The sequence below is a fragment of the Schistocerca serialis genome, chromosome 2 (genome assembly GCF_023864345.2).
Source record: "Schistocerca serialis cubense isolate TAMUIC-IGC-003099 chromosome 2, iqSchSeri2.2, whole genome shotgun sequence".
NCBI classification, from domain to species: domain Eukaryota; kingdom Metazoa; phylum Arthropoda; class Insecta; order Orthoptera; family Acrididae; genus Schistocerca; species Schistocerca serialis.
This window is the reverse complement of record NC_064639.1, coordinates 1158990969-1159052152: the sequence shown is the minus strand read 5'-3', so window position 1 is coordinate 1159052152 and position 61184 is coordinate 1158990969. Positions and strand designations below refer to the sequence as shown.

The following is a 61184-nucleotide window of genomic DNA, read 5'->3' as shown; positions in this document are numbered from 1 at the left end:
AAATAGTTCTTTAGAAATAGATAAATGAAAAGCAATGCAGTTCAAAGGGAAAATAGAGTGGTATTATATGAACAGAAAGACAGCAGAAAAACTGTATATGGGAAGTAACGAAGTTCTGAAACTGAAGAACACTGGGAAAGTCGATCCCAAAGGCAAGGGTGAGTATATTTTGTGCTATGAGTTCGACCTGACAGTCAGGCATCAAAACCCTGCGAAAGCCGCTGGAGTTGATGATATACCAACAGAACTCGTCAAGGCTGCTGGAGACAACAGCTACATGACGAACTCCTCCACCTCGTTCACGTTATATACGAAACCACAGAGCTCACAACAGACTTTAAAAAAATGTACGACAGTGCCAGTATGCAAACAGATATGACCCAGTACGACTCTCAGTATGGTAACACCTCCTCCAAGGTTTTGACCTCCATCATTCTGTGGTGGATCCAAGGCGGGATAGATGCAGTGATCCTGGACGACGAGTTTCATTTGAGAAGAGGTGCGGATACACGAGAAGCGATACTCGGCTTACGAGTAATTATTGAGATAATAAAGTAGACCCATAACATATATATTCCCTTCGTTGACTTAGTAAAAGCATGGCGAGAGATTTTGAGAGGCTGAGAGAGAGTGGCATAAAGCATAAGGACAGAAGAACAGTGCAGAGTCTGTATAGAGAAGAGGTGGATGTGATAAGATATGGAGAATATCAAAACGAAAGGTGTGCGACAGGGTTACCCGTACCCTCCTGCCTTATTCACTGGATACATTCAGAAGGCAATAGATTAAGTCAGAGAGAAACTAGGGGCTACAGAAGTAACTAATGTCCGTAGTAAGAAAACAGACATGTTGAGATTTGCTGATAATATTGCATTGTTAAGTGAAGACACGGAACAACTAGAAGCAGTGCAGCCCCACATAGAAAACACCCTCATATCCCGCTAAATTGTGAAAATTAATACAGCTAGCGCAAAAATCTTAGCGATGAGTAGAAGAAAACCGCTGTTCAGTGCTCACTTAACAATGAGCGACTGGAGGCCATCCTTCGCCTACTTAGGGAGTAAAATTACATCAGATGGAAAACCAAAGAAGACTCTTGCAAGTCAAAGCTACCAGGTAAAGGCTGCTTTCAACAAAAGAAGAAGCCTTTTGACATCCAGCTGCACAGACTAAAATCTCAGGAAAGTCGCCTTAAAGGCCATTGTTTGCTGTGTGCTGCTGTACAGGAGTGAAACATGGGCACTCGGAGAAGCAGAAAAACACAAAATAATAGACTTCGGCCTGCCGTGCTACTGCAGAACGCTGAAGATTACCTGGGTAGATAGGGTACCAAATGAAGATGTGCTCCATAGAGTGGAGGAAGAGAAACCGTGCCAGCTTATCCCGCACTGAAGAGCCACGTGGCTGCCATCTACTGAGACATGATGGTGCCACTGAAGGGACTGTAGAGGGGAAAACACGACAGGCAGACTGAAACTGGAGTATGTCAACCAGATCTCGGAGAATACGAGCTGCACCACCTATACTGCTCTCAAAAGAAACGCTGAAGGGAAGAAAAGCATGGTGTTGCTACACTGTCTGACGGTTGAAGACCAAAGAAGGAGAAGTTGGATGCCTACCAGAAAAAAGTACTTTAGAGGCTAGGAAATATAAATGAAGAAGACTGTCAAACTGAATTATAAATGTAATGATACACTTCAGCCATCGCCGAGTTACACATTACACTTTTGTTCATTGGCATCTTTTTCTGGAATCTAGGAATATTGTTAAGTAATAAGAAGTAACTATATTAACAGCATTTGCGCATGACCGATTTTAATTGTGAGGAACCTTCACAAAAGTTACGTGTTAATCATAAATTGAAAATCATTTTTACCACCAATAACATTTAGTGTTTTCAGGATTCTCAAATTGTATGTTGTTAAGTAGCTTTGAAGAGACTTAACGTTTTAACGACCTTTGGTATTCTTAGAGATATTCATCTTAAGATTGTTTTAAATTCTTGCATAATGCTTTTGTTTTTAGGTTTACGGAAGAGAAACTATTTTTTGGCTGCCGGAGAAAATTTGAAGAGTGTTGTTGTGAAAATGCATGATGGGGACGTGTATCCAGAAGACATCATGTTTTTCTATGAAAAGGTCACTGATAATCATATTAACTCTGTTTAATTGTTTAGGTACTGCAGAGGTTGAAAATACCGTTTCAGTTGTAGGGTTCTTTTTATTTGGAACACGACCGGTTTCGGACTCTTACATGCCCAGTATCAGGTGTTACACTGAGAATAAACAAGAGACCGGAGATAATAATAGCTTTCACAAGCAGTAGTACACATAAAAAAAGCTAAAACGTAGTTCTATATAACATTTTGGAAACCAGCGGTCGGGGTAGGTCCTGTAAAACATAAGTGAATGGTGAAGTGACACCAGATAACACTACGGACGACTGCCAGGGTAAAGAAATATGCAGTGAACACAGGGACACTTACACTTTGCGCCGTCTGTTGACAGGAAGAAGAATGCCTAGCCGTTCACAATTTGAATTAGTGATTCACATTCAAAGTGACAAAAAAATCATTACATAGAATGTTGCATGAAAAACGTTTAAAGTACATTATGAGTGGTAAACGAACGTACTGAACTGGGCAGAACGGAACTGTAGTAAAACCGACTAGAATCCGGCGACATAAAATTTATGTATAAACCGTAAAACACAATGAAAATTTTTCCCTTTCCGCGAGTGGCATGCAAGTTTTTAATTTACTGGGGATATGTAGGCGACGCCGAACAACGCGCCACAGCCATGAGTTAAAACAACATGAACATGTGCCGTGACTATTAAAAACCGTCTCGTCATTATACAAAATGGAAGGTAGCAAAACCTTACACTCGACACTGTCGAAAACTGCTATACCACCTAATAGCTAGCAGCAAAGCACTAAAGGGACACATTAAAAGTAGGATCAATTTTAAACCCGCTAACTAAAAGTCGACGACTAAACAAAGTTTACATAAGTTAAGACCTGAGACAAATCTTACATCATGAAAGACAGGTAAATTTTAAATTAGTATGGATACCGATAATGACACACAACAATGCGCCATAGTCACAGGATAAAAAATGAAAAACAAGCAAACTCCTACTAAAAGAGGAAATTTTACAGCCATGTAAAATAATGTGGGTGGACCTTGCAGATCTCACTATAGGAGACACTTGTATGCCGTACATTCGCTAATCCTAATTAAGGGCCACCTAAATAATAGTTTCTAAAATGTTACAAGGAATACATTTTTGCTTTTTTAAGTGCACTGCTGCGCGTAAAAACTATTATTAGCTCCGGTCTCTTGTTTATTTCCAGTATAACACACAAAAGAGCCAGAAACCGGCCGTGTTCTAAATAAAAAGAACCATACAACTGAAGCGGTATTTTCAACCTCTGCTACAGTGCTCAGTAGCGGTTGTTCCTCCGACAGGAATGTTTGTGCTTCGTTACTGTTATTGTATCACTTGAAAGATGTATTATATGTTGTAGTTACATGATTCAAAACATAGCAGTACACACGTTTAAATAAATAATACTGACATTAATACAAGAATGATGAACTACAATATATAACATGTGAGTAATGAACTGAAATTTATTAAACTTTGTAACAGTTCACTTCATGCACTGTTCACAGATTTTGCTTTGTTAAAGAATAATCTAAGCAGGTAATTGTGCAGTTACAGAGAAATTTTTCATGCAGTATTGTTTCAATGTTGAACACTTAGATAACGTTGATCAAAAGAGTACTGGAAAGCAAGTATATATGAAAATAGGAAGTGATAACGTGTAACAACTTGTAAACAACAATGTACATCATTATTCACCAATGTATAATGACTAGTCGAATGCATATTAAAACACAGTTTGCAAAGCGCCAATTGAAGCTGTAGAATTCTGAAAGTTTATGTTTTACAGAAACATAATGGACTCAAAGAACCGTGGAGTTAACAAGATGACGGGAGACATGAGGTATGTAAACAAAATAATGAGAGTGATTTTTTCCACCTGCTTTGTTTCCGATAACGATACAGTAGAACTTTATTCCCCTCACCGTACTTACCTTGAGGAGCCACACAGCGTCGGAGACGCTTGTTCTCTCCTCATAACAGTGCTGGAACTCGGATACTGGAATAATCTACAGCTGATCTGTTACAGCCTTTTGAACATTGTGCAGGGTCCCAAACCGACGTCCCTTGAGGCGTGTTTTCGATCTCGGAAAGATAAAAAAGTCACAAGGACTCAACTCGGGTGAAAAAGAAGGCTGTGGAACCACAGAAATGTCCATATGGCCCAAAAACTGCTTACTGAAATCGCTTTGTGACTAGGCGCATTGCCATAATGCAACACAAAATTGTTTTTGATGTTTGATTACACACGCATGACTGAAAGAGTCTTCCAGAACCTCTCGGTAAACATGTTGATTAATCCCTTGGCCTTGAAGCACAAACTCCTTGTGAACGATTCCCTGGCTACATTCTTGCTTTTCTTTAGCCTCGGAGAGATTGGAATGTGCCATTCCGTGGACTGGAGCGTGGTTTCCGGTTTGTACCCAAACACCTTAATCTCGTCACCGCTGATGACAGATTTTAAAAAAAATGGGAAAAGGTGGGGGGGGGGGGGGGTTCAATTCGATTTCAAAAAGTCAATGCACCCGTCTCTTCTCGTGTCCTGTTGGTCCTGTGTGAGGTTTCTCAGAACCAATTTTGAGCAGATTTTTCCCATCCGTAATTAATTGTTCGATATCTGGCGAACTGTGGTGTTACTCGAATTCATCTCGACCCCAATCATTCTGACTGATGACCTGCACGCACAAGATCCCGGACTCTGTCGGCGTTTACATAAGTCCTCGAAAGCGGGGGCCTTCCACTACGAAGTTCATCCCCAGTTCACTGCCTTCTCTCTACGAATGCCTGAAACTACTAAACGCCTGCGCTCTTGACAAAGCAATGTCTCCGTAGGAAAGGTTTTGCAAACGTTTCCCTTGTTCTGTGTCCAAGTCTGAAGTAAAATCTAATCTCACACCATTGCAATTCGTGTTAAAGAGTTCTTCACAAAAAAGTGCTACAGACAACGAGTGTAACACTAGCGCGGTTTAACGTAGACTGATGTTGCATCGCGTGTTCACCTTCCCGTCCACGTCAGGGATCACTGGTGTGGCAGCACCCAACACAACGCTATCAGTCTCATTACTTTACTTACACAGCTCGTACTCTGAACTGGCTGAAGGAATACAAAAAATAATGTTTTAACAGTACTTAATATCAGTTACTTAAAATTATGAAACTGAGATCCGTATTGCTTGCGGCGGTGTGGGGTCGTTCTGCTTAATGGAACATTGCTCATTTACCTTAGTGAGTTTCTTGGAACTACGGCCTGCCTCGAAGTAATGTCTAACGTGGTCCAACCGGGAGAGGGTTTTTAAAAGACAGATTGTACTATGTGCAACAGCAGAGTGCATAAAACATTATGTTTTCTACTGCAAAGAGGTTTTCTTGTGACAAGTCTAATTGAGGCTACTGAAAGAAACAAGTTGTGCTGTAGTCTGATTTTAGCAACGCACATGTTGCTGAAAGGACAAACCTTCCACGCCGTTATTGACTTAAAAATGTATGCTTGCTCCTGGAAGACAAAGGTCTCGAGTTCGAGTCTCGGTCTGGCACGCAGTCTTAATCGCCAGGAAGTTTCATATCAGCGCACACTCCGCTACAGAGTGAAAATCTCATTCCGGAAATATCCCCCAGGCTGTGGCTAAGCCATGTCTCCGCAATATCCTTTCCTCCGGGAGTGCTAGTTCTGTTAGGTTCGCAGAAGAGCTCCTGTGAAGTTTGGAAGGTGGGACACGAGGTACTGGCGGACTTGAAGCTGCGAGGACGGGTCTTGAGCCGTGCTGGGGTAGCTCAGATGGTCAGTCGGCCTTGGGCTGTGGAGCGGTGCTGTACGTCGCGGCCGCTCTGTGTCGCGTTTCTAGGTGTGGTGTTGTTTGCCGCGCCACCGCGCTAGCGTTTAGTGTTGTAGTTACGTTCCTGACAACCGATGGCTCTTTAGTATCGGAAAGCCACGATCAAGCTGCAGTTTGACACTACGTGCTCTAGACCCAAGGCCCACAAAGTAGAGAGATTTTTACGCGACGTGATACATGTTGACCGGAAAGAGCTGCTGGATATCCATTTATATATCGTCTCCAGTGTTGTCTACCTTAAGTTCGCTGACGATGAGGTGTGAGACAAACTTCTCAGACGCTAGACAGAGGGCTATAGGTTCTGCCATTCTGACAGGAACGTGAGTGTGGTAGTGCTCGAACGCGCTGGACTGAGAATACAAAATGTAGGCGTGTTTCAGCTACCATTTGAAGTTCCAGCCGATTTGGTCACCCTTGCTCTTCGACGCTATGGCACAGTCCTCGGCCATAAGGCCGAAAAATGGGAGACCCTCGAAAGTTACCATGTCCTTAAGGGGGTGCGGCAGGTCCATATTGAATTGCACCGCCATATGCCTTGGTATCTCACGATCGCTGGTTGCCGGGCGATAATTATTCATGATGGTCAGCCGAGGACCTGCTCCGGATGTGGACAGGTAGGACACGTGAATACCGAAGGCCTGCAATACCGTCTCGTGCAGACGCCCTCGTCCGATTAGATTGGACCGTCGATAGCGACCTCTACGCCGATTAAGTATGTTGCTACGGCGAGACGGGGGACGCCAGCTGTCTATGACGACCCTTCTGTATTGGTGCAAGCGTCGGAGGCCTCTGCAACAGTTCCTGAGTAGCCCCCAGCGTCTTCCAGCGTCTGTTGCCCTCTCGTCCAGCCCAGGCGCACCGCTACAACGACAAGCCGACGGTGCGGTGGAAGTTGAAGAACAGGATGGCGCGTCCACCCTCTGCCCTGCGCCGAACACAGAGGCGAGACAGCGTAAACAGAAGTCGCCGAAGCAACACAAGAAACGGTGCACAACGGCCGACGCAGCAGAAAGGCCCGAGGAAGCAACGATGGATGAGGAGGTGCGTCAGCCGATAAACCGATCCGTACCCATGCGATAGTAACGTCCCAACACACGGTTCGTTCTCTCCTCCCACTGTCGGTGGGTCCGCGCACTGTGGGGATGTTGGAGATCACCGAAGCCCCGCCCCCCGAAATGCATCCACGACTACGTCTGCCTCTCGAGATCCAGTGGTATCGACCTCCTTGGGAGACTGGGTACAGGAGGTGGATATGCCCTGCCTAGGCCGGCATGGCCCACACCCATCGCTTCCCATCTCTACGCCATGGAAACGCTCCACACGGCGACTGCTGCCCACCTGTAATACCAAGGACAGCCCCCACGACTTGATGGAACAGGCATACTGTGACGCCGGAAATGCATATCCTTCTATTTCCATCTATTGTACTATAGATTTTTCCTTATTTTGTTACCTGAAGATATGACATTTCTGTCTCTTTATATATCGTAATTGTTTTACTATTTGTATATATTTATGCATTTATGTCGATTTATAATTGGTACGTAGTAAATTTTACTATTGTTAATTGTTCAGAATCATTTAATTCAAGTTCAAAGTTAAATCTATTATTTCTAAATTGCGTAGATTCAAGTAGCTTTTGAAATGGTTGTTGAGGTAGTCCAAGACTAACCGTATCTTACTGAATTTCGATGTGCTTCAGAAAGAAAGCTCACTATTAACTTTAGTCACTAAATTAACTTTCGATTATTTCCGGTTTTATTAATTCTTTTGCTAAATTAAGTCGGAGTGTAGCCAAATTTATTACTTCTGACAAACTTTCAGTTTTCACACTACACGTGTCAACCTTCAGTTGCCACGCTTCTAGTGCTAATTATATGTGTAATAACCTTTCTTTTTCAGTTACTATAGTAATTGTCCTTAGAACTGGCGACCATAATTTCCCCCAAATCTCAAATATCTAATTACCACTAGTTAATTGTTAACGTAACGGCCGCACATTTGCTTTCTTTACTAACTTTACCCCTTTTCAAAATTAATTTCCACCAGTTTCATTTGCATTTTTCCTTTCATTTAGATGTAACCCTTTCCTCCCTCTTTACCGACAGATTAACTTCGGTGAGGATTGCTTTTCCCAAATTTCCATTAGGTACACGCGGTTTAATTTTTCAGTGTCATTAAGGTCGATAAGTGAGGGGGAGGTTACACGTGGCGACCTGGTGACAGGACAATCTTCAGATTTGAGGTTGTTCTGGACACGAATTTTGTACGGTGCAAATCTCGTAACAAAGTGTTGGTTGAAACTTCCTGGCAGATTAAATCTGTGTGCCCGACCGAGACTCGAACTCGAGACCTTTGCCTTTCGCGGGCAAGTGCTCTACCAACTGAGCTACCGAAGCACGACTCACGCCCGGTACTCACAGCGCACACTCCGCTGCAGAGTGAAAATCTCATTCTGGAAACATCCCCCAGGCTGTGGCTAAGCCACGTCTCCGCAATATCCTTTCTTTCAGGAGTGCTAGTTCTGCAAGGTTCGCAGGAGAGCTTCTGTAAAGTTTGGAAGGTAGGAGACGAGGTACTGGCAGAAGTAAAGCTGTGAGTAACGGGCGTGAGTCGTGCTTCAGTAGCTCAGTTGGTAGAGCACTTGCCCGCGAAAGGCAAAGGTCCTGAGTTCGAGTCTCGGTCGGGCACACAGTTTTAATCTGCCAGGAAGTTTCATATCAGCGCACACTCCGCTGCAGAGTGAAAATCTCATTCTGGAAAGTGTTGGTTACCAACAGGTCGTTACGTCAGCGAGTTTAAGTAGTGTGAGGAATCCTAATTAGATTTGAGATTTGTCATTTATATTGAAAATTATTAAAATGAGTGAAGGCAACAATTACCAAAATTTGGTTGACTTGGATACGGAACAATCGGTCGAATAGTGGGAAACGCGCACCGCGGTACCCATTGTTCAGGGGCAGGCGGCTAGCATGAAAGACGCGACCGCCGAAACGCAACAAAGAGCAGAAATGGATTTCCAAACTTTAGAAAATGTTTCGGAATCGGAAGTGAAAATCAAATGAGAATCCCTTGATGACGAATACGGGGGGACAATTAAAGAGGAAGCCGCTACGGAAGTAAAACCGGTAGTTTCCGGGAATTTAACTGATTTATTGAATGTTTTGATTAACGAAATCACGAGTCAGTCTGAAAAGCTACACAATCAGAACAAAGCTATTAATGTTGTTAACAACAATGTTGGAGTTGTTAACACAAAAGTTGATAAAATCAAAGAATATATTGTTGTGATTAATACCGAAATCGGTAATCTTAAACAGGAAATGATAGGCGTTCAGGCGGAAATTGCGAGCATAAATACTCGTTTTTATTCCGAAATTAGCAGAATCGAGAAAAGTGTAGGAGAAGCAGTTGCTCCGATCATCGAGAATAAGGTGACGGAACAAATTAAATTAGTGAAAAAAGAGGATCAAAAGAAGGTGAAAACTTTAAAGGCTTTAGTATCCGAAGTAGATACCATAGTGACGAAGCAGGCTAATACCTACGAAGAATAAAAAAGGGAAGTAGAAACGCTTGCGACAACCACTTTCCAAGTAATTACGAGAGTGTCGGAATTAGAAAAGAAACTTGACGAAAAACAGGGCTATGTGCCAATCTGTGCACATAGTTCGGAATTGTTGCAAAAGAGGAGCGGTTCGACCCCTTGAAAAAAGGCGGTATACACCCGACGGATCTCATTAAAAATTGTGAAAGAGTTTTACCCAGATCATGGACTAATGAGAGAAAAATTAATGCGGTTATTAATGTGTTGGCTGGTGATGCCAAGCGTTGGGGCTTAAACCTCAACATTACGAACCTGACTTTTGACGAGTATGAAAATTTGTTTCTGGCTGAATACTGGTCAGAGCAAAAACAGCGAAGTGTCTGTCGCGAATTTGTCGTATCGAGGCCTTTCGATGCGAGTTCGCGCTGCTCGATGAAGGAGTTTTGTGAGAGCTGGATCCGCAAGTTGGAATATTTGCCTGATCGCCGCACGGAATCCGAAATAGTCTGGGAACTCTACAAGAAGCTTCCAGATGATACAAAACGCTACGTAGGAAGCAATCACAAGACAATCAATGATTTCCTGGAAAGAGTTGAAAACGAGGATAATTGGCGCAATAATCACGATACAGGTTGAGGCCGTGGTAACAACAACGGGTCCCACAGCAACCACAACAATGATAACTATGGGAATAATGCATACCGCAACGATGGCAGCAATAACAATAGTGGTTAGGGCCGTAATGACAATCGGTACAATGCAAATAATAACAGGAATGACGGAAACCAGTATCATACTAGCGTGATACGGGCTTCACAGAATAGTTATAACGCCAGAGGGTGTGATCAGCCGCCTCAGCAGCATCCGGGGAGCAGATCTGCTGGGACGAGACAGGGAAACCATTAGCCGCGCCGGTGAGGGGCCGACCTGGCGTGGAGAAAATTTGGCGGCCCAATAACAGTAGAAAACCGAGGTGTCGTCGTTATGAAAATTCCGTATGGAATAATCAACTGCGGGAGAGTGTGCCAGTGTTAGGAGAAAGGAGTGCGCCCATAAGTAGTAGATCAGCTGTAGACACGGCAGCAGAAAATACATTCACTGTCAGTGAGAACAATGTAAGTAGTGTTCCGGAAATCGATTATAAAGTGGCAGCTGTAACACCCACAGCGGAAATGGAGATTGAGTTTAAGAATGATTCGCAATTGTTGAGAGAAGATCAGATGTCGGATAACACGTTCGTCATTGAGCGAGGGGATGCAGAGAGGGATGAGGTCTGGTTAAGGCAGTTCGATCGCTTATACGACGAACTAAGAGATTATAGGGGCCTGTACGGGAGAAGTATTATAGGGGCCTGTACGGGAGAAGTGTTTATGGGGAGCGCGGGCAGGATTTGCCGCGTCTCGTCCCACAGGAAGATAGTATTTGTGAAGTGATAGAAAGTTCTGGCCCTAACCGGCAGACTTTACCGAAAGTTATAGTGTTAGAAGTGGCCGACCCATCCGACGCAGACCTCCGGTTTAAACATTGCGAGAGTATTAAGGAGAAAGATTGCGAAAATTTTAGTGATAGCCGGACACGATTGGTAGAAAAGCACATAGATTACAGCGTGTATGAGGTTAGAGCTGACGTTATACGGTCGGACGACAGCACTGTGGGTTGCGCAGATCCAGAGGAAGTAATTGCAGATACTACTGGGCACATTCCTCCAGGTAGATTGGCAGATGAGATCAATCTGGCCAAAGATGAATCAACGAAGGTGACAATTAGTAAATTGATAGCAAAGCAACACTCAATAGTAGACGAGTTACAGGAAAAGGTTTCAGTATTGGAGGCGAAGCTACAGACTAAGCCTCAGGACAAACGTGTTGAAATTAAAACTGTATGTGAACAGAAGCTGAAAAGGCCGCCAGATAAGCCGGATTTAGGCTCAAAGCCGAATGGTTTTTTCTGGAATGACCTGGATATAGACGAGGATTTACTGTGGGAAAATAAAGAAACAGTCGAGGACAAGTGTAGACAGATAGTAGTGTCTGTTAATATGCACGGCCTACAACTAAACGTGTTGATTGATACCGGTGCAGAATTGAATGCTGTATCTGGGAAAAAATTTGAGTTACTGAAAGACAGACCCGGCATCGTAGTTATGCCAGACACAGGAGTGAAAATTATCGGTGCTACTGGGAAGGCCAGTAAACCGGTCACAAAACAGATTTTTGCAACTTCGAGATATGTGGGGCACGATTTGAACAAGAGTTTGTCGTCGTGCCAGACTTAACTACGGAAGTAATTATCGGGTTAGATTGGCTATTAAAGTACCGTGCAGTGATTAATTGCGAAAGCAAAACTTTGACATGTACGTCACAAGATAAAGCAATACTAGTTAGTTTTGACGAGGCAGGAGACGATGTGCATAGGCAATACCAGCCTATACACATTGTTAACTGGCCGGATGACATTGACGTAGGAATGAATTTGAACCGCCGTAAGGTGAGGAATCTTGGCATTGACAAAAGTATAGAAAGTGAATTGGAAGAGATAATCAAATTCCCTCCACGGATTGACATTAGTATTGGTGTGAAAAAAGATGATTTGCGAGAAGTAATGAAGCTAAAAGCCGATGCTCGCATACGTCGTCATGACGCTAAAGCGCGTTTTGCTAAGTTTCCAATCGGAGACTTATTACTTGTAAAAGCTCATGAGAAATCGAGCGAGATAGACAATGATATCTCTAAATTTAAGTTTGTTTATAATGGACCATATAAAGTCATTGGTGTACCTCACACAAATGCTTATTGCTTAGTGTATCCAAGCTCTGGAAAACTATTAGGTATACGGAACATTGTAGACTTGAAATTGTACCAACCTAGGATTGATTAATACCACAGAATGGGTAATTTGTACATTATGTAAATATAGAGTGTAAGATTTAAACGACTTGCTAGATTGCCATGCTTTTGCCTGACCAAGAGGACATTAAAGAAGTTGTAATTAATAAGTAATTAATTTTTACTAAGAGTGATTATTTATCAATTGAAAAATCCAAGCTGCTAGTTTAAGTTTTCAGCTGAGTCACAGTAGATTAAGCAATGTAAATATGATTTTGTAACTAGCTGTAAGATTTCGTGAATATGTGTTTCACTAGTCATTGCGATGTACTTAGACGCTGTTTTAAGTTTCAGGCTAGTACATGTATGATGATGGACAGTGTTGAGTTATCCACTGTGATAGTGTTAATGGACTCCTTGAGATTACTCGGGAGTGGATTTTTCAGAAAGAAATCAGTGAAACGGACGTTCTGCAAATGCCGTTACAAGTTCGAGTGAGATCAAGCGTGCCGCACAGGCGGGGGCAACAATACTGGCGAGGCGGAGCCGCTGTCGGCTCTTGTGCCGATGTCGGCATTCTTTGTACCTGCGAGTACGGAAGGCGGATTTGTTTCTCTTCCCCGACAGCTGATGTGAAAGAATTCTGCTGTCAATATTTATGGTTTTGTCGATCTGCTGTATATTATTTTCTTGTTTAGCGTTATGTGGACTCTCATGGCGAGAATATTAATTATGAAAAGTTTACATAAAAATTTGTATTCTATGTAATTAATTATTAATTTGCGTATTTTGATCTACCTGTTTCTATGACCATGTACTCCGATTAATTTTGTAAATAGTATTCCATTTCTTAATAGTGTTACGAATTTTAATGATTTTGGAATATCTAAACCATTTTCTATGTTTTCTGCGAATTTTAATGTGTTGTCAACCTGTTTTATTTTGTGCAAGATGAGAGAGTGGAATAAGATTAGGAGTGTCTCCACTCAATTATTATGGTCTAAAAATTGATTTATGGTTAATTAGACGAATGAGAAATTTTGTTGATGTTTTGAGGATATGCATTTCCGCTGTTTCTTTTATGGGACATTTTCTGAGTCTGTTTAGGTTACATGAACATCCTCAGATAATGTGGGGCGCGTGTAACGCCGGAAATGCATATCCTTCTATTTCCATCTATTGTACTACAGATTTTTCCTTATTTTGTTACCCAAAGATATGACATTTCTGTCTCTTTATATATTGTAATTGTTTTACTATTTGTATATATTTATGCATTTATGTCGATTTATAATTGGTATGTACTAAATTTTACTATTGTTAATTGTTCAGAATCATTTAATTCAAGTTCAAAGTTAAATCTCTTATTTCTAAATTGCGTAGATTCAAGTAGCTTTTGAAATGATTGTTGAGGTAGTCCAAGACTAACCGTATCTTACTGAATTTCGATGTGCTTCAGAAAGAAAGCTCACTATTAACTTTAGTCACTAAATTAACTTTCGATTATTTCCGGTTTTATTAATTCTTTTGCTAAATTAAGTCGGAGTGTAGCCAAATTTATTACTTCTGACAAACTTTCAGTTTTCACACTACACGTGTCAACCTTCAGTTGCCACGCTTCTAGTGCTAATTATATGTGTAATAACCTTCCTTTTTCAGTTACTATAGTAATTGTCCTTAGAACTGGCGACCGTAATTTCCCCCAAATCTCAAATATCTAATTACCGCTAGTTAATTGTTAACGTAACGGCCGCACATTTGCTTTCTTTATTAACTTTACCCCTTTTCAAAATTAATTTCCACCAGTTTCATTTGCATTTTTCCTTTCATTTAGATGTAACCCTTTCCTCCCTCTTTACCGACAGATTAACTTCGGTGAGGATTGCTTTTCCCAAATTTCCATTAGGTACACGCGGTTTAATTTTTCAGTGTCATTAAGGTCGATAAGTGAGGGGGAGGTTACAATACCGCCATGCCACAATCAATGTCAACATTGTTACTTCTGCTGTCAAAATCCGTATGTTGCAAGATACGTTACGAGCTGCGGATGTGCATGTTGTTTTCTTTCAAGTCCGCTCAGGACTCTGTATCGATACCTACGGATATTACGGCTAAGCTATGCCTTCAGATGTGGGCGGAAGAGGTACGGCTATTCTGCTGAGGGAAGGGATTACGGTAACTGATGCATCCTATTTGCCGTCGGCCCCGGGGGGTCGCACTCACGGTTGGTACAGTTCGTCTGGTGAACCTGTACGCTCCTTCAGGCACCGACAGAAGGAGAGAATGCCGCACCTCTTTTGCTGAAGACATTTTGTGGCACCATTTTGTAACAACTATATTTCTTCATCGACTACCAAACTACGTACGTTTTGTGACAGCAGCTAGCCAAGATGTGAGCTTCGATGCCATGGCTTCTATAGCTGCCAAAAATCGTAGAGATCACAACACTCGTCAGCTCGTATATAGTGACTGCTTCTCCTCCATCTCAAGATTAGAGACCTTCCCATCGGGAAAAGCAGCTTTCAGAACTAACGAGCCAGATACAGGAGCTACGGACTAAGACACGATCAAGAAAAAGATCAAAATGACGGCAGCTTGCGCAGAAACATCGCACGTGTTACCATTATAAATTCAAGCAGAACGCGAAGAAATGAACACCGTTTCGTTCATTTACTTCTCAACAGTCGGCTAATGCTCAGACTGAAAATGACTGCCCTACTCACTCACAGTCAGTATGCCACAGAGTGACGTGGCCGAGTCATCCCGCCGACTGTTCACAACTGATCATAACACAGATCTTCGATTTTTGGTTGATTCCGGATCAGTCGTTTCCCTCCTGCCAGCAACAGTACAAGATCACAAAAACGATCGGAAAACTGCGTTTTGCCAAGAGGATACAACACTCTGAGCAAAGTAGACGGTTTTCACCTCCTAGTTTTACTTCAATTGGAAATTTTTTTAACTTTTATTGACACTGATTCTTCAAAATCTGAGACAAAGCATATTTTTAAGTCTGTATGCAAGGATGTTGATAATGATTTGGACATGAAATCCGCAGTTAGCTCAGCAACTTCACTGTCTAGTGATCCCAAAATATAACGTTATTTTGTCACTACTCTGATGGAAAAAATCACAACACTCAGGAGTTGCGCGACATAAATGAAAGTTGGTAGGCGTGTTTCTACATCTGAAATATTATGTCTATTCATTTTCACAACGATTGCGAAAGAGTAGAGGTAGCAGCGCGACTATGAGGATGCAAATCAGGTTTGCTGTTTTTATCTATTTTTTTATTTATTTTATTCCACGTGATCTGATGGTACACAGTGTGTTACAGACGTCAGAAAATATCAGTTAACATTGTTAACATATATTAACATATAGTATCCTAATGTATTATATTGCGAAGATCGGTTAAGTTTACCTCACTCCATTGCTCTCAATTTAATATAAATAGCAAGATTACTGTTCTACGTATTCATTTATGGAGTAAAAACAGTGACACGACAACTATGACTTCACAGGTTTGCTAAATTTTATGTTCTTCTAATAATTTCCGGGTATGCAGCCGGATCTCGTCGACATTCTGGCCCGATATTTTGGCCCAGAGACGTCCGGCCATCATCAGGTGAGTACACAACTACTGAAGAGCCCAGGTGCAGTCGCGGTATTTGTGCCGAATCTCGCGCATGCGAAATGTACTGGCATCCTACAGCACATGCATCAGGTGCTGACATGCGCGGTATAGCCGAGTTGTGCGTGCTGCCCTCAGTGGTGAAAGTAAAAGATCATCTACTCATTGAGTATCGAATGACGCTGTCGATTCCGCTGTGATTGTATAATTTTAATAACAGGATTCCAATTTTTATCCAGCCGTTGTCACGATTTATAAGATTATCGACAAGACGTATTTCCACTGATTCTTTGACTATGGAATTCCAAAATCCGGAAACCGGAACTAAAATGTTTGTTCCATTGTATTCCATTGAATGTCCCAAAGAAATACAGTGCTCTGCTACTGCCGATTTTGACGGTTGCCGCAGACGAGTGTATCTTTCATGTTCTGTACATCGTTCATGGACAGTTCTTGTAGTCTGGCTAATATATGCAGAGCCACATTCACAGGGAATTTTGTAGACGCCAGCTTTCTTCAGTTGTAAATCGTCTTTAACGGATCCAACCAGAGCCCGGTTCTTTGCTGGTGGACGGAAGATAACCTTGATTTTATTTTTCTTCAGTAATCGGCCTATTTTCGACGACATATTCCCGGAGTATGGAAGGAGCGCAGTTGATTTAAAGTCGTCATCAGCGTCCTCAGTGCATTGCTTCTTGTTATTACAGTTGCGCATGGCCTTCCTTATTTGGCGAGAAGTGTAGCCATTCTCTTTAAAAATCTTCTCCAAGTGTTCTAATTCTGCATGGAAGTTTTCATCATCTGATATTACATGCGCTCGATGTATTAAGGTACTGAGAACACCACTGAGGGCAGCACATACAACTCGGCTATGCTGCGCTTGTCAGCACCTGACGCATGCGCTGTAGGATGCCAGTACATTTCGCATGCGCGAGATTCGGCATAAATACCGCGACTGCACCTGGGCTCTTCAGTAGTTGTGTACTCACCTGATGGTGGCCGGACGTCTCTGGGCCGAAATATCGTGGCAGAATGTCGACGGGATCCGGCTGCATACCCGGAAATTATTAGAAGAAGAAATACGCCGGGAAAATTTCAGAAGTCACAACAAATTTTATGTTGTCTTCGATGGACTTAATACTACTGGGAAGATTGTTGCACAGTTGGAGGTCCATGTGGAAAGCTCCCTTTTTACACAGTTGAGTGTTTGTGCGTAAAACATGCAGATTTGAGTTTTTCCTGGTGTTGTGTTTATGTATTTCATTATTTTTTACGACTCTGGAGTCAGCTGGCACTATATGGTATCTGAAAAATTTTATTCTCGAGAATGTATAGGCAAGGCAGTATAAGGACTTCTAACTTTCTGAAGATGGGTTTGCAGGAGAGTCTGGGATTGCTCCCATTAATAATCCTCATTGCCCCCTTCTGGATTCTGATTGTGCTCAGGGCAGTTGGAGAATTTCCCCCGAGTATCACACCATATTTTAGATAGGCTTGTATGTAAGCGTAGTACACGCTGGCTACTGTTTTCAGGCTAGCACATGATTTCAGTACACTCAATGCATAACAGCCAGTACTAATTCTGGCATTTACCTTTCCTGTATGTGTAATCAATTTCAGGTTATCTTGAACCCACAGACCCAGGAATTTGAAAACACACTGTAACAGTCGTATTAGTCACTGTAACAGTCGTATTAGTCACTGTAACAGTCGTATTAGTCACCTTCGATGTTCACCAAGAATTCCTTTAACGGCACAAAGACGCCATTATCAACATCTCACATCTCACTGAGTTTGAACTGGGTCATGTAACAGGGCTGCGACAGCTGGGTGTTCGTTCCGAAACATTGCAGAGGGGCCTGCCAAGAATGTAGCGACTGTACATGATTGCTGGCGGTGATGGTCACGAAAATGTTTGGTCACAAGAAGACCAGACTGTGGACAGCCACGTGGCACTACCGAGATAGAAGACCACTCCACCCAGACGTGCTGTGCAATGGATTCCATTCACCGCGAACTACCAACATTTTCCACTGCAGTAGTGTTAAGGGAGAGCTCATTGGAGGTCAGGGGGGAAGGTCTGTTTTCTGATGGAAACTGGTTTTCACTTGGTGGCAGTGATGGCCGTGGAGGCTACTTGAGGGCCTGCACGCAACCTGTCTGCATGCTAGACACACTGGACCAACACCTGGAGTTATGGTCTTGTGTGCGATTTCATATCACAGGAGCACTCTCACAGTTATCCCACGCACCCTGACTGCGAATTCGTACATCAGTCTGCTGATTCGATCTGTTGTGCTGCCATTCATAAACAGCATTCCAGGGGGTGCTTTCCATGAGGATAACGCATCACCCACAAACCCGCTGTTTTAGTCCAACATGCTCTATAGAGTGTCGACATGTTGCCTTGGCCTGGTCGATCATCAGATCTGTCTCCTGTGTATATCTACACTCACATCTACGTGGACATTTGACAAATCACACTGAAGTGCCTGGTGGGGGTTTCATCAAACCACCTTCAAAATAATTCTCTGTTGTTCCACTGTCGAACAGCCCATGAGAAAACGAACACTATGTGAGCTCTAATTTCCCTTATTTTGTTATGATGATCATTTCTCCCTTCATAGGTGGGTGCCAACAAAATATTTTCACACTCTGAGGAGAAATTGGTGATTGTCGTGAGAAGATCCCACTCCAACGAGAAACACCTTTGTTTTAATGAGGACTACGTCAAACATCATATCATGTCTTTGATACTCCTTCCCATGTTTCTTGATAATAGGAAATATGCTGCCCTTCTTTGAATTTTTGTCAATGTGCTCTGTTAATCCTACCTGATAAGGATCCCACAACACACACCCGTGCTGCAGTAGATGACTGACAAGCTTAGTGTAGGCAGTCTCTTTAGTAGATCTGTTACAGCTTCTAACTGCTCTGCCAATAAAATGCAGTCTTTGGTTCCCTTCTCCACAACGTTTTCTGTGTGTTCGTACTCAATTTAAGTTGTTCATAATTGTAATTTCTAAGTATTTAGTTGAATATATGTCATTTAGATTTGATTGACTGATCATGTAAACTACGCCGAAGGGATTCCTTGTAGCATTCGTGTGGATGACGTCTCACTTTTCATTATTTAGGCTCAATTGTTAATTTTCGCTCCATAGAAATATATTTTCTAAATCGTTTTATAATTAGTTTTGATCTTCTGATGACTTTACAATACGATAAACCTCAGGACCATCTGCAAACAACCTAAGGCAGCTGCTCATAGTGTCTCCTAAATCGTTTACGTAGGGAAGTAACAGCAGAGGGCCTATAACAGAACCATGGGGACCGTCAAAAATCACCTTTGTTTTACTCAGTGACTTTCCATCAATTACTATGAACTGTGACCTCTCTGAAAGGAAATCGCGAATCCAGCCGCATAACTGAGATGATGCCATAAGCACGCAATTTAATGACATGACAGTTGTGAAGTATGGTGTAAAAAGTGCTCTGGAAATCTAGAAATATGGAATCGATTTGAAATCCCTTGTCGAATGCACTCAGCACTTCGCGTGTGTAATGAGATAGTTGTGTTTCACAAGAATGATGTTTCCCAAATCCTTGTTCACTATGTGTCAATAGACCGTCCTATCTGAGGTAATTCATAATGTTCGAACACAACATATGTTCCAAAATCCAGCTCTCGATATTAATGATATGAGCCTGTAATTTAGTGGATTACTACTATTGCCTTTCATGAATATTGGTGTGACCTGTGCAAATTTTCAGTCTTCGGCAATGGATCTTTCATCCAGTTGTAGATGATTGTTAAGTCCAGAGCTATTGCATCAATATACTCTGACAGAAACCTAATTGATATACAGTCTGGACTGGAAGAGTTCCCTTTATTAAGTGACTTAAGTTATCTCACTTCTCTGAGGACATCTACTTCTAAGTTACTCACATTCACAGCTGCTCTTGATTCGAGTTCTGGAATACGTACCTTGTCGTCTTTGGCGAATCATTTCAGAAGTCTGTGTTTAGTAACTTTGCTTTAGCAGCACTGTCATCGGTAGTATTTCCATTTCTATCTTGCAAAGAAGGCATTGGTTATGTCTTGCTGTTGGCAATGCTTTACATATGATCAGAATCTCTTTGAATTTTTGCCAGATTTCAAGACAAAGTTTCATTGTGGATACTATTATAAGTATCTCTCAGTAAAGCCTGCGCAAAATTTCGAGCTTTTGTAAAAGATCGTCAATCTGGGGAATTTTGCATTTTTTTCGTTATTTCTGCAACAGTGTTCTGACCCATTTTGTGTACCAATGGGAATCAGCTCCGTCGTTTGCCAATTTATTTGGTATAAATCTCCCAATTGCTTTCGATACTATTTCTCTGTAATCAAGCCACATCAGCTCCACACTTACATTGTTAACTTGGAAATTTGGAATAAACTGGAGAGTGTCTATGAGAAAAGCGTCAAGCGAATTTTTATCTGCTTTTTTGAGTAGATATATTTTTAGTTTATTTTTGGTACATTTGTTAGTTATGGTATCCAGTTTCCCTACGACAACCCTGTGATCACTAATGCCTGCATCCGTTTTGATGCTCGTTATTAGCTCAGGACTATTTGTTGCTAACAAGTCAAGTGTATTCTCACAACCATTTCCTGATCGAATGGGCTCATGAACCAACTGCTCGAAATGATTTTCAGCGAATCCATTTAGCACAATTTCGGAATGTGTATTAAATGCACCTCCAGTTTGAAACATGTATTTTCGCTAACACATCAATTGTAAATTGAAGTCACCACAAACTACATTTGAATGAACTGGGTAAGTGTTTGAAATTAGATGCAAGTTTCCTTTGAAACTCTAAAACAACCCAGTTATTATTTTATTTCGTATCCCAAGAATGACCTCTACCCATACTACTCATTGGAACTATCTACTGCGATTTCACAACAAGATAAACTACTTCTAACAGCAACAAACACGTCACCATCAATTGTATTTAGCCTATACATTCTAAACATCTCAAGATCCCTCTAAAAATTTTGGATGAACTTATCTCTGACATTAGGCAGCTTTCAGTGCCTATAACGATTTGAGCATCAGCGCTTTGTATTAGCACTTCAAACAGTGGTACTTTCCCAACACATCAGCGACAATTTACAACTGTTTTATCGATGGTTCCTAGATCTGTAGTCATCCTGCGTTCGACCTGCACCTTTTGAGACTGAAGCCCTTTTTGTGTTTCCCCAAGACACTGTAACCTAAAAAATCGAGCACATATGGGCCATCATTGGACGACAACCCCACCATCATACAGAAGTGGCATTAACCGTCCCTGCATTGACTGACCGCATTCAACTGGCATAGAACACCTGTAACGCCGGACATGCATATCCTTCTATTTCCATCTATTGTACTGTAATTTTTTTCCTTGTTTTGTTACCTCAAGATATGACATTTCTGTGTCTTTATAATAAATTGTAATTGTTTTACTGTTTGTATGTATATATATATTTATGCATTTATGTTGGTTTGTTTTGTGAATATTATTTGTATTTATACGCTGGGTCTGGCCTAGAGACAACTATGCTATCGAACGAATACATCGATAGGTCGTGTGGAGAACCAAAGTGTTTAGGATCTTTGGTAGTGTGAACACTGTCGCGTGGAGCGCGGGCAGAGGGGGAGTCTGGCTGGAGTAGCGAGTGGAGCAGGTGTGTTGTGTGACACTCCCGCGAGATGCCGCGCTTTCGGGGTTTGGCAGCATGTAGCTGCACTCGACTTGCGATGATAGTTTCTGACATGGTGTCGCGGACGGGAAGCATTAGCTGGCGCACATCAAGAGCCCGTTTCGTCTGGTGACCATGTCGAGAAGAAGGCGCGCCAACATCCAGCTTCTGCAACAGCGACGGCCGACAATGAGTGACTGTCGCCACCTCCTCGATCGACGGCTTCAAACCTTCAATCAACCAACAAGGAAGACTGGAAGCACGTAAAGTTTTAGAACTGTATGGCAGACCTCAGCGTTTCAAACTTTTAAAATTGTTGCATCACAAAATTACAGCAACTTAGCATGAACGTTTGTTACTCATTGTCCCAATTGCATTACCAAGCAGGGTCCCTTCCTTTTCCGGAATGAACCCGAGTGTCGTTGAAATTCAAACGCCAGCATCATTCGATTTCACTGCTTTAATTTCAAAGTTCAGTTAAAGTATTCATAGCTGGCTACAATACTTAGATTACACAAGCACAAATTAAGAGTTACCATGTTTTAGCTTACCTGTGACTGCAGCTCAGCCTGGTACGTACTAAATTTTACTATTGTTAATTGCTCAGAATCATTTAATTCAAGTTCAAAGTTAAATCTCTTATTTGTAAATTGCGTAGATTCATGTAGCTTTTGGAATGATTGTTGAGGTAGTCCAAGAGTAACCGTATCTTACTGAATTTCGATGTGCTTCAGAAAGAAAGCTCACTATTAACTTCAGTCACTAAATTAACTTTCGATTTTCCGGTTTTATTAATTCTTTTGCTAAACTAAGTCAGAGTGTAGCGAAATTTATTACTTCTGACAAACTTTCAGTTTTCACACTACACGTGTCAACCTTCAGTTGCCACGCTTCTAGTGCTAATTATATGTGTAATAAACTTTCTTTTTTCAGTTACTATAATAATTGTCCTTAGGACTGGCGACCGTAATTTCCTCCAAATCTCAAATATCTAATTACCGCTAGTTAATTGTTAACGTAACGGCCGCACATTTACTTTCTTTATTAACTTTACCCCTTTTCAAAATTAATTTCCACCAGTTTCATTGGCATTTTTCCTTTCATTTAGATGTAACCCTTTCCTCCCTCTTTACCGACAGATTAACTTCGGTGATGATTGCTTTTCCCAAATTTCCATTAGGTACACGCGGTTTAATTTTTCACTGTCATTAAGGTCGATAAGTGAGGGGGAGGTTACACGTGGCGACCTGGTGACAGGACAATCTTCGAATTTGAGGTTGTTCTGGACACGAATTTTGCATTGTGCAAATCTCGTAACAAAGTACTGGTCACGAAATGGTCGATACGTCAGCGAGAATATTAGTGTGAGGAATCCTAATTTGATTTGAGATTTGGCATTTGTATTGAAAATTATTAGAATGAGTGAAGGCAACAATTACCAAAATTTGGTAGACTTGGATACGGAACAATCGGTCGAACAGTGGGAAACGCGCACCGCGGTACCCATTGTTCAGGGGCAGGCGGCTAGCATGAAAGACGTGACCACCGAAACGCAACAAAGAGCAGAAATGGAATTCCAAACTTTAGAAAATGATTCGGAATCGGAAGTGAAAATCAAATCTGAATCCCTAGATGACGAATACGGGGGGACAATTAAAGAGGAAGCCGCTACGGAAGTAAAACAGGTAGTTTCCGGTAATTTAACTGATTTATTGAATGTTTTGATTAACGAAATCAAGATTCAATAGGCAGAAATTAAAGCACTGTCTGCCAAGAAAGAAGATCAGGCTGCCAAGCAAGAAGCTCAGGCTGCCAAGCAAGAAGCTCAGGCTGCCAAGCAAGTAGCTCAGTCTGAAAAAATTGAACGGATGCTAGACAATCAGAACAAAGCTATTAATGTTGTTAACAACAGTGTTGGAGTTGTTAACACAAAAGTTGATAAAATCAAAGAAGATATTGTTGTGATTAATACCGAAATCGGTAATCTTAAACAGGAAATGATAGGCGTTCAGGCGGAAATTGCGAGTATAAATACTCGTTTTGATTCCGAAATTAGCAGAATCGAGAAAAGTGTAGGAGAAGCAGTTGCTCCGATCATCGAGAATAAGGTGACGGAACAAATTCAGTTAGTGAAAAAAGAGGATCAAAAGAAGGAGGAAACCTTAAAGTCTTTAGTATCCAAAGTAGATACCAAAGTGACGAAGCAAGCTAATACCTGCGAAGAAAAAGAAAAAGGGAAGTAGAAACGCTTGCGACAACCACTTGCCAAGTAATTACGAGAGTGTCGGAATTAGAAAAGAAACTTGACCAAAAACAGGGCTATGTGCCAATCTGTGCACATAGTTCGGAATTGTCGACGAAAGAGGAGCGGTTCGACCCCTTGAAAAAAGGTGGTATACACCCGACGGATTTCATTAAAAATTGTGAAAGAGTTTTACCCATATCATGGACTAATGAGAGAAAAATTAATGCAGTTATTGATGTGCTGGCTGGTGATGCCAAGCCTTGGGGCTTAAACCTCAACATTACGAACCTGACTTTTGACGAGTATGAAAATTTGTTTCTGGCTGAATACTGGTCAGAGCAAAAACAGCAAAGTGTCTGTCGCGAATTTGTCGTATCGAAGCCTTTCGATGCGAATTCGCGCGGTTCGATGAAGCAGTTTTGTGAGGGCTGGATCCGCAAGTTGGAATACTTGCGTGATCGCCGCACGGAATCCAAAATAGTCTGGGAACTCTACAAGAAGCTTCCAGATGATACCAAACGCTACGTAGGAAGCAATTACAAGACAAACAATGATTTCCTGGAAAGAGATGAAGACGAGGATAGTTGGCGAAATAATCACGATACAGGTTGAGGCCGTGGTAACAACAACGGGTACCACAACAACCACAACAATGATAACTATGGGAATAATGCATACCGCAACCGTGGCGGCAATAACAATAGTGGTTTGGGCCGTAATGACAATCGGTACAATGTAAATAATAACAGGAATGACGGAAACCAGTATCATACTAGCGTGATACGGGCTTCGCAGAATAGTAATAACGCCAGAAGGTGTGAACAGCCGCCTCAGCAGCATCCGGGGAGCGTATCTGCTGGGACGAGACAGGGAAACCATTAGCCGCGCCGGTGAGGGGCCGACCGGGCGTGGAGAAATTTTGGCGGCCCAATAACAGTAGAAAACCGAGGTGTCGTCGTTATGAAAATTCCGTATGGAATAATCAACTGCGGGAGAGTGTGCCAGTGTTAGGAGAAAGGAGTGCGCCCACAAGTAGCAGATCAGCTGTAGACACGGCAGTAGGAAATACATTCACTGTCAGTGAGAACAATTTAAGTAGTGTTCCGGAAATCGATTATAAAGTGGCAGCTGTAACACCCACAGCGGAAATGGAGATTGAGTTTAAGAATGATTCGCAATTGTTGAGAGAAGGTCAGATGTTGGATAACACGTCCGTCATTGAGCGAGAGGATGCAGAGAGGGATGAGGTCTGGTTAAGGCAGTACGGTCGCTTATACGACGAACTAAGAGATTATAGTGGCCGGTACGGGAGATGTGTTTATGGGGAGCGCGGGCAGGATTTGCCGTGTCTCGTCCCGCAGGAAGATAGTGTTTGTGAAATGATAGAAAGTTCTGGCCCTAACCGGCAGACTTTTCCAGAAATAGTTGATGTTAATGGGGAGCACGAACAAGATCCGTCGTGTTTCGTCCCGCAGGAGTTAGATGTTGAAGTAGTAACGGAAAGTTCTGGCCCTAACCGGCAGACCTTACCGAAAATTGTAGTGGTAGAAGTAGCCGACCCATCCGACGCAAACCTCCAGTTTAAACATTGCGAGAGTATTAAGGAGAAAGATTACGAAAATTTTAGTGATAGCCGGACACGATTGGTAGAAAAGCACGTAGATTACAGCGTTTATGAGGTTAGAGCTGACGTTATACGGTCAGATGGTAGCAGTGTGGGTTGCGCAGATCCAGAGGAAGTAATTGCAGAGACTACTGGGCACATTTCTCCAGGTAGACTGGCAGATGAGATCAATCGGGCCAAAGATGAATCAACGAAGGTGACAATTAGTGAATTGATAGCAAAGCAACACTCACTAGTTGACGAGTTACAGGAAAAGTTTCGGTATTGGAGGCGAAGCAACAGACTAAGCCTCAGGACAAACGTGTTGAAATTAAAACTGTATGTGAACAGAAGCTGAAAAGGCCGCCAGATAAGCCGGATTTAGGATCAAAGCCTGATGGTTTTTTCTGGAATGACCTGGATATAGACGAGGATTTACTGTGGGAAAATAAAGAAACAGTCGAGGACAAGTGTAGACAGGTAGTAGTGTCTGTTAATATGCACGACCTACAACTAAACGTGTTGATTGACACCGGTGCAGAATTGAGTGCTGTATCTGGGAAAATATTTGAGTTACTGCAAGACAGACCCGGCATCGTAGTTATGCCAGTAACAGGAGTGAAAATTATCGGTGCTAGTGGGAAGGCCAGTAAACCGGTCACAAAACAGATTTTTGTCAACTTCGAGGTACGTGGGGCACGATTTGAACAAGAGTTTGTCGTCGTGCCAGACTTAACTACGGAAGTAATCATCGGGCTAGATTGGCTATTAAAGTACCGTGCAGTGATTAATTGCGAAAGCAAAACTTTGACATGTACGTCGCAAGATAAAGCAATAGTAGTTAGTTTTGACGAGGCAGGAGACGGTGTGCATAGGCAATACCAGCCTATACACATTGTTAACTGCCCGGATGCCATTGACATAGGAATGAATTTGAACCACCGTAACGTGAGGAATCTTGGCATTGACAAAAGTGTAGAAAGTGAATTGGAAGAGATAATCAAATTCCCTCCACGGATTGACATTAGTATTGGTGTGAAAAAAGATCGTTTGCGAGAAGTAATGAAGCTAAAAGCCGATGCTCGCAGACGTCGTCATGACGCTAAAGCGCGTTTTGCTAAGTTTGCAATCGGAGGCTTAATACTTGTAAAAGCTCATGAGAAATCGAGCGAGATAGACAATGAATTCTCTAAATTTGTTTATAATGGACCATATAAAGTCACTGGTATACCTCACACAAATGCTTATTGCTTAGAGTATCCAAGCTATGGAAAACTATTAGGTATACAGAACATTGTAGACTTGAAATTGTACCAACCTAGGATTGATTAATACCACAGATTGGGTACAGTTTGTAAATATAGAGTGTAAGATTTAAACGATTTGCTAGATTGCCATGCTTTTGCTTACCAAGAGGACATTAAAGAAGTTGAAATTAATAAGTAATTAATTTTTACTAAATGATTTAAGAGAAACTGATTATTAATCTACTGAAAAATCCAAGCTGCTAGTTTAAGTTTTCAGCTGAGTCACAGTAGATTAAGGAATGGAAATATGATTTTGTAAAAAGCTGTAAGATTTCATGAATATGTGTTTTACTAGTCATTGCTGATGTACTTAGACGATGTTTTAAGTTTCAGGCTAGTACATGTATGATGATGGACAGTGTTGAGTTATCCACTGTGTTAGTGTTAATGGACTCCTTGAGATTACTCAGGAGTGGGTTTTTCCTAAAGAATTCAGTGAAACGGACGTTCTGCAAATGCCATTACACAGGCGAGTGAGATCAAGCGTGCCGCACAGGCGGGGGCAACAATACTGGCGAGGCGGAGCCGCTGTCGGCTCTTGTGCCGCTGTCGGCATTCTTTGTACTTGCGAGTACGGAAGGCGGAGTTGTTTTTCTTCCCGCACAGCTGATGAGAAGGTATTCTGCTGTCAATATTTATGTTTTTGTCGATCTGAAGTATAATATTTTCTTGTTTAGCGTCAAGTGGACTCTCATGACGAGAATATTAATTATGACAAAGGTTACATAAAATGTGTATTCTATGTAATTAATTATTAACTTGCGTATTTTGATATACCTGTTTTTATGACCATGTACTCTGGTTAATTTTGTAAATAGATTTCCCTTTCTTGATACTGTTAGGAATTTTCACGATTTTAGAATAGCTAAACCATTTTCTATGTTTTCTATGAATTTTAATATGTTGTCAACCTGCTTTCTTTTGTGTAAGATGACAGAGTGGAATAAGATTAGGACTGTCTCCACTCAATTTTTGTGGCCTAAAAATTGATTTATACTTAATTAGACGAATGCTAAATTTTGTTGATGTTTTGAGCATATGCATTTCCGCTGTTTCTTTTTTGGGACATTTTCTGAGTCTGTTTAGGTTACACGAACATCCTCAGACAATGTGGGGCACGTGTAATGCCGGAAATGCATATCCTCCTATTTCCATCTATTGTACTGTAATTTTTTTCCTTGTTTTGTTACCTCAAGATATTACATTTCTGTGTCTTTATAATAAATTGTAATTGTTATACTGTTTGTATATATATATATTTATGCATTTATGTTGGTTTGTTTTGTGAATATTATTTGTATTTATACGCTGGGCCTGGCCTAGGGAAAACTATGCTATCGAACGAATACATCGATAGGTCGTGTGGAGAACCAAAGTGTTTAGGATCTTTGGTAGTGTGAACACTGTCGCGTGGAGCGCGGGCAGAGGGGGAGTCTGGCTGGAGTAGCGAGTGGAGCAGGTGTGTTGTGTGACGCTCCCGCGAGTTGCCGCGCTTTCGGGGTTTGGCAGCATGTGATGATAGTTTCTGACATGGTGTTGCGGACGGGAAACATTAGCTGGCGCACATCAAGAGCCCGTTTCGTCTGGTGACCGTGTCGAGAAGAAGGCGCGCCAACATCCAGCTTCTGCAACAGCGACGGCCGACAATGAGTGACTGTCGCCACCTCCTCGATCGACGGCTTCAAACCTTCAATCAACCAACAAGGAAGACTGAAAGCACGTAAAGTTTTAGAACTGTATGGCTGACCTCAGCTTTTCAAACTTTTAAAATTGTTGCATCACAAAATTACAGCAACTTAGCATGAACGTTTGTTACTCATTGTCCCAATTGCATTACCAAGCAGGTAATTCCTTTTCCGGAATGAACCCGAGTGTCGTTGAAATTCAAATGCCAGCATCATTCGATTTCACTGCTTTAATTTCAAAGTTCAGTTAGAGTATTCATAGCTGGCTACAATATTTGGATTACACAGTCACAAATTAAGAGTGCGAGTTTTGTTACCGTATTTTAGTTTACTTGTGACTGCAGCTCAGCCTGGTACGTACTAAATTTTACTATTGTTAACTGTTCAGAATCATTTAATTCAAGTTCAAAGTTAAATCTCTTATTTCTAAATTGCATAGATTCAAGCAAATTTTGTAATGATTGTTAAGGTAGTCCAAGACTAACTGTATTTTAATGAATTTCGATGTGCTTCAGAAAGAAAGCTCACTATTAACTTCAGTCACTAAATTAACTTTCGATTTTCCGGTTTTATTAATTCTTTTGCTAAACTAAGTCAGAGTGTAGCGGAATTTATTACTTCTGACAAACTTCCAGTTTTCACACTACACGTGTCAACCTTCAGTTGCCACGCTTCTAGTGCTAATTATATGTGTAATAAACTTTCTTTTTTCAGTTACTATAATAATTGTCCTTAGGACTGGCGACCATAATTTCCCCCAAATCTCAAATATCTAATTACCACTAGTTAATTGTTAACGTAACAGCTGCACATTTACTTTCTTTATTAACTTTACCCCTTTTCAAAATTAATTTCCACCAGTTTCATTTGCATTTTTCCTTTCATTTAGATGTAACCCTTTCCTCCCTCTTTACCGACAGATTAACTTCGGTGACGATTGCTTTTCCCAAATTTCCATTAGGTACACGTGGTTTAATTTTTCACTGTCATTAAGGTCGATAAGTGAGGGAGAGGTTACACACCAACCCACAAACCGACATCCTGCACCTGTATAAGACAGTACAAGCGCGCTTGCTTGCTTGGATTCAACTATCCGGTGGTTACACCAGTTATTAATGTGCCAGCATATCACATTTTCAGTAGCTTATCTTGCACTTACGTGATCTTGCAATTTTAATCAGTTGAATATGTTGCCTAGACGAATGTATTCCCATAACTTCATTACTCTATGTTAATTATTTTCTCCCATCAGTATATTTACTGTAACGAATTGTGATTTCAGTTGCAAAATCTATTTTTTCACATTTTTCCGCCAGAAGGATGGTATTTTCAAGCCACACGCCTCATTTCTATGCCAGATTCGTTGGTGGTGGTTTTGTCATCAAACAGTGTAATTATAGTAGCACAATAAACTAGAGTAATGGTCGTGATTGTTCCATACTCACAATAATCTCAGGGTCACTAGTTGTGATTCTAGTTAAAATAACTATTTGTTTAACACCTCAAAAACAAAATTGCAATAACTGCACATATATATTTTATAGTCACTTTTCAATGGATTCGATAAACAGAAAGAAAAGACTAATTACTCCAATGAGTAATGATATTTTTAAAAGTGTTTATAATATTCTTCATTAGTTATAGACACATTGCTAACAATTTGCAATCCAGATAGGGACTTAACAAGCACATGGACAAGACAATAATTGGTGTACTTGTTATGTAGTTCAGGCCAATAAATCAAGCCATCATCTCTGTCACATGGAGATTAGATGAGATATACTTTTCGTTCCATTAGATCTACAGTAAGGAGATCCTTTAGATGTAGAACATGCCAGAAAAACAAAAATAAACAAAACATTTACAGTGTGAAATAAATATGCCAGTTACCTTCCACAGATCCCAAGTGAAATGGTCTTCTTGGACATGGAATAACCAAAAAAATGTCTAACATATTTTCGTTTAAGCAGTATTGAATAACTCATAACAAAATGTGTAAATTTTCAATGCAATGAGTTGCATATAATAATTCTTAGATGATTTGTAGCCATGCACCATCAAACTATTGTACAACACTTACTTACAATGATTACTGTGTTGAATTTGTACAGAAGTCAGATCATACTAATGCTCAAATAATTTGATATTATTAGTAACATACACATATGAGTTCGTTCTCCTTAGGAATTCATCAACTGAGTAGAAGTTGATGTCCACCAAGAAATCCTAATTCATAGTTAAACTTTTTATGGTTGGTGGCAAGTTGTTGAAAACATGTGTTACTGAATAATGGACACATTTCTGGATCAAAGTGAAGATTATTCTTATTTCTGGTATTGATTCTATAAACTGAGCTACTTGTCTGAAAATGAGATATATTTTAATGACAAATTTCATTAAGGAATAACTATATTGGGAAGCAGTAGATAGTATCCCCAGTTCCCTAGACAGGCTTCTGTAGGATGTTCTTGATTTCAGACCACAAATAATTCTTATTATATTTTTTTGGACTCTGATAACTAGCTTGGCTTGATGAATTAAACCAAGAAATAATTCCATACGACATTATGAAATGAAAGTAAGCATAGTATGCCAGCTTTATTATTTTTATCATCTATGTCTGACAACATTTGCATTGCAAACAGAGATTAATTCAGGCGCTTCAGCACTTCTGTAGTATGCTCCATCTAGTTGAAATTATTAACAAGCTGTAATTTAACACTGTCAACTTCTTCTATCTATTTGTCATCATATTTTAGACATATACTGGTGGGAAACCTCTAACAAGTTATAAATTGCATGCAGTGTGTTTTTTTTTTTTAGTTTACTGGCAAGGAATTGGCTATAAAACATTTAAATTTCAGTAATTATTCTTTCTAAGATTATACTTGATTTTCTATTTATTGCAATGTGCGTGTCGTCTTCAGTCAAACCAGATTTGGCATCTGTCAATGTTACAGATCAAAGGTCAGTGATATGTGCAAGAAAACAAAAGGGCCCTTAGAGTAAACCTGGTGGGACACCAGGTCCCAGTTGTAGTTCCCAGTTGTCTGGCCCCTGATAGCTTAATAAATGCCTGTTTCCTAATTACACAGTTTGTTGCCTTTCAGTGATATAGGATTTTAACCATTTTGCAGCGTTAATTGAAACATCATAATATTCTAATTTACTTAAAAATATATTGTCAGTTATAAAGTAAAGTGCCTTTAACAGACCGCAAAATATACCAAAACCTGCAATACTGCCAGCTAAATAAAAGATTCTAACTATTGAACGCTCTAATTACTAATAAGCGTGTGGTTAGCAAAGGAAAGATTTTGTTGCAAAGCAAACAATGTGTTAACCCTAATAATGCGAGAACCAATTCAAAAATTATATGATCATCAGTAACAACTCTCAGTGACAGATATACATTCAGACTGTCCACTCAGCTAATACTGCAAACCTCCAACACTGCCGATTATAATCCTCTAACCTCCATCACTGCTGGCTGTTCGCTTCCAACTTCCATTTCCGCTGATTGTTCAACTCCAACTTCCATCACTGCTGGCGATTCACCTCCAACTGCCATCATCGCTGACTGTTAACTTCCAACTGCTAGTCCGACCAGCCACAGAGTCTCTTACAGGGTGTGCACAGCTCTGTCACAGTTATTAATGCAGAGCACTTCGTAATTCTGCCAACATACAAACACAGAAACAGCCTACTTGCAATTTTATTATTAAAAATACCTTAAACAATTGTAAGAATTTCAATGATAGCAATTTACAGTGTGCTCAAAAGATAACTTACACTCTGAATTCTCTGAATTATACAGACACCTAGGAACTGTAACAGAATATATAAACCAAAAAGATAGCTTTCACTCTGAACCCTTCGAATTGTACAAACACATATGAACTAAAATAGAAAGAAATAGCCAAGAATATAAATAATGTAAATGGAAACCTAACAATCAGTTCAGGTCAGGTAATTATAGACCACAGATCTCAAAACCACAGCCCATGGGCCTTCACTGGCCTGTGAACAGTATCAATCCGGTCTGCAGTAATGGGTCACACATGTGTGGCATCTGGCCCACCGTAATTTTCTTATTATAACCTAACCTTGCTTATCAAGCACCTCCAATAATAACTGATTCACACGAGTAGAAGAAAATGTACAGACTTACTCGCTTGATGAATGAAATTTTCCATAAAGACTGTTTAGCTTTATTTCTTCATTCTTTAATAACAATTTCAAAAACCATGTTCTGGTGCTAAATTGGTCACTTATGTCACTGTAAGTGAACACTATATCTCACACATGCTCCTATGAACTACATCTACATCTACATGGTTACTCTGCAATTCACACTTAAGTGCCTGGCAGAGGGTTCATCGAACCATTTTCATACTACTTCTCTACCATTCCACTCTCGAATGGCGTGTGGGAAAGAAACTCTACTCTGTAAAGTAGGAGCTCCGACACTGCCGTATTCAGTCAACTACACTGATCGTAATGAGTCTCACGCCGGATTTTTTGTCTCTCATACAACTGCCCGGGCTTCTGTGATGAAGTTGTAAATTCATGAGCAATGATGTTACAAGATCTTTTCTTCACCAATGCATGGTAACCCTTTACCTAGCGGTATCTTTTTATGAATTCCATTTCTGATTTGTCATCGTTAGCTAACACGAATTCGTTAGAGATGACCACAAGACAGTAGCTATGTATGCTACGAATTTCATTAATGGTAATGCTATGTTTCTTTTTCGACTTATTCCAGAGCACGTGCATAAAGAAATATCTTTAGACAATTTTCTTCAGAAATAAGATGTCCCTTACTATAAAGAAAAATCTGTTTGAGTACCTATTTTTTCGGAATGGAATGCATTGAACCATTCTGCATGTATTACTATGGAAACCAGAAGTAAGATTCCGGAACAAATCATGATAATCAACTGAACATACAAAAATCAGTTCCTTTTTATTTTATGACCAGTTAAGATACATATTAACTGGCATGTACAATGTAACTGAACATCTTAACAGCAATCAAGTATATGAGATTTCCTGAAAATTTATGGCTCGTGACATAGGCAATAGGCAATTCACATAATGAAATTAAGTATTGTAATCATGATTAATGATATTTATGTAACAGTACCTTCCAATTTACCCCTTTGGAAATATCATCAGGGTTTAAGACCTTTAACTGGAGTCAGGAACATAGTCACTCAGATACCAACTTCCACGTTACCTGTGGTGGCAGCCCATTAACAGTCAGAGAACGAGAACTGTCAGCGAACAATTGTTTCGAATCTTGGATCAAATTTATTAGTGGAAATTATCAGGAGCAATCTCAAATGGTCACCAGTTAGTTTAGGTCTGTAAATATTTTTGAATATTTCATTTTGAAGAATTTTTTTCATGGAGATAAGTAGTGCTGAAAGCGAGAAAGAAGCCATCAGCAAAATTAACGGATCAAATGGCGTCAGTGTTGACGTGTATAAAATTCCAGAAATGATGTATTTAAATATTTATCTTCATAAAAATCGCTGCCAAGCAAATTATCAATTTCGAATTGAAGTTCCGGGGCTTTTTATATCAGTGTTAAAAGATTTTTGAAAAATCTTGGTATTGTTTGCAACTGCATGAAAATCTGTAGAAAAAGACTCCAAATTTATTTCTAAAGTACTCAAACTTCCAGTTGCGAAATTTAAAGCAAATGGAGTCTCTGGTTGCTGACTGGATGTTTGCATATATTGAAATCCATGAAACATCTTTTGTTCAGTTGAGACTGAAAGAAAATAAGGGATTTAATGTGTGTGTATATATATCATGCAATTGCTAGTTTTACCCTTGTAATTTTAAATTAAGATTGTTGAAATGATTAGTCAAATTGTAAGTTTCTCACATGTTTTCTGCTACAGTAAGTAATCCACCTTTACTGTACTGGTACGAAGATGAATGATCACACTGCATAGGCAGTTAATAAGTTTCCTGACTCTGTCTTTAGTCTTACGTGACTTGCTAGTCAGTCAGTTGTGCAGCGTTGGGGCATTCTTATTTGAGGCATAGAAGCAAGCAGCTGAGTTTTTCAGAGAATGAGATGTTTTATTTTTGAATCTGGGAAAAGCTATCTGGAATACTTTATTATGGAGATGAAAACTCATTTATAGTACTTGTTCTTTATATTGGTGAAGAAGACTTTGGAGGGATTTTAAAGGTAACAAAGGCCTACACAAGAAAGTTTGTTTGTCATTACCGATAATTGTAGGAAATCTTTGTCACTCAGATAACTTATAACTTTCATGGTCAGTGTTAGTATGATTTCTTTGCCTTTCATTGTGTCACAAATAACTCAATTAGTTGAAATGTTTGTTTCTTTGTAGTGAGAGAATTCTGTAATTGTTATGTTGTGCAGTCTTTCGGTCAGGAATCAAAGTTTGGTTTCTCGAAAACGATGTTCTTTAAAGTAAAACCCATCTCAATGATTTTTTAAAGTACAGTTTAAAATATTTTGTCATGTGTGCATCGCACCTTACGCCACATGCAGTAACAGATTGTTTCTGACAAACAAAACATTTACAGTAGATTATTCATCTTTATCTGCTGACTTGTATTCCCTTCAAGAACATCAGTACTCCAAACACAAAAACAGCATCCTGAACAAGTAAATCACTTTTATTCCAGGGATGATTTCACCTTGCGCTTTTGAGCAAACAATGTGTTGTTAGGTGTTGCACTAGCGAGTAGATTAATTTTCAGTGTTCAGTATTGGTAATTTCAAACAGTTATCTTCTTCTTAGTAGAGCTATATTTTATTTCTGTGGATATTCCAAGTCGAACATTGTGCTTCATATCATACGTTGTTCATAGTGTACTTCAGATCTGAGTTTCAGATATGTAATTTTCATTGAGCACACGAGTAGTTTCTTTGGTATTTAACTAGATTAATTTTCTTTATTTCAAATTTTTCATTTCATGAAGTTTAAAGATATATTTCATGGCACTGTCAACATGCATAATGCAAGGCCAGCCAACAGTCAGTTCTACTCCGCCACTGAACATGATATCTGCAGTTCATGTTATATGAGGAGAAAGTTTTCGAAATTGATATATTCAGTTTTCTCTCAAACAGTCAACGTTTTATAGAAAAACTACAAAAACCTGTATAAAATTATGACCTCCAGAAGCACTCATCGTTTTGTACCTCAGCCAGAGGATAAGCCCTTTCATGCAAGAAAATTTCGATTGTTGTTTGGAGCTCAAAACATCGCATCAGAGCTTTTCCACATCTAAGCCAGGGTTCTGATGTACATTATGGAAATTCATTTTCTTGAATCTTTAATAAACTCATGGGATTGAAGATGGTTGAGAGCATGTGATCTTGTAAAATTAACAGCTAACATGAGTGGCTTTAAAACTTCAGACTTATCCCAGTATTTTTGACACAAAGGCTGTTGATGAGTGACACAGTGTACAGTTAGTAGTTTTAATGCACCGCCATTTTCTTCTGCCTTTGACAGAAGAGCTACGACATCTTTATTTTTCTACACTTGTTTTCACCACCATCAGTTGTGATACACCTTAAGTTTTTCCACTGAAATTTGTTTTCCTGAACAGCATTTTACACTCTTTTAAAAATTTCTGTTCTGGAAATGCTACGAACTGCAAGAAGCTCTTCATGCACTTCATAGTTTTTGTTTATCTCTCAAATAAAAATTAACACCTGTGCAATGTCTGAAACATATTGGCTCATACAGAGCTAAAGAGAACCACTCTTAAGCATTGAGTTTTCTCTGACAATTGGTTTAGTACATTTTCAGCAGTAACATTTACTCTTTGAGCAGCAGTGTTTCCTGACAAACTGATGTTCAAAATAAATAATTTTTTTTCTGGACTCTGCTTCAACTGATCAAATCATGCACCCTTTATTAATTTGGTGCCAGTAAATGATTTTACAAATTTTGCTATTGAGTGAGCCATGTGGAAAATAGCACAACTTTCTGCCTCTTCTCCAACATTTACTTTCTTAAAGAACATTTGCTGAGATTTCAAACCACATTTCAAAGACACATATATATTTCTAACTGTTGGCATCTGGTAAATCTGGAATAAGCCTGTGAATGTTTAGTCTCATACTGACGTTTCATATTCTGTTCTCTCAGAAATGATATTATTTCATTACAAATTATACACAATTGGCTTATCACTTGGCTAAATCACGATATTTGGTAATCCCCATTACTCTTTAAAATTTGTGCACTTACTCTTTATCTTCTATTCCTTTTTCATATTTACACAAATCCACACAAGAGGCATGTAACTGCTTATCAAAATGATACCAGTCAGTAGTATTAAGAGAAAGAATTCTGAGTAAAGAAATGCATTGGATTTATCTTTAGGGTAATTTTAATTAAATTAAATACTTACTGTTTCTTCATTAAGAAACTGTTGTCACAAAACACCCTAGTCCCTCTATATTTTGCTTGTCACATCCTCAATATTTGCCCCTACCCACGTGATGGTGCCATAATACTGCATTTCTCTAGTCTCTGAAAGACTTCCTTACTATAGATGTAGCATTGTTGGAAGCAGTTGTAATAATACATAAAGCACAACATGCACACTGGCTATCGCTGTATCAGTGAAATGATATCGACACTTGCCCATGACTGCCACAGAAATTGCGGAGTGGAGCCCACCCCCCCTCCCTGTGCCATAGATCTCTCAATCACTGTCTAGTCTTGCAACGAAAATTTGTGCATAATTTAAGACTATAATATCTTGGTTTGATGAACTATAGACTGTCCATCTTTTCTTGAGCCACGCCAGTGGCGACTGCAGGGAAAAGAAGGGTAATCTCTATTGCTGCCATGTTACAAGGAATGTTGCAGTGGGAAGATATCTCACATTGCTGATATAATATGCACCTCGCAATATGTTCAGACCACTTGCTGTGATGTTAATGTTGCGCAGAAGTCACAAGGTTTCATGAAAGCACGTTACAACGGTCTTCAAGAGTGACATTTATCTGTAGCAATGTATATTAAAACAAAGGAAGGCCACAGCTCAAGGCCAAACAATAGGCGATTCACTGTGTAATGACTACTCTGATGGTACTCAGTGTCAGCTTGTAAAGATTTGCAGCAGTGGTAAGTGTTGCAGCGAGGAGTTCTGAACAGTAGTAAGGTATCAGGCCTCAAGAAAACTTAGACACACTGTAAGTGGGTCTTGGCCCTTGGGTCTTAATGGAAAAGACAGTGTGGCCCTTAGGATAAAGTGTTTGGACACCCCTGTTACAGATCATGAGAACAGAGGGCAGAGACCAACACTTATAAATCACAATCAAGCAATGATACCTTCTTAACTGAACAGCGATATTAAGGGCAGTAAAGATTCAACACCAACACCGACTCCCCTAGCAAACCTAGAGAGACCGTAGGCCAGCTTGAGGGCACACGCATGCCACCACGCGCTATAGGTCACAAGGCTGGCGCCAAAGAAGTCACCTAGTAAGGTAACTTCTTAGGCGCCGCCCTCGTAACATCTAGCATGAAGTGGTTCGTGTGTGTTCACTCTCCAGATTGTCTATGGACTCTCTAGAGTTGTTGAGGGGATTCAGCGCTCACATTTTGCAGAAGGCAGTTTCTCAAAGAGCAGCAGCTTAGTAGGGAGGTGTGGTTGAAAGTCACGAACGTCTCCTGGGACGGGACTGCTCAAGAGTGCATGGCCAGATCATGGAGCTTGGCCGATAAAGGCATAGGCAGTACTGCTAGGTGGTTTTCTTTGCCCTTGCGGTCAGTTACCTGCAAGTTCGATGTATCGAAGGTGTGCATGTTGTCAGATGCTTTGATGGCCGACTGCATATGGCCTTATCGCAAATTTTAGTGAAAACAAATGACTAGTTACACTCTTAACTTGATACGTTACTGAACTCAGAAGCCCATTCTTTAATTAACTTTGTAGATATTCTGTCATACCCGTTGGAATTTTTTGATTTCAAAGGTTCTATGGTTGACAGTACTTCTACTGGTATAGTCAGTGTATCGTATCACTGACGTTATTTATAATGACTGACCTGAGATATTTCATTGCAGAAATGTAGCATGGATTTGATTCGTGAAGATTGATGGATAAAGGCTACATTACATAGAAAAGAATGTTGAGATTTAAAGTGTAGTTAAGAACAATGCGATTAAAGTTTAAGGACAAGGATGAATTGAAGGAAGGGTGAGGAAAGAAATGGGTCATATACCTTTCATAGGTGCTACTATAACGAGTTATTTCTCTTTTCATGAGATATGAAATGCCTTTATAAAAAGTATCTGTTTTGTTGGAAAAATAGTTGCTTCTGTCTCCACATCTACATCGATTCTCTGCAAAGTCTGTGATGTGCATGACAGAGTGTTACGACTTGCCTAAAACATCATTTCGGTATCTCAGACGGAATATAAACTAATGTTATCAGTATTGTGAGTTGTGGTACTCAGTGCGATAGTCTGTGTCCTATTGACTTTCAAACAAAGCGAGATAGCTACTGTCAATTAAGCACGTGACTGGGTTGAGACACCTAGGGTAATGCCCCGGTCTGCTCCCCCCCCCCCCAACAAAAGTAAAATGGAAATGAAATACGGGAGCAGTGATAATACTTCATTATGCACGTATGTTCATAAGTGTCCGTAGCATGTAGGTTGTCAACAGCAATATTCCAGAACTAGCTCTTCGAATACGAGACGAATAGAGTGCGTTCAGCCTGTGCCAACAGCGTCTCATTTTGGAAGGAGAAGGACCATGGCCTAATGTCTATAGAGAAAGTCCAAGGAGGTTCAAACTGTCTTTATTGTGTATCGTGGAGCGGGGCCAAATACCAAATAAATGTACATGGCTACAGATACACTGCTACAACAGTCTAGACGACGGTGACTGTAACTTTTATTTCAGTTATCCTTGGATGCGACCTCAATTTTCGTTACCTTTTTGTTCTCCATTTCCAGGCCCCCACAACCGCACAAGTGGTCGACTGTGAAGAGCGGACAAATTGAATAGCTGGGCGGCGGCCATTAGGTAAACTAAAGCGCGGAGTTCGAATGTTTATACATCGCTTTTGGTTATCAAATACCTTCCCTTGAGTTAGGTCGCAAATATAATGCCTCATTTAAATACGTTACTACAATATACTTTTTAATTTATGGACAAACAGCAACTAGTCACTGTTTATGAATTTATCTTACATACTACATGGAATCTGCCGTAGCTAAAAGTTATGTACTGGACCCCTAGTATTTTTCGTAGTTCATTTACGATAGATGTACGCAAAATGCATCAAAATACTCAAAGATTAGCCCACTATATTAATAGATGTTTTCTGACTCTACCTTGCTTTAGATTTAATGACTAGTAGTGCATTATATATGGCATAGTGCTTTGGTAACTCACGACCAAATTATCATGTTTCAACTTAAACTAGACCATGAAAACACTACCGATCAGCCAACTTTCTTCAAAATGATCAGTACATATAAAATGGTATTCTGTCGGTCGGAAATCTTGCCTCCTGACAGCGTGTAACCATTTTTGTAACAGCTTCGGTTTTGAGAAAGGGAACCTGCAAATAGATGCACAGACATTATGCTAATACCATGTTACAAAAACATGTATTAAGCAAGTGCACTGACATACAAAACAACTTAAAATATTCACATACCTGTGAAATGTAATATTCGTTCCTTTCTCGAATTTATTTGTACAATTAATCGCTGCACAACTCTTCACCATTTTACTTCTTTTGATTGAAACGTACAGATAGTAGAATTACGAGTAACAAATACTGTATTTACGCCCCAACTAATATACAATGTTGAATCACGGTCTTCATAAACAACAATACTACACAACACACCACTACAATGGCGTCCAGCCGAAGGTTCAAATCACAGTCTAACATAACAGTCGCGACACTCACTGCTGTAAAAGTTGTTGCCGTTTGACAGCTGGAGCGACACTGGCGCTCCAAGCGGCAGGTAAGGTGAACATCAGACGCGTCGTAAGCATAATGTTTGTTTGCATCCATTTCCTACGTAATTTCCGAATTATTCGAGTTAGTTTCTTGCCTCCAAGAGTTTGTGTAGTATCAAAAGGCATATATGTTTCTAAAAATGATTCTAAAATAAGCGCAAGTGTGGACAAAAACCATGAATAGAGTGGCAAGCTACAATACATTCGTGAAGAAACACTTGTGACATTGGACAGAATTGCAGCTTACTACGTTGATATCAAAAGAATATAAACACACAGATTCACATGTAAGAAGCACAGACATGTACCTCTACATGCAAAAGCGATGGACAGCTCGTTTATCTTTCTGTAGGCCTACTGTGTTTGTCATTGTCGCCTGTTGCCACAAGTACGACTTTCATCTATATATTACTCTAAGTGGGACAAGCAACTGACAAATAGTGGGAGAAATATGCTGAAAACATTATAATGAGCTGATTACATTTCACGAAAAACCAAATATTTGAATAATTTTCAAACAATCTGTCTGTAGGCACTTCCCTTGTCCCATAATAGTTTCGCTCGAAGTCTAGCGATCTGCGGATTCTGACACTTCACACGCTTTTGTAAGACACGAACAGCTGCAGTTCATCGTGAAAGTAGGTCTGTGTTGACAATTCTCACGAATCTGGCGCTAATGCATGGAGAGTTGAACTGGCTGCTTCTGTGTCATAGGACTGTTTTACAGCTTTAGATTGACTGTCGAATCTTTGTGGCAGTTTCATCTTCAGTTGAGGTGGCTTATTTGGAATGTCAAACAGTGTGGGTATTGCATTCCACGCGAGTTTGTTATTGTCTGCGTTCATGAACTGGTTTTGTTCGAAATGTAGCGAACAAAACCTAATATTATTATACAGGTAAACCAGGTCTTTCTTCATAAGGTCTTCTCGTCTGCTATTAACTAGCCATTTTTTTGCTCCTAAAACGAAACATTCATCATTTTTACACATACATTTGCAAGTGAATCCTGACGATACAGTTTAGTAACATGATGGTATATACCTCTCAGGATCCTTAGGAAACCTAAAAAAAGACGGCTGTGGTGTCTTCTGCCTATTGCTGCTGCAATTTATTGCGCTACAAACGCTCCCGATTGTAAAAACCATTGTATAAATCAAAATAAACAATCACTATTCGCTTTCACGATCGCGCCGAACTCACAGTTCAACCTACCGGGCGCTTGGAGCGCTGCTTGCGCTGAAGGCAACAAAATCGAGGCGAAGTGTCGCGACTGTTATGTTAGACTGTGGTTCAAATTATCCCGCGACTGCAGCGCCATCAGTGAGTCTAGTTATTTTTTACAAGGTCTTTGTCCATTTCACAGGATATATGTAATCGCTGATAGAGGGTCTCCTATTCGCACTTAAAATGGCGTTCGGAGACTATCCAGCTGAATATAATCCGAAAGTGCATGGCACATATGATCCTGCCCGTTATTATGGGAAACGTAAGTGGTACAAAATAATGAACATGGTAAATTTATATGTAGACAAATGGTTTGTTGGAACTTCGGGTTAAGATACAGTATCATAAACTTTTGCCGGCTGATATGCACATTGGCTTGGAAATTATCTATAGAAAGGAGGTAGGCCTAATCAGTTTTACTGAACTGGCGTAAATTCAAAGTAGACTTTCAGATTCTTTACTTTAACCCAATCTTCATTCTGATAAATGCATCAAAAGTTTCTTGCAAGTCCAAGCAATACTGTGGACGGGTAGTAACGAAGAATGGAAGCTGTGTTCCCTATTGCTTCTGAAAGAAAGTTGCTTATTTTCTCCTGTTTGGGTTATTTAGTCAGTCATGATAATAAGTTGCTTGGTCGCTAGGTATTCTGTAAGTTGTTTAGGTCTTGCCAGAAATAGGCCTAGATCAGAGTAGTTACAACACCGATCCATTATTCAAAGTAGTAGTCTTTAGTTAAATAGCATATACCAAAGTAGAGGTTTTGTATCATGTAATAATTTACACTTTTTTTATAATTTACCTTGGCGTTTAAGCTATTTTTAATCAAAAGGACTTAATACAGAGCAAACACACGTAGATCAAAGCAAACACAGGAAAACTATGTTGAAAACTCGCTGTGAACACTGAAGCTAATTTCCTTCTTTATTTAAAAGTATAAGTGTGGGTGAATATTAACAGCAGAGGACTCTTTCTGGGTATAAATTCAGATAGGCCTAACAATAGTTGAAATGATTTGTAAAAAAAACGTCATGTATTGTGGAAGCAAATTTGGAGGAAAACTTACATTAGTAGCAGTGACGCCATTTTAGATGAAATGCAGATTAGCGTGCATAAAAAATGCAAATAAATTACTTCTGTGCATGCCAGTAGTCCTATCTAACCAGAAATTAATTAGAAATGCAATGATGTGTTTCTTCTTCAAAGGGGGGCAGTGATAAACAATTAGGCCTAATGAGGACAGCCAAAAGAAGAAATGGTGTGAAGAGGGGGATTTATTAGAAAAGAACTGGTTCGTGTTATGTTTTGAGAACAAGTCTCTCAGTGACAGAAATGTCTTGAAAGAATCACAGCTATACACATGGTGCAATATGTTAATGCAAACAATGTATCATTTCACACTTTTGATGGACAAACTGAAATGCAAATTACTTATCCTCCTCTTCCTTCTCTACTTTCAGTGTGATTTGCATATGCATTTTATCGCTAAATAGAATGTATGCTTGAGCTTTGGTTACAATTCTGCCAGAAAAGAGAAGCTAACTAGAAAACAAACTTTTCATTGCTGGCTTCCTGTAGTGTTGCACATGTAATTAAATTATATGTTGTAATGCATTAGAGAGGTTCTTTAAAGTTGTTGATATTCTGAATGATACTTCCTATCGTACTAGTGAGTATACCCATTTTCTGTGCTTTGCAGGACTGGACCTGTTAACTTTTGACCAGATTTTCCAGTTTTGTCTATAGATCGATATATGACCTATGGGATATTTTCTAAGATTGTTCAAAATTTCATGTTTCAGCTGACACACCACTAGCTGATGTGAAGGTTGGTGAACTGGGAAGCTGGCTTGCACGCCGCAATAAGTCGCCACAAGCTATGGCTGGTGCTATCAGCCGTGGTAAGTGTTTGTACGTTTGAAATGCAAAATCTTTTAGAAAATCTATGCAGTTGCTTGCAGTCACTGTAACAATTCATATAAATGTTAGTACTCTGCATCTTAAAGATTTTATATGTCCAGCGACATGCAGATGAATCGTGAAGGAAATTCAAAACTGTTATCCGATCAAAGTAAATTAGTCTAGCCATATTGTGAAAGGGCATAAGGTATATAAGTGAGAAAGCTTTCATTCCAGATATAGAAAAATGTCTCTCACTTTAAGAACCATCCATTTAGATGCAGAGTCGGGAGCGATCTGAAGGGAAATCTAATTTTTCTAACGAATTTGCCTAAGTACCAATACAGTTATAAAAATGTGGAGTTGGTGGCAAGTGTCAGAGAAATCTTGGCAGGTGGGATTTGTGGTAAGTCGATAATGTAACATATTGGAATGGTATTAGCCAAGAAAGGCAAATCTTCAGTCTTGACATGTTAATGGATTGTGGCATTCTGTCAGTGTCTTGGTTCAAATAGTAACATTTGACAGTAATTGAGACCGTACCTATTATACTGTTGTGATAGTTGAAGTAGTATGGGTATCTTTATGAGCAGAATAGTTTCCAGTTTTTACTAGTGGTAGGCTGAAACTTGAATATTTTCATTCGCTGATATGACATGGGATTGTATTTGGACAACTCATTACGAACATACATAAGATCATTTTAGCCAAAAAGTGAATTATCTGGTCAATACATTGTGTTGATTCTGGAGGCTCATGTAGACTTCTATTTGGTAATACACTGACAACAAAGTACATGTACTCACTCATGACATTCGTGACTAGCAACTTGTTTAAAAGGAACAGGAACTTCTGTTCATTGAACACAAAGAGCAACAATCTTTTATTGTGGAGATATCCTTTATTGCTCAGAAAAGTTTAGTTTTCTGTAACATTGCTTAATTAGATATCTTCAAGAGTTGGATGTCAGTAACAAACTGAAAGTTTTTAATTTCAGGTTTATCTTTTCTCCTTAAAAAATAATCATGCCTTAATGACAACCTCACAGCTGCAGCCTGAATTAACTTACTTTTCATTCTCCCCCCCCCCCCCCCCCTTATATATATATATATAATATATATATATATATATAATGTGTGTGTGTGTGTGTGGGGGGGGGGGGGGGGGGGTGCGCGCGCGCGGGATGAGACTGTCCCTTAATGCTGTAGAATTAAGATTTGTGGTGGGATTCCCATATGTCTGCAGCCTGTGTCTGAAGTTAAGCATCTGCCACACTGTACTGTTACAAATGGTATTATACGGGACTACTGTCTCACAGTGCATTGGCCACTTGAGGCTGCCGTGAGGGCGGCAAGTGATAGAGCTGGTTGGAGAACAGTGTAGTTGCAATTGGAAAGGAGGAAAAAGTAAGCATGTCTCCGGGGAAGATTGAACTGTGGAGAATAATGCTTGGAGAGAAGTAGCAGAATTCGTGGAGAGAAAAAGTAAGAAAAGTGCTATATATTTTCAGTTTATTCATATTATTAGTTTTTCAGGCATATAATGCCTATTACAATAAAAAAATTATTTTTAGCATTTTCCTACTTTTTTATATTTAAAAAAAATTTGAACATACTCAGTCCTGCTAATGTCATTACTTTGTCAGGGTGTTATCCCTGCACCTGCACAGTAAAGGAATCTTGCACAGAAAATACATCAGCATTTGCATAACTGCCACTTCTTGCTAGTGGTCAAAGACTTTCAGTTAGTAATGGTTCATTTTTGTTTCATTCAAAATGAGGCTCATTATTTTTCTCTAAGAATGCACTCTTAAAGCTACAATAAATGAATTATCAAACTTTCTGGCTTCAGATAGATTGGCCAAAACCTAACAGAGCAAAGCAATTTTCATGAGAAGCTCTGCTGGCTCATGAAAGTAGTTGTTTTATTGGTACTAGCTGTTTCACAAGAGAGGGGTAGGGGTGTCATCACGTCTGGGTGTAATCGAAATGCCCTCTCGCCCACAAAAACATGTGGCACTACCAAGTCTGAATTTGACACTTCAGAAGGCAGAGAAAACATCTTACCACTTGCAAATAATTTCTCAGTACTACTTTTGTCAAATTCCATGGTCCGTCTTCTTCCCACGTGATCAGACATCAGTGAATTTGTAGTTTACGTCGATCACAGTAAAATGGACAGTAGAGAAAAAGACTCTAATTGTAATACTATGAGCCTGGTGGGACAGGAACAATTAACACATTTTCAGTCAGGGGCTCCAACAGTTAGGAATTTGCCATTTTTCTTAAAATTCCTTATGTTTTGATTCTGACTGGTCAAATGAGATCTGTGGTGAAAGGATTGTCTGTAATTTCTTATGTAAGAACCACATAATTTTTGCCAATTTAAGGAGATATTCTGAATGCAAGTGCCAATGATCTGAATGTTTATCCTGTTGCATAAATCCAAAAACGAAATAAGGTGTAATATTAAATTCTGCTCCTGGTAAAGGGAATAAATGGGCACAGGCTAATACATTAACATTTTTTAACAAAATGGATCAGATGTGAGAGTGAATTAAGATGTAAGGTGGGATTCCTGCACAACATCTGAAGCACCCAACTTGTCTTTTGACCTTACTTTTAACTTTATAACTTTATATTATTATTAAATTATTTTTGTAACTATTTAACAGAAGTACACGAAGCGACCAACAGAGATGTGCCAAACTGCACCAACTTCGTCTGATAAAGACATTATTTCAGAAAATGTGGAAGATATAAAGTTATTCAGACTACTCAGCAAGAGACACATTAAAATGACATAAATCTAGGAGTTGATGAATTCTCAGTAGGTCGAGGTAGGAACCATTTGGTGAGCACTGGCTGAAGAAAAATGTGACAATGTCGATTTATTTTTTTAAATACTGCTAGCACTGGAAAAAGTCATAGATCAATGAAGCCAAAAGAACAACACAGCAGGCAGAAGCTTATGGGTTTGGAACATTGCACTTAGTTTGACTCTTTACGTTAGTGTGTGGCGTTAGAATGAGTACTAAACACTTAAGAATTCCAATGCCATCAATTGTGGACAACACTAGCATAGCTCAATCTAATTACACATAGATTGAAACGCAAGCTTATCGGCCATCTTAATAGTCCGTGTAGCTTTTCTGACTTTTTTTATATTATACTGTTGTCATTTTTTATACTGTCTGCCTCACAAATAAATCAATAACACATTAATGAAGATTTTTAATTTTATGTACCCCAATGTTAGTTATCTGTAATTAAAGGGTATTGGTATCTGGGAGAGGAATCGTCCTCGGTATCTAATGGACGAGTTGTTCAGAGTGACCTTTATCGGTTTTTTTTTTAAATTGGTAGTATCTGACCATTTCCCTTACATAGCTGTAGTTGAATGTCTTCAACTTCTAACATTAGATAGAACCAGTGCTTGATTTATATCTGGCAAACAAATCAGAACCACAGATTTGAGATTCATGATGGAACTGTTACTGTACTGAAATGATATAAAACAAATGTTGTAGTCAAACTTTAAAATGCTCAGAGAAGCTTCAAAACAATGTTAGATGTCTAAATTTCAAAAACATACCCTGGGAGGTCCCAGTACTGGCACCTAACTTCATACCAACCGAGCTTTGGATAAGACAATAATTTTTGCTCACTAGTCCTGTTGGTGCAAACACTGGAGACAAACTAAAGCTGTGTGGCTGATGGCTTACAGGGCTTGCCAGCTATATGACAACTGCTCTATGTCCGGTGCATGTGTCAGACACTGCATAGGGAAATGGATTTGTGAAGAGTTTAATGTGATTTCAACATTTAATGTTGTAATAAGAGTTCAAATCACTTTTCAAAGTTCCACAGCACTTTGGGAGTGTCTTAGTAGAATTTGGAACACATGCTAAGAAATCAGTGGAAAGTCAGAGCAGTCCGATGACCTTTTAGGTATTATAGGGTGGCTTTATTTATAGAGTGCCAATCACAAGAGGCAGGTATCAAAGTTTGCAATTTGATCTGGGATACAGTTTATGAATAGAGCATATTCTGTAGAGAATATAAATAATTCCTTCACAAATCATGTAAGTGTAATTTCATCTATATTGCAGACACCACAGCACTGGGTATCAATTGGTGGAAAATTAACGTTTTCTGATTATAAGATGGGTATAGTCTTTCTCCAAAATCTTAAAATTGTGTATTGTTGCTAACAATTCAACTTATGTAAACTATGGCAATCTGATAGTACCCAAATAAGGCTTTTCATGTTTCTTTTCTGTCTAAATATCCCAATAATTAACACCTGAAATTTTATGCTCATTCTGATTCTTTCAGCTTGGTGGAGATGGCAACACAAATATGTGCAGCCGAAGCGACCAGGGATTGCTCCGTTCTTTCAAATAACAGCTGGTGCTATGCTTTTCTTTTATTGCATCAATTATGGAAAACTGAGTGAGTTGTATTATGTTTTGTCATATAATATAGAGGACTAATAGCTACCCTTTTGATATACTTTTTACACACCTCATTTTCTCCATCAAATGAGACACTGGAATCATAGACGAAAAGCACAGCACAAAGTTATGAGAAAAATAGATGTTTGTGTAAATAAAATTTATAGATGAACTGTCAGTCTCTTAGGTATGACTTATTAAAAAAAAGTCTCAGCACCCTATATTTCCTATACAATAATAATATTTTAAAATAATGTATTCACTTTACAGTATGAAATATTAATTATGGTTACATTATTACTGCTCACAAAATTTTCTGTTATAGGCTAGTACCTTTTGACAGTGTTACTGTTCATAATCAGATTCTAGATTTCCAGAAGGTTGTGTTTTTTTTTTTTTTTTTTTTTTTTTTTTTTTTTTTTTTTTTTTTTTTTTTTTTTTTTTTTTTTTGACACCGTTCCTCACAAGCAGCTTCTAACCAAACTGCGTGCCTGTGGAGTATCGCCTCAGTTATGCGACTGGATTCGTGATTTCCTGTCAGAAAGGTCATAGTTCATAGTAATAGACGGAAAGTCGTCGAATAAAACAAAAGTAATATCTGGCGTTCCCCAAGGAAGTGTTATAGGCCCTCTGCTGTTCCTGATCTATATTAATGACACAGGAGACAATCTGAGTAGCCGTCTTAGATTGTTTGCAGATGATGCTGTCATTTACCGTCTTGTGAAGTCATCAGATGATCAAAACGACTTGCAAAATGATTTGGATAAGATATCTGTATGGTGCGAAAAGTGGCTATTGACCCTGAATAAAGAAAAGTGTGAAGTTATTTACATGAGTACTAAAAGAAATTGGCTAAATGTCGATTATGCGATAAGTCACACAATCTGAGGGCTGTAAATTCAACTAAATACTTAGGGATTACAATTACAAGTAACCTAAATTGGAACGATCACATAGATAATGTTGTGGGTAGAGCAAACCAAAGACTGCGCTTCATTGGCAGAACACTTAGAAGGTGCAACAGGTCTACCAAAGAGACTGCTTACACTATACTTGTCCGTGCTATTCTGGAGTATTGCTGTGCGGTGTGGGATCCGCATCAGGTGGGACTGACGGATGAACATCGAAAAAGTACAAAGAAGGGCAGCTCGTTTTGTATTATCGTAAAATAGGGGAGATAGTGTCACAGAAATGAAAAGTGAATTGAAGTGGCAATAATTAAAACAAAGGCGTTTTTCGTTGCGACAGGATCTTCTCATGAAATTTCAATCACCCGTTTTCTCCTCCGATTGTGAAAACATTCTGTTGGCACCCACCTAAATAGGGTGAAATGATCATCACGATAAAATGAGAGAAATCAGGGCTCGGACAGAAAAATTTAAGTGCTCGTTTTTTCCCCGCATGCCGCTCGAGTGGAATGGTAGAGGGACAGCATGAAGGTGGCTCATTGAACCCTCTGTCAGGCACTTTATTGTAAATAGCAGAGTAATCACATAGATTTAGTATAAAACTGGAATTGGAACATAAAGAACAGATAAGAAATGAACCACACAAGCAAATATTACCTGTTCCAACATGTCATGGTCTTATTTATTGTTTTCATTGAGCAAATTCTGTGCCTTGAGGTTCAGATAAAATTGTCAATTTACCTGTGATCACAGAGTCAAAACTAAATTATGTTGCAGCAGTAACAATTATGCAGTGCAGAGCAAGAAAATTAAGCTTAGTCCTTTGGGCCCATATGGAAATGGGTATCAGATAAATTGGTGGCAGCTTTTTGTAAATGTTCATATCATATAACATGGGCATACAGCATAGGTAAAGATTGGTCACCATAAGATACAGATGCAAGGAGCATGTATATGTGCTACAGTATTAAAATCAAAGATTGTGTGCTTGAGCCCCTTATGGTTCAAATTGCCTCAAGTTGAAATATGGTGGTAGAAAGGTCATCATATGTGGAGAGACAGAACAAAGCTTATGTATTAATTTGTGGAAGCAGACAGAATAGTACAACAGCAAGGGGAAAGTATGTTAAAATGACTTTCCAAACCGAAAAATCGTGCTGGTTCTTACGAAAAATAAACAAAATTACATAGCTGGTGTGAAAGGAAGAGTTGCTAAGAGCTTCTACTTGAGAAATACAAGGATTGGGAAAAGATTTTGAGGTGACATTCGGTTAGAGCTCCATGTAGGATTGAGTGGCTTTCCATTTCTGAAACCCACCCTCACATATAATGTGAAAGGCTGTTAAAATAGATAAGATTTGTGTCCTCATTTGCACAGCATTTAGAGAGTGAATAACAGAATAAATTGTCAGCTCAAGCAGTGTGCTAAGAAATGTGAAAAAATGCATGTAATTTAAACAGCCATAGGCTGCACTGATAACATTTTAAAGGGAATAAATGTGTTGTAACATTAGTACTTGCTTTGTGGATCACACTGAGTGTATTTGATATTGGAATAAAACTTTTTGTATTTGACAGTTTTTGTGTTACAGTTTCTGTGATGTGAAGAATATGCTGTTTCAGTGCACCAGCATATTAAAGATGTTAAACATGGTATTGTGCTACAAAAGCACTCTTTTACATATAAGTGCAATAAAAGACTCTTGATGTGTAATATCTCCACTGATTATGTAGAAGTGTAAGCTTTGTTAAGCAACTTGTAGGGTAGGAAGCCAAACCAATTAAGTTTACAAACTTTGATATCTGTGTAATATACACAAATGGTGTAGAGTAGTGTATTGCACTCAGTTCAAGGAATAGCTGAATTCTGGTCGGGTATATAATTTTAACTCATAAATGTTTGAAACCCTCTTTGATTGTTCAGAGATGTCAGTGACTGGTTGTGGAATATTAGTGCCCTTTGAATGCATTGTTGCCTTTTTTATGTTGTTTAGAACGTTCTTTGTACATTTTTGAAACTCACGGAGAAAGTATGGGATACACATAGTTATTTAAAATAGAAATAATGTGTGATTGGTGGACCACTCCAATGCTGCAGTTACAGATAAAAGTTGGCAAGTGCATACTTAGCAACAACAGTGGAAAATGTTTGCACCCACATTCATCATCTTGTCATTTGTGAGGATTACTTGGGTCATCTTGATTCAGTAAGAACAAAAAGTTACTGGAAACATTAAGTGAAACCACACATCAGTAGATCCAAGAATTTGATTCTTGTTACCTTAAAAGTGACATTGATGGCCGGGAGCGCCCATTTGGGGAAGTTCGATCTGAGTTGCAAGTCTTATTCCAGTTGGTGCCACATTGGGTGACAAGGGTGCGTGGATGATGATGATGATGATGATGATGATGATGATAACAAAACATTCAGTCAAGTTGAGAAAATCTCCAACCTGGCCAGGGAATTGAACCCTGGCCTGCTGCATGGTAGGCACTTTGTGTTACCATTCAGCTAAGCAGATAGACAGTATAATTGTAAACAGGGCTCTATTGTTACAAATGTAGTTATTTGGAAAAATGCATACTAACTTCTTCGTGCCACACACTTCTCTAGATGTCAGGAAAACAGTGTCAAGTGATGGAAGAGGTTTTAAAGCTGTAGAAGTTACAGAACTGTGGGGAGGACAGGCAAACTAATAAAAGTAACATAAACAAAACAGGGAGCAGTGTATAAGAAAAAAATTTGAATATATTGGGGTTGCTTGGAACCCAGTAGTGGAGGTGCATAAAACTGTAGAATATAGGTCTCTCTGGTCCTGGAGACTGAGTGACGCTTCTCTCCCATCCCCGAGGAAGCAAGTTAGTGTGTGTGTGTGTGTGTGTGTGTGTGTGTGTGTGTGTGTGTGTGTCCCCAATTTTGCAGGTAAAGGAGAAATGGAGGTCTTGGGGGACTGAAGTATATAACAAGGAGAGGTCGCCAGCAACGGTATGGCTCTCTGAAGCCATTGATGTTGTGGTGCAGGTTAAGATCCCAGGAATCACATCCTGCAGCCATTCACCCTGGTAGGCCTCGTTTGCGAGTAATTGATGAAGGGGGAAAATTGGAATGCCACATGACACACTGTACCTTTAAATACTGTAGTAATGTAATACAGGTTGGTTGCACAGCTTAGTGGTTAAGGTACAGTTTACACAAGCAAGATGTTATGGGTTTGAATCCCATCAGGTGCTTTGAATTTTTTTAAAAATCTGCATTGAAATGACTTTGATCATTACTTTTATTCAATTAAGTGGTTTAAATATAATTTTTTGTATTTCTGTTTCTTTGTCACATCATTTGAATCATAATATTAACTTTTCATTCGCTCTTTTTTTTTCCCCCTGTTATTCTCTTTCTACTTGGAACTTTGTTCATGTGAATTTTTAATCATTTGTATTTATCTACCATTGTATTTCAACATTTGTAAATTCTGGTATTTCAATTGACAACAAAAGATGATATAATCTTTGTATATTGACTGTGAAAGGTGTCAAATGTATTTTTGCTAGATATACATTTTCTTGGATGGTAATTGTCAATCAAAGATTTAAAACATAAATTCCTATTGCACTGAGCACGAAATAACACAGATGAAGATTTAAGTGAGAAGGGATTATAAGCAAAATGAAATTAAAGGAACAAAAATAACATTGCAATGGTATGGACAAAAAATAGGATGCTAAAATCAAAGCAATTATATTGAAGTTAATACATAAAAAAATTGAAATCGCATGATCCAGCTGGAAAAAGTATGATAGGAAGAAAATTGCATGCAAATGAAAAAGTTAATCCTTTGATTGGTGGAAGTTGTATGGTGACAGGGCCAACTGTTCATTTTGTTGGTGGTTAAGTCCACCTTTCCACTTTCATAGAACAAACAAGAATTGATTTTATTCTTTTTTTTTCTTTTTCAGAGAGGCACCGTAACTACAAGTATCACTGGTAAACATTATAACAGCACCAAGCATATTTTGTGGATAATCTAGCAAAAACAATGTACTATAGTGTTGAAAACTTTACTCCTGTACAGTGAATAAAGTGAAATTAATGAATATGTTGTAAATATAATGTCTGAATGTGCAATGTACAGTGTCAGCCTTTACTGATGAAGTTGTCTTGTTAGCAGATACCCAAACCACAAAGATCTTCTGTAGTAATATATAAATAGCTACAAGAATTTGTTCTTGAATATCAGTTTATGAGAAGATATTAAACTTAATGTAGTGCTGGAGAGGAAATTAGGAAAGGTGTGCCAGTAAATATAGTCCTTAATGAATTACAATCACTGTGCCAACTTTTAAATTGAAGCATTAAGTATTGAGAATTGATGATAGATTTTCCGATATCAGGCATTTATCCAGCTACCATGTACATGCTCTTATCTGGGATTCATTGGTGATTGACTTAATGAAATGACCATGGTAGTTCATGATTCATATTTGGGAGTATATATGCTAGTATGACAAGTTGTGGGCTTAAATCCTCTCATGGGATGAGGATTTGCATTTGACATAAACTGCATTTGTGTGTTTTGGGTGGCAGGGCAGGCCACAACAGGACAGAAGCTTGGACATTGTCAGAGGCAACATTTCCCATGTGGCATAATCTTTAGGAGGGTCATTTCCTATTAGGTGCAGTGTAGGTTCAGTAAGCCCTGGTACTTATCAAGATAAATGTGCCCACACACAGTCACAGATATTGGTGTACTCAAAACTGCAATGTAGAGCTCTCCTCCCCCCTTAGGCAGTACATGCAGTGTTGGTACATACGCGATGCACTTGCTGTGGCGTAAGGGCATCTGGTGATGAAGTTCAGCTGCTACACTCTGCCCAAGGGGGACCTCAAAATAATAAAATAAGAAACTAAATATTTGCACTAATACAAAATATCCTATATATATAGAAATCCCCCCTGAGTTTTACTTAAACATAATTACCTGTAAAATAAAATTAATTACCGACATTCTTTGCTGATTTATAGGTGAGGGTACAGGAAACTTAGCACTCCTTAACATTTACAGGAAGAATCCCAAATTAAATTCAGCAAAAATTTTGTAACTTTGCATGTTGCCCCCCACATAATAGAGCAATTGCTGGTATTTTCGAAGTTACGGAATTCTGATACAAAACATTACAATAAAAATCAATCTTTCTAGTTTTTCATATACAGAAGATACTTCAACATGTCATTTTTGCATTTTCTTTTCATTTGGCTCAAAACATCTGAAGCACTCTTGGCGTTTTACTTTAGCAAACTATTTTAAGACGTACATCAGGTAAGTACATACACCTTTTGTGTTGTTGTTGTTGCTCTTCTTTCAAGGTCAAATAACCATATGGGCTTTAAAAGAAGTCGGAGCTGTTAATGTCAAATTATTTTTATGTATTGGAATTACTTCTATTAATACTATATTTCTGTATGTCCATTTATTGCTATTCTTTCTTCACCATTTAAGTTTAATATGTACTGGTGCAAATAGGTTCTGCTTTAAAGGACCTGTTACACTTCCTCTATTACAATCTTCCATTTATAATAAGTTTTAATGGCCTTTCACTGACCGTACTATAGTGTATTCATGTCATTTACATTATTTCATTAAGTATTTGGTTCGTGTTTGTTGTTCAGAAAAACATTAAGTTCGTTTTAGTGCAAGGAAAGAGTAACTAGACCTGATGCTGCATGGACATGGCTGCAGAGTAGCCACTCGTGTTATCCATTTTCTACTTAAGTGTTCCAAAATAAGAATAATCTTGACTATCTGTATTATAGTTAAGCTAACAGTCTTCATATAACTTTCTAAACTCGTCCATATTATCATTCCGTAAATTCAAAATAGCAGAAAATCTTTTTGTACAAAATGCATATAATTAGTATTACTGTTGTGTAGAAATCTGTACAAACCCTTACCGGATGTTATGTAATAAATTAAACCTACAAAACCCCATCATAAAATAAAATTATATTTCAGTAATCTTAATCTGGAACTTGTTAATGGACTGACAATCATTCAATTGAAACAGTAATCTTAATTTATAAACTTGTTAAGGTATTGACACCATCATTAGATTAGTCTCTGTGGCAGATTCCCAGATGTTATTTCCTCCAGCATTGCTAATACTAGTGTTACCATTAATGGGTGACCTTTCTGAATAAACTGCCAGCCAGAAAATTGGTACTTCACTGTAACAGGGAAAAATATTGCTCCCTGACCAGTAGGCAATGGGTACAAAGACCATGGTAATCACCAATAAATTGCTGCTACTCACCTGTAGCAAGGAAAGGTAAGCTAAGGTAATGTTCTTCCTTGCACAGACCACAAAGGGTACTAAGACTCTGGGAATTATCAGTGGACTCTCCACGAGTCCCCACTCCTTCAAGCAACTTCAGTATACAGCACATGGGTGCCAATCCCTTAAAGGGAAAAAGAAAACGGTTCCAAGACTACAACTCTTCATGAGTCTTCACATAAGGTAACCTATCACAACCACCAAAATAGGTGCCGTCCATTAACAATGGCTATAAGATACTCGGACCACAACACATTTAGCTTCATCGTACCCATATAAGCCATTCAGCTTCATTTACTGCTAGTTCGCCTTCCTATTCTTAATACTACAACTATTCATCCAGTATTTCGTCCTATACCTACACTGAAGAGCCAAAGAAATTGGTACGTGTGTGTACTATCATGTAAGGCCCCTGCAAGCATGCAGAAGTGTGGCATGGACTCGACTAATGCCCGAGTAGTGCTTGACGGAACTGACACCATAAATCTTGCAGGGCTTTACATAAAGCTCTAAGAGTACGAGGGGGTGGAGATCTCTTCTGTGCAGCACATTGCGAGGCATCCCAGATATGCTCAGTAATGTTAATTTGTAGGGAGTTTGGTGGCCAGCGGAAGTGTTTAAACTCAGAAAAGGGTTCCTGGAGCCACTGTGTTGCAATTCTGACCATGTAGGGTGTCGCATTACCCTGCTGGAATTGCCCAAGTCTGTTGAAATGCACAATGGACAAGTGGATGCAGGTGATCAGACAGGAGGCTTATTTATGTCTCGCCTGTCAGTCATATCTAGACATATAATGGGTTCCGTATCGCTCCAGCTGCACACAACTCACACCATTACAGAGCCTCCACCAGCTTGAACAGTGCCCTGCTGACATGCAGGGTCCATGGACTCATAAGGTTGTCTCCATACCAATACACGTCCCACTGCTCGATACAATTTGACAGGAGACTCGTCTGACCAGGCAAATTGTCTAGTCGACAACAGTCCAATGGCTGTTGATGGGTCCAGGCAAGGCATAAAGCTTGTGTCGTGCAGTCATATAGGGTAAACGAGTGGGCTTTAGTCTCCGAAAGTCCATACCGATGATGATTCGTTGAATGGTTTGCATGGTGACACTTGTTGATGGCCCAGCATTGAAATCTGGATTAGCAGGAGGATTGCACTTGTCGCATTGAATGATTCTCTTCGGTCATTGTTGGCCCCGTTTTTGCAGGATCCTTTTCGGTTGCAGCAATATCGGAGATTTGATGTTTCACCAGATTCCTGGCATTCACGGTACACTCGTGAAATGTTCGTATGGGGAAAATCACCACTTCATTGCTACCTCAGAGATGCTCTGTCCCATCGCTGGTGTGATGACTATAACACCATGTTCAAACTCGCTTAAATCTTGATAACCTGCCATTTTAGCAGCATTTAGCTGGTCTAACAACTGCGTCAGACACTTGTCTTGTGTGTGTTGCTGACTGCAGTGCCGTATGCTGCATGTTTACATCTCTCTCTGTATTTGAATATGTGTGCCGGTACCAGTTTCTTTGGCACTTCAGTGTATAATCTCCTACAGTTAATACAAAAGAAAATTTTTATCTAGGAGACTTTGAAAAATATCTTCTTAAACGCACCTCATAAGTAACCAGTAGATGTTCCAAAATCCAAAATTTTGTAATTCATTGAAGGGGTCAATTGAGCACTAGGTTTCAAGTAAAAATTCCTTAACACTTGTATCACCTTCTGTAGTATGTTATCAATATCAATGTATCTCCAACCAACCATTTCTACATTTCCTGTAATGTTACTATTTGTGAGTATACTACCACATGTATGATGCCAGTGAGGATGTATGCCATCTCTTCCTGGCCCCGGGGCAGTGGATCAATGTGTGCCACAGGTAAAGAAGTTTTGAAGAGCTTCTGGTATTGTTAAAAATGAAACATTACCTTCAACTGAAGTAACTAATTTCCCCTGATCTGTAGGTTCTCATTATTTTCTTTCTTAATATAAACATATTGTTTTAAAGTTTCTTCATGTGTAGCACATACATTTTGTGACCAAAAATGTCATAATTTTATACTTATCTCACATCTGACATTCTTTAACTTTAAGTAATTATTATGTGGAATATATATGTCGGATGACTGATACCCTATTGTATTGAACGAGATCCACCTCAATGTGTACTGCAGTAAATATTAATTTATCATTAGTAACAACCGGTAGCAATGCACCAGTAGCAACAGAAGATGGGAATCGATCACCTGTCGAATCTCTATCTTGACTGGTTCATCACTAGTTGATTCACACTATATTGTGATTTCTTCAGTTGGAGTTCCATTTCCTTTGTAAACACTAAGTATTTGTACAGTCTTAACTACAACTTGTTCCAAAATATTTCAATTTGATCTTAATTCACAGGAGCTTTCTCTGGTGAACAACAGTGTGTAAATGTTCCATATTGCTGTGTGTTTCCTTCTTAAAGTCTGAATGATTATCTGAATTGCGTACCTGTGTTGTTAAATATAAGGCATGTTTTTAAAGTAAGTACCGTTTTGAAATTCTGCCACAACAGCACCACAGTTGGCATTTGGCACATGCGCACTGTTGGCAAGGCCCCAGATCCCATTCAGCATGTTTGTAAATATTTGAAATGCCTCCTTCGATTGAGAATCCTGCCAACTGTGAAATACGTTTTGATTAATTTTCTTAGTGCTAAAGGCTTGATAGCAGCTGAACTTTGATCAGTAGTGTGTGGAGAAAACATTGAGTGATGGGGTGGTATGGAAATGAGAGATTTTAAAGGTGGCTGTATGAATGTGTATGATAAGGAATGAAATGGATGACCTTCACTCATTACTGATGAGTAGGTGCAGAAAGTTGAAATTTCTACATTATGTGATGAGTTTCCTCAAGTGTCAAGAAACAAGCTTTATGTAGCTGTTAAATAAATTATCAAAATTGGTGCTCACACTAGGTACTGAAACTTTTGGCTGGAGGTAAGTGTTAAACCAGTTTCCAGAGTGATGCAGTGAAGAAGGCAATGAGCTTTGAAGCCAAATCGTCACAGGCAATCGTGTTACATCAGATACAAAGAAGCGGTACATGGGATGGTGGCATTTATCACAAGTGATGTCCAAGCAAACAGTTTCAGCCCAGAAAATTGTATGTACTGTTTTTTGGGACAGGAAGACATTGCTTGTAGATTTTTTTTTGCCTCTATGACACCATAAATTATAACATTTATTGTGAGTCCTTTAAAAAAACTGTGCTCTGCAATTCAAAAAAGTGACATGCTGAGTAAGATCATTTGGCTGGGAACAACTTGATCATCCTCCATGCAGACTCGGATCTAGTGTGCAGTGACAGCCACATGTTACTTCATTGGAAGAGGCATCTGGGTAGTCTACCACAATGTCAAAATGACCATGTTGCAGTGGTTGTGTTATCATGCAGCAGATTTCTAAGAGGATGGTACTCAAAAGCTGATAGTAGGATACAATAATTGCCTTAATAAGGGTATGAGATATGTAAAAAAAAATAGAATAAAGTACAGGCTTTCATGTAAAATTAAGACTGCTAAGGAAAGTCTACCTTATTATTTTAAAACAACTCACTTAAACACTTTTTTCTATGGTTTGTTTACGCTTCCATTTAATTGCCACATAGAGATAGTGAACACTTACCAGTATTTAAGCTTTCGGGCAAAGACCTTCCGTAGAAGCAGAACTCCCTCACATTCACACTGCAGCTCACGAACACATGAATTGTGTGGCTCCAGGGAATGCCTGGAGCCAAAGCTTAAATATTTCTCGTATTCTTTTTCATTGTACCTGTGTATGAGTCGGCACCATCTCTAGATGGTGAGCAGCAGTGTATCCATACTGCTGTTATTCCCTGTACTGTCCATTGTTTTCTTTTGCCTTTCATTTAATTGATAGGTTAATCTGTTTGTCTATTGTAGATAAGACTCCTTTTGTGTTGAAAAAACTTTTGTTCATTTATGACAATGCCTGCCCAGTGGATTCAAGTGAAGCCAGAAAAATGTATTCTATGACTATAATATCAGTGAGTCACTACTGGACTCGGCCAACTCACAGACACCTGGTTGTAACACTTTGTAGGGGTATGACATGGGATGATCACATAGGCTCAATTTTGGGTAAAGCAGGTGGTAGACTTCGGTTTATTGGTAGAATACGGAGTAAGTGCAATCAGTCTACAAAGAAGATTGCTGACAAGTCACATGTGTGACCATTTCTAGTATATTGCTCAGGTGTGTGGGATCCATACCAAATAGGAGTGATGGGGATTTAAATGTATACAGAGGAAGGTGCATGAATGGTCACAGGTTTGTTTGATCTGCGGGAGAGTGCTAGAGAGATACTGAAGAAACTGAACTGGCAGCCTATTAAAGACATATGTAAACTATCCTGAGAAAGTCTACCAATGAAGTTTCAAGATCCGGCTTTAAATGATGACTTTAGGAATATACTAACACCTGCTGCTTGTTCACAAAGGGATTGTGTGGGTAAGGTTAGAATAATTTTTGATTGTCAGTATTTGTAATATTGAGTGATAAATTTTGTGGTATTGTGATCAGCGGCATTTTTTCTTGTTGAATTTCTTGACTACAGATTGTTTATAATAATAGTTTCCATGAAAAATTCAGTTTTGTTTCTTCTTTGGAAATGATATTGAATATTGTAAAACAATTTTAATTACTAAATATGTAGCACTTAGTCTTGATATATTAAATATGCTTTTGTCACTTCCAGTTAATGTTAATTCTTCAGTGGTGTAAATGTTTATGTAGACTTCATTCAGACCATTTATTGCAGTACTTCCGTATTACTTTATATCAAAGTCCAGTCTTCAGCTTTATATCATCTTTGACATAACTGCAGTTTTTAGTTCCTTTCATGTCTCTCAGCTGCTGAGCCTTGGACTGTTCGCAGTGCTCACATACTTAACTAACATGTTCTTTTTTTCAGTGCAGTTTCCATATCGGAGACTGTGATGGCAAAAATTTGAATTTTTTGATATGGGTTTCCTCTTAAGATTATTCTTCTGTTTGTTTCTTGAAAATGATGACTGTTACTGATGACAATTCACTTTTATTACTAAGACATTTTACATAAGTTTACAATTATTCATTCTTTTCTTGCATTTTCATTGGTGATTTGTTCACTATTCTGAGCACCCTCCCCTTTCTGTAGTGTTGATAGCTCCACGCCACACTTCCTGTGGCATAAAGGTGTCTGCTGGTGAACTACAACCGCCGCCAGCCACTTAAGGAGTACCTCATCAAATAATACAATACAAAACAACTTTGGAATCATTTTTTGTGGAAACTCAACTATTAGGGTTAATACTTTCAGAATACAGAACTGTGTTAATGTTATGCTAGTCTTAGAATGCCCTGCAGAGACATTTCCAAAAGAACTTCCATATATGTTGTGAAATGGGTATTGAAATATGTCCTTTGTCTTCACCAATGTTTTTTTTTTTTTTTTCCCTGGAAATAATATGAATGCTAACATAAAAAAGAGTCTCAGCAAAGATATCAAGGACGTAACATTAGTATAGAAGGGAGTCAGTTACATTTGTATTAAACAACCCACCAGAGCATATTGAACATGAAATTTATTTTCTTTGGTGATCAGCATGAGCCACTAACTTACTAGGAGGAAGTTGTGTGCATGTGCTACAAGCTGAAATCATGCTAATATATAATCTTTGTTCTGTACTTCAGTAATATTGACAGTGTATTTAACATGCACAAGGAATTGTTACACTGGA

The 61184-nt window shown here is 39.2% G+C and overlaps 2 protein-coding genes across 2 annotated transcripts in view; both read left to right on the top strand.

The window, feature by feature from the left end:
• The window catches only part of LOC126456731 (uncharacterized), a 23806-nt gene extending 19913 nt beyond the window's left edge, over positions 1-3893 (top strand). The window contains exon 4 of the mRNA XM_050092475.1: positions 2026-3893. Within this exon, the coding sequence (XP_049948432.1) occupies positions 2026-2168 (143 nt within the window). The 3' untranslated portion in view covers positions 2169-3893. The remainder of the gene's footprint in view (positions 1-2025) is intronic.
• A 38017-nt stretch (positions 3894-41910) lies between these two features.
• On the top strand, positions 41911-53156 carry LOC126458615 (putative ATP synthase subunit f, mitochondrial). The gene is made up of 4 exons (XM_050095781.1): positions 41911-42065; positions 43604-43702; positions 48038-48154; positions 53019-53156. The coding sequence occupies exons 1-4, from the start codon at positions 41987-41989 to the stop codon at positions 53048-53050; spliced, it is 327 nt and encodes a 108-aa protein (XP_049951738.1). The 5' UTR covers positions 41911-41986; the 3' UTR covers positions 53051-53156.
• The last annotated feature ends 8028 nt before the right edge of the window (positions 53157-61184 follow it).

Excerpts from the sequence above, each read along its gene's own strand:
- LOC126458615 (XM_050095781.1), top strand. The coding sequence starts at position 41,987 with ATGGCGTTCGGAGACTATCCAGCTGAATATAATCCGAAAGTGCATGGC. Across the intron at positions 42,066-43,603 it reads TGCCCGTTATTATGGGAAAC|CTGACACACCACTAGCTGAT; the intron begins GTAAGTGGTACA and ends TTCATGTTTCAG. Across the intron at positions 48,155-53,018 it reads CATCAATTATGGAAAACTGA|AGAGGCACCGTAACTACAAG; the intron begins GTGAGTTGTATT and ends TTTCTTTTTCAG.